This window comes from Zingiber officinale, chromosome 10B, assembly GCF_018446385.1.
Source record: "Zingiber officinale cultivar Zhangliang chromosome 10B, Zo_v1.1, whole genome shotgun sequence".
In the NCBI taxonomy this organism is placed as follows: domain Eukaryota; kingdom Viridiplantae; phylum Streptophyta; class Magnoliopsida; order Zingiberales; family Zingiberaceae; genus Zingiber; species Zingiber officinale.
In genome coordinates, this window is record NC_056005.1 from 37,970,321 (window position 1) to 38,042,409 (window position 72,089).

General features: G+C 37.6%; 1 protein-coding gene across 1 annotated transcript; it reads left to right on the forward strand.

Moving 5' to 3' along the window:
* The first annotated feature begins 26,892 nt into the window (after positions 1-26,892).
* LOC122030312 lies at positions 26,893-53,191 on the forward strand. The gene is made up of 6 exons (XM_042589508.1): positions 26,893-27,368; positions 28,512-28,638; positions 52,176-52,315; positions 52,496-52,558; positions 52,702-52,770; positions 52,860-53,191. Exons 1-6 carry the CDS (start codon positions 27,174-27,176, stop codon positions 52,923-52,925), a joined length of 660 nt encoding a protein of 219 aa, XP_042445442.1. The 5' UTR covers positions 26,893-27,173; the 3' UTR covers positions 52,926-53,191.
* The last annotated feature ends 18,898 nt before the right edge of the window (positions 53,192-72,089 follow it).

Consider the following 72,089-nt stretch of genomic DNA (forward strand, 5'->3'; position numbering starts at 1 on the left):
AGAATCGGCTATTGTATCCGCTCAAACTCTTCCTTGACACCACCATTAATACAAAATACGAACCCCGTCGTGATCTATAGTCATCACGGTGATGAAGCTAAGATCACTATAACCCTTACACTAGCTCATCATCGCCTCCATATATCAAGAAATATTCTTTAGTCCTTCTTAAGTACTTAAGAATATTCTTGACCGCTATCCATGACTTTCACCGGATTCGACTGGTATCTGCTCGTCATGCTCAAAGCATACGCAGATCGAGTACATAGCATGGCGTACATGATCGATCCTATGGCTGAGGCATAAGGGATCTGATCCATGCGGTCTCTCTCCTCTCTAGAAGAGGGACCTTGAGTCTTCGAAAGACTCACGCCATGTGACATCGGCAGAAATCCCTTCTTGGAGTTCTGCATGGCAAACCGAAGGAGTACCTTGTCAATGTATGTACTCTGACTTAGGCCAAGCAATCTCTTAGATCTATCTCTATAGATCTATATCCCTAGAATGCGGGATGCCTCACCTAAGTCCTTCATTGAGAAGCAACTCCCTAGCCAGGTCTTGACAGACTGAAGCATAGGGATGTCCTTCCCAATGAGTAGTATGTCATCCACATACAATATGAGGAAGACAACTATGTCCCCTACAACCTTCTTGTAGACACAAGGTTCATCTTCGTTCTTGATGAAACCAAACTGTTTGATTGCATCATCCAATCAAAGATTCCAGCTTCGAGAAGCTTGCTTTAGTCCATAAATGGACCTATGCAGCTTGCATACTCTGCTAGTATGCTGTGGATCTACAAAACCCTCAGGTTGTGTCATGTACACATCCTCGAGCAGGTTTCCATTCAGAAACGCGGTTTTGACATCCATCTGTCATATCTCATAGTCATGGTAGGCTGCAATAACAAGCATGATCCGAATGGACTTAAACATCGCTACTGGAGAAAAGGTTTTATCATAGTCAATACCATGAATCTGCTTGAAACCTTTAGCTACCAAGCGACCCTTATAGATAAGTCCATCCATATCAGTCTTTCTCTTAAAGACCCACTTGCACCCAATGGGTTTTTTACCCCTTCAGGTGGATCAACCAAAGTCCATACTTGGTTGGTGTACATGGATTCCATTTCAGATCTCATGGCCTCTAGCCATTTCTCGGAATCTGAGCTTCCTGATAGGTGGTAGGCTCATCCTCTATGAGCATAACGTCATCATGGTCAGACAAGAGAAATGAGTATCTCTCAGGCTGACGACGTACCCTATCAGACCTGCGAAGAGGTATGTCTACTTGAACTGGCTATTGTTCCTCAACTCCTTGTGGAACAACATCATCCACAACACTTTGTGGTTCTAGTTCAATTTCCATCGAGGTATCAGTGCTATTGTTCGCATCTTGAACTTCTTCAAGATCGAACGCGCTCCTACTAATCTTTCTAGAAATAAAGTCCCTTTCTAGAAAGACCCCAGTCTTTGCCACAACTACCTTGTGTTGACTGGGAATGTAGAAGTAATATCCCTTAGTTTCCTTGGGATATCCGATAAAAAAGCACTTGTCGGATTTGGGTCCTAACTTGTCTGAGACTTGACGTCGAACATAAGTCTCACAACCCCAAATCCTCATGAAAGACACCTGGGCATCTCTCCCAGTCCATATCCTATATGGTGTCTTTCTCACGGCCTTGGATGGAACTCGGTTGAGTATAAAAACTGCTGTGTCTAGAGCATAGCCCCAAAGGTATGTCGGAAGATCAGTGTGACTCATCATAGATCGTACCATATCTAATAGGGTACGATTCCTCCTTTCGGATACACCATTCCACTGTGGTGTTCCAGGAGGAGTGAGTTGGGATAGAATCCCACACTCAGCTAGGTAGTCACAAAACTCATGGCTAAGGTATTCTCCACCTCGATCTGATCGAAGTATCTTAATACTCTTGCCAAGCTGGTTCTGTACTTCACTCTTGAATTCTTTGAACTTTTCAAAGGATTCAGACTTATGTGTCATCAAGTACACATAACCATATCTACTGAAATCATCAGTAAATGTGATGAAGTACCTATAACCGCCTCTAGCAGCAACATTGAAAGGGCCACATACATCACTATGTATGAGTCCTAACAAATCAGTTGCTCTCTCGCTGTGCCCACTAAAGGGAGTCTTGGTCATCTTGCCTCGTAGGCATGACTCGCATATCTGATATGATTCAAAATCAAATGAGTCCAACAAACCATCCTTATGGAGTTGGGATAAGCGCTTGTCATTTATATGACCTAAGCGACAGTGTCAAAGGTAAGTTTGGTTCATGTCATTTGACTTGAACCTCTTGGTATTTACATTATAGATAGGGCTCTCAAGGTCTAGAATATAGAGTCCGTTTAACAGAGGTGCACTACAATAGAACATATCGTTTAAATAAACGGAACAACATTTGTTCTTTATAGTAAACGAGAAACCTTTCTTGTCCAAACAAGAAACTGAAATAATGTTCTTAGTTAATGCAGGCACATAACAACAATCATCTAACTCTAGTACAAGCACAGAGGGCAGAGATAAAAAGTAAGTCCCTACAGTAACAGCAGCAACCCGTGCTCCATTGCCTACTTGTAGGTCCACCTCGCCCTTTGTCAATGCCCTGCTATTTCTCAGCGCCTGCACATCAGTACAAATGTGAGAAGCACATCCAGTATCTAATACCCATGATGTAGAAATAGATAGATTGACTTCTATAATATATATACCTGAAGTGGAAGTCTCACTTCGCTTCTTCTTAAGATCCTCTAAGTATACCTTGCAGTTCCTCTTCCAATGCCCGGTCTGACCGCAGTGGAAGCAGGTAGCATCCTTGGCGACCCCTCCTTTCGGCTTCAGTGCCTTGCCTTTGTCCTTGGCTTGGGACTTTCCCTTGCCTTTGGGCTTGCCCTTGCCCTTATGTTTCTGAACCATCAGAACAGTGTTGGGCTTAGCCTTCTTAAGGTTTAGCTCAACAGTTCTTAACATGCTGAGCAGCTCGGGCAGTGGCTTGTCAATCTCGTTCATATTGTAGTTTAGAAAGAATTGACTGTAGCTATCCGGCAAGGATTGCAAGATCAGGTCAGTGGCTTGCTCTTGGCCAAGAGGGAACCCCAACCTTTGTAGGTTCTCTATGTACCCAATCATTTTGAGTACATATGGGCCTACTGGAGCCCCGTCTGACATCTTACACTGAAACAGTGCCCTTGAGATCTCAAATCTCTCATGCCTCGCTTGACCTTGATACAGTTGACGAAGATGTTCAACCATATCGTAAGCGCTCATTAACTCGTGTTGCTTCTAAAGCTCAGAGTTCATGGTCCCGAGCATTAGACATGACACATCTAATGCGTCATCTTGATGCTTCTTGTAAGCATCTTTGTCAGCTCGCGGGGCATTGGCAGGAGGAGCCTCCGGAATGGGCTGCTCCAGAACGTACAGTTTACGTTCCTGAGTGAGAACTATTCTCAGGTTCCTGTACCAGTCCAGGAAGTTTGCTCCATTGAGATCGCAGGGAGAAGGTGTTCGTATTTGACGTCATGGTTATCTACAACAGAATAAAAGCAGAAATAAATATCATATTCTTAATCATTTAATTAAGCCTTTAACTAAATGATGCTCCCACTGAATTCTATAATTCATGTGGGACAAGATCCACATCATACTAACCCTTGAGTTAGCTTTGGCTAATACGCCCAAGATTTAGTATGATCGGTAGGTAACGATTACCAATTACATCTCTATGCAACTCTTGTTTATAGGATCAAGATCCGCATTTATATTAAAACTCGAGTTAGCTTTGGCTAATACGCCCGAGAGTTAATATAAACGTGATTTTGTCCTATCTTTCCAACCATTGGAAGAATGCCTATAGTTATATTCGATCCAACCGAGTTAACTAGGGATACTCAATCTTATTGAGTTTATACTCGCCCATGCGTTAATAGGCGGGACCAAGATTGTCCCTCCGCACCCTACCAAGATAGTATGCGTTGCTCTGCTTTGGCAGATTCAACAACATCATGCGATCGAGGTAGTGAAGGGTATCACGGCATGGTAGGCATTTTGAGTTGTCGTGATTTAGATCTAATCTAAATGATGTTGTATCATATACTCGAAGTAGATCTAATCTAATCGATAGAGTGCATCTTGTACACGATGTAGATCTAATATAATCGTAAGGGTGCATCTTGTGCACGATTTAGATCTAATCTTAATCGCTAGGCACTAATTAATTACTTAATTAAACATGCATCATATACACAAGTAATTAACTAAGTTTTGTGATTAGTCATAGCCCTACTACGATCTTCTCAAGCCAATGAGAAGATCGGATGGTCAACCTAAGGTCAACTTCTCAAGTGTCTTCCTTTTGACCACCTTGTGTTGCTCGCGCCCTCCTCGTAACTCCGTCTCGTGTGGACCTTCCACCGCTTCAAAATTACATTACAATTTTGAAAATTGAGTTACATTTGAGTCTAAATCTAATTACAACCAGAATAAAAGGAAGGCACGACGCGCAAGTCGCGAAAAATAAAAATAAAAATAAAAATACAAGCACGCACAACACATAACGGCATGCAGGCCGTATTATGAATTACAACACAATATCCAAATCTAATTTGGGTCATTTGGGCCATGACTATCACAAAATTAATATATAATTCAAAATTATATATTTCTGTAATTTTTCATAATTTTACAGATTTTATGAGTAAATTTTTCCCGGCGGTCCCGATTAGCGATTTCGGGCGCAATCGCGGAGCAAATCCCCTTGCGGGGTTAGGGGCAGTACCCCTACCCACGATCTAACCATCGCGAGTTGCTCCTAAGCGATCCAAGAGCACCTTATCCCGCTGTCCCAAAAATATTTGGGTCGAAACGATGTCGTTTCGGGAAAAACTTCTCGGTAGTCGAAGCCTACAAGTGTATAAACACTTGTGCTTCGCTTCTACGAGAAATATTACTCTTAAAACTATAAAAACCATAAATTTACAGAAATGTACAGAAGCTTTAATTTTTCATAAAAATCAAATTAAACTCGTACAAGCTTCGCACGTGGCTCTGATACCACTGTTGGGTTTTTCGGGCCGCGAAAACCGCTTTTCCGCGTCGCGGAAACCCCGAAACCCCCTAGCCACTGGATTTCGTGCGAAGAAAAACATTCGAAAAATACGAGTATGAGTTTAAACGTTGATCTACAGTAGATCTACATAAGGATAAACCTTTTATACCTTTGTAGCGAAGCCCTTCGCAATCCCGCTCGTCCTCGGTTCGCCGGATCTCGAAAGTGTCAAAGTAGACACTTCTCTATGTGTATCCACACAAGCAAGAGATGGAGAAAAAACCTCTAAGGATGTGCTAGCAACCTTAGAGATCAGTAGTGGAGGAGGAGAGGGAGAGAAGAGAACCAAGGAAGAAGAAGATAGAGTTACACATAAAAAATGAAACTCCTTTTCATGAATAAAAGTGGCCGGCCACATTTTTGGCTTGTAACTCCCATGGAATATCAAGAGTCATCACTCTTGGTAACTCCCATGAGGAGGCATTTGGTCAAGTCAAACTTGACCAAATAAAGAAGCCTTGATGATGTGGCATTGGTCAAGTCAAAGTCAAGTCAAAACTTGACTCTTCATCTTCCTACTTATGTCAAGTCAAACTTGACCACTTCTCTCCCTTGGTTGATCTAATCTAACCATTGGTTCAAGTCAATTTTAATTTAATGAATCTCTATTCATTGAATTAAATTAATTAAATGAGTCTAAGTCCAAATTAGACTCACTTAACACATGAACCAAATTGATTCCAACTCAATTAGCCTACCTTGGATTACTCTTAATCCAATTTGGTTCATCAAATGAACCTAATCCTTTAGGTTCATCAAATGAACCTAATCTCCATATAATTTCCCTTTGTGTGTGACCCTATAGGTTCTTGTAACGTTGGCAATGCTCCTAAACCCATTTAGAAGCATAAGTAATGAGCGGTATCTAGCAACACATCATTACTACCCAAGTTACAAGAATGTTGAGATCCAACATCACCTTGTGACTACTAATTGTGACTCCTCACAATATATGACAAGTGTCCTTCTATCCTAGACATCTAGATTGATCAATGTGAGGCATAGACCGTGTCATCCTCTAATCAATCTAAATCTTGAACTCCAAGTAGACTCACTAAATCAAATGAGCTCAATATCTTATATTGACTCATTTGGGCATGGTCATGCACTTCGTGGTCTCACTCTATCAAGAATACCGATGTCTCTCCCGTCATATAGGAGGGATAGATCCCATCTACATCACTCACATCCCTCCGCATAATTTGTTACATACCCAGTAATCGCCTTTATAGTCCACCCAGTTACGGGTGACGTTTGACGAAACCAAAGTACATAACTCCTTATGTAGGGAACCATGGTAACTTCAGGTCTAAGGACTAGTAGTCATACTAATAGCCACATGAGAAAGTATATGACACTCATATAACGATCCATGATACTTTCTCATGGCGGGTCATTCAGTATACATTCTCCAATGCATACCCATGTGTCAACTTGATATCTTTATATCCATGACTCGTGAGATCAAGTCATCGAGTTGACCTACATGCTAGTCTTATTGTATTAACATTGTCCCTGAATGTTAATACTCGACTAGGAATGATTAAGAGTAGTGTTCCCTATATCATCTCACTATCGGTTCAACTAACCAATTGATATAGGTGAGAACCTTCTACTCAAGGACGTTATTATACTTAGTTTATTTGACACCAATACAAGTAAGTATAATAACCAAAAACCAAATGCCTTTATTTATATAGAATATGATACAATAAGTCCAATATACAATCATCAAATGATTGGCTCTAGGGCTCTAGCTAACACTACTGTCTTTTATATTACTCATGAATTATAATATTATTACTGTGCTAACATCTATTTTGCAGGATTCTTTTCTGTCTAACACTGTGTTGTAGGTCCGGCAGGATCGGTCGACCGAACCGGAGGATCGGTCGACTGAACAAGAAGATATCAAAGTAGTGTTCAGATCAGACCAGAACAGACCGAGTCCGATCAAGTCATGATCAGTCGATCGAACAATAAGATCAATCGACCGAACAATAAGATCAGTCGACCGAACAGTAAGATCGGTCGACCGAACCCTGATGACTCAGCACACACAGCAACGATCAGGAGTAGAAGGAAACTACACTGATCGGTCGACCGAACCGGATAGTCGATCGACCAAATGATCAATATTAAATGTACAGTAAATGCGAATCTCGACGAATCTTGACGAACAGGGAAGGATCCTGTTCGGTCGACCAAACAAAGGGATCGGTCGACCGAACCCTTAATGGACAATTAATGCCAAAGATCGAGTCAGCAATCGGATCTCAGCCAAGAAGGAAGGGAGCTAGTTCGGTCGACCGAACACAGAGATCAGTTGACTGAACATCGACGATCTTATAAATTGAAGCTCGAGGTCTGAGGCTGATGATGAAATATGTTGTGGTTCAATTCTATGCTAGTGCTGCTCGTGCAACTACTCTACAATCCCTCTACACGCAAACAAGTGCCGACCAAGCTTCAACTCCTACACAAAGTCAGTATACTTTATTGTTTTTTATTGCACTTAATTTTATATAAGATAGTAGGTTGTTACTATCTTATATCATTATATTTTGTACGCATTACTTCTTTCCGAGGTTTTCGGGAAGAAGAATCTTAGTGGATTGCTTATCGATGTGGTCAAGGACTGCGGGCCTTCGAGTAGGAGTTGACCTAGACTCCGAACGAAATATACAAACTTGTCTATTTACTTTCCGCTGTGCACAACTCTGACTTCAAAGGAAAAGAGAATTTTTTAAAAAAGGTGCGATATTCCCCCCCCCCCCCCCCCCCCTCTATCGCACTCATTCGATCTATCAATTGGTATCAGAGCCTCGTTAACTCTTAAATTACTTAACCGTTTTAACTCTGAAATTACTTAACCGTTTTTCAAAGCACTTTTAAAACTTTTCTTTCATTTATTTATTTTTTGACTTTTCTTACATTTTTTCCCCGCACTACTAATCCCAAGACGAAAGTCTTGAAAATATTTTTCTTTTAATTCTTTGATTGCAAGAATGTCAATGTCATATCAAGAAGGGCGAAGTATCTACGACCCTCCACCGTACGATCAATTCTACTTCAATTCCTGGAGGCAAATGATGGAATGTTTCGTTGGAAGCAACAATTTCGACAACTTGATCACACTGAGACAACCTCCTCAAAACTTAGAAGCAAACACAAAGGTACTAGACATTTTAATTAGTATTTTGCCTAATAAAGTTGTGTCAATTAGAAGATTACAAGAACGCATTTGAGATGTGGACCAAATTGATCGAGCTTCACGAGACTCTGTCAAGGCTAGAAGATCAAGACGAAAGTGAGTTCGAATCCGAGTCCGAATCCGAAGAGCTATCCTCAGAGCTAGATCTAGAAGAACAAGACCAAATCAACTTCATCTGTAATGACCCAAATTTCCTCATTCCAAGTCCTAATAGAATTTTAAAATATTTAGAAATTCTTTAGAAATATTCTAGAAATTTTTAGAGTATTTTTATGCAATTTTTTGAGTTCGTTTGGTATTTTTACTAAACGAAAGAAGTTTCGACAAAAATAATGTCCAAGCTGAGATTCGAACCGGAGACCTCCGGCCGAGCCAACTCTTAAGCGAATCTGACTGACCAAGTGCCCAAGCGGCCGTTGCTGATTAAAAGGAGAACAAAATTTATTTAAGCAGTAGTTAGGAAATAGAAAATAAATGGGAATAAAAGGTTCGGATGAGGAATTGAACCCGCGACCTCTGACCCGGTCAGAGGTTTCGGCGAAACGCGGCTAGCCAAGTGTTCAAGTGGGCATTGCTGATTAAAGGAGGAGTGAAAATTATTTAAGTGGTAGTTAATAAACAGAAAATAAATTAGAATAAAAGGGTTGCGGCCGAGATTCGAACCCGCGACCTCCGACCCGAACCGAACCTTAAGAGAATCCGACTGACCAAGTGCCCAAGCGGGTGGTTCTGTTTAGAAAAGGTAGCAAAATTTATTTAAGAAGTTAACAGAATATTGGAGATTATAAAAGGGATAAGTTAGGAGAGGGTTTTATTTCCCATGACCTAGAAACCTTTCTCCTCTCCTTTCTTCTGCGCGCGGCGACAGTGATTTCTCGTGCGGCGACAGCTAGGCTTCTCTCCGGCGGCCGGTGAAGGGCAAATCCCGAGAGTTCTTCACCTCCTTAAGATCCTCTCGTCGAAGAGAAGCCGTGGGCACGAAGAAGAGCCAAAATCTCAAGCTCTCCGAAAACCCTAGAAGCCTAATTCGGATTGTAAGACCAAGAAACCAAGGTAAGTGCTACTCACCTGCGGTAAGGGTAGTTTCGAGCTTTGATTTAGTGTTTCTTTTAGTTTTCGGAATATGCTGTAAAGGATTGTGGTTGCTTGGGAATTTAGAGTAGATCCAAGATTTGTTTTTCCCTTGTAATTAGAAATTCAGAATTTTATGTGAGCTTATAGTGCAGATTTTAATTAAGCCTATAGTGCTGATTTTAATTAAGCTTATAGTGCAGACTTTTAATTAAGCTTATAGTGCAGATTTTAATTAACCTTATAATGCAGATTTTTATGCAAGCTTATAGTGTAGATTTTAATTAAGCTTGTAGTGCAGATTTTAATTAAGCTTATAGTGCAGATTTTTATGTAAACTTATAGTGCAGATTTTAATTAAGCTTATAGTGCAAATTTTAATTAAGTTTATAGAACAGATTTTTGGTAGAACTTGTAGTGCAGATTTTTGGTGAAATTTATAGTGCAGATTTTAATTAAGTCTATAGTGCAGATTTCAATTAAGCTTATAGTGCAGATTTTTATGTAAGCTTATAGTGCAGATTTTAATTAAGCTTATAGTGTAGATTTTAATTAAGTTTATAATGCAGATTTGTGGTGGAACTTGTAGTGCAGATTTTTGGTGGAATTTATAGTGCAGATTTTTGGTGGAACTTGTAGTGCAGATTTTTTGTGGAACTTATAGTGTAGTTTTTTAAAAAAAGATTATAGTGCAGTTTGGTTAAGTATTATAGTGCAGAATTTATGTTTGCATAGTATGCAGAAATAGTGTAGCATAGAATACAGAATCTTGATTAGTATAGTATGCAGAATTTTGATTAGCATAGTATGCAGATACTTGTTTATGCATTTCAAAGTTAGAATTTGTTTAAACATTTGAGTTTTTAAAGAAGCATTCTTTTATTAGAGGTATTAACAAGTATAAGAAAGATAAAGAAAAGAAAGAAAAAGGCCAAGGCCTTAAGTAGATCCCAAAGTCAAGACTTTAGGGATTTTGGCACACAAGGTGCTCGTTAAAATGCCAAGGCATTTAAAGAAGAAGTAATTAAGATAAATCTGCTTATGAATCAGTATTTTACTTTTATCAGTGGCACTGTGCTGGACTCTTAGTTGTCCTTGGGTTGGGCTCCCATAATCGTCCCTAGGTTTAGAAAACCTAGTGAACCCTACTAGATTAGGGACTAGCTATCTCGGGTCTAGTTAGGGATGCGCGCATAGCAAGTACAGTTGTCGGGCCCATCAGCAGCATGATTATTATTTTTATCTATTATGAAAATAATTTTCAAAACTTCACAAATCAGTTACATGAATACAGTTCAGATTCGGCATTAGCCTAGCATTAGTTTAGCTCAGCTTATGTATCAGTTCAGTTAAACTTATTATTCTGAAGTATAAAAGTATAAGTTTTAAACAAGTGAAATAAGCTTTACATGTTTAGCATTTCAGCATGTCTTGTTTCTTTTGCTATTAGATGAGCATGTATAGTATTTCCTTTAAAGCATTCAGTTTTAGATTTATTTTATTCACATGCACATTCGAGTTTTGTGAGTTAGATAACGCTTACTAAGCAATTTTACTTATAGATGCATTTTCCTCTTACTGCAGATAAAGGAAAGGAAAAGCTATAGCAAAGGAAGGCGACAAGGAGGTGCGGACGGATGTGTGATGCCTGGACTATAGAAGCCTTGGGATTTAGTATAAGAATTTATTAAGATTGCATTTGAGTGGTATTATTGTTGCACGCATGTGTAGATATATATAGTTTTAGTTGAGAACAAAGAGTTGAGTAGAATGTATTAGATGAGTCATTTAGTCTTCCGCTGCTAGTTAATTGCATGTTTTGAGTGTTTAGAGAGGTTTAAGTATAGATATTTTCATGCGAACAATGTTAGTTAAGATAAGTTAGTAGTCCAGTAGCGCTCCGCCCTCACAAACTAGTAGCGAGGAGGGTGGGGTGTTACATCATCGCTCTAGTGGCTGAGGAGGAGGCTGATGGATCCGAACTCAAGTCAGAACAAGTGTCCAAACCAGAACCTGAGTCTGACCAATTGCACGAGCCTGAATCTAAAATGGCAATGATCAAGGGGGAGAATCCTAATGAGGTTTCAGAAGGTAAAATTATCAATTCTAAATTTAAGGTTCATATAACATTTTTTAATTGCAGTGAAAAATGACACTACAAAAATAAATGTCCAATGAATCGATCTGCACAACTAGAGGCAAAGGAGGAACCGATGCCTAGAGTCCGGAAAACAAAGGACCACATCGAATGTTTCAAGTGCAAAAAGATGGGACACTACAAATCTCAATGTTCGGAGAGAAGACCCAAGGATTCAAGGGGAGCAATTATGGTAAATAAATTTAAATTATTTAAAAATTTGCATGTTTTAGATCATTCTTATTTGAATTGTACTATGAATTTTAAAAAGCATGAAAATCCTACATTATTTAACAAATCTAATTTAATTAATAAAAACTTAATTAATTTAAATATAACTAAAATCAATCAATTCAACCTAAACAATAATCAAGACCTAGAACTAGTTAATCAAAATTCATTTATTCATGATAATTTGAATTTAAATAAAAATAATAATTATCTAAAATTAACTAACAATAAATAGAACTTAACTAAAAATTTAGAAAATAAAAATAAGAAACAAAACTATAAATTAAATACAAAATCAAATTTTAGAAAACTAGAAAAACAAAATAAAGTTTTGAAAAATAAAATTGATAAATTAGAAAATATTATTAATAATTTTATCAACTCACAAAATCTAGATTTAAGTTATAAATCAAAACCAAATCTAAAACAAAACTTTCATAAACTTAATTACAATCATGTACCCTTTAATTATAAAACTAATCAATATTGATAATAATAATAATAATAACATTAAAACAACAACAATACAACAATAATATTAACAATAACAATAAAATAATACAACAATAATATTAACAATAACAATAAAACAATAATATTAAAACAACAACTACAACAATACAATAATAATATTAACAATAACAATAAAATAATAATAATAATAATAATAACATTAAAACAACAACAATACAACAATAATATTAACAATAATAATAAAATAATATTATTAAAACAACAACAACAGCAATACAATAATAATATTAATAAACAATAATAAAATAACAACAGCAACATCAACAACACAAACAATTTATATTATGCATGACTTGTTTGACTTGTCATAATCATGCATACTTATCTGTTATATAATATGTCATGCATCTTCTCTTAATTTAGAACGGTTAGTTAAAAAGGTTTACCAAACCCTAACAACATAGCATCGGAATGGATTGGGATGATAGTACGTCAAGGAAACTTTGTCGAAGGCATGTCTAGGCTGAATCTTGTGTATTCTACCTGGTGCACTAGACTTAGTGGATCTGACCGAAACTACCCCAATCAAACATACGCTAGTTAGACCAAAATTTAGTATTAAGTTTTTTGAGCGGGAACAGTTTGGAAAGTCTTTAACAAGTGCTTCACCGTTGATACACAAGAAGGTCATATGTCTCGCCACTGAACTAAAAACTTATCCTTAGGAAGTCTGCTTGATTATCCCAAAACTAAGTTTGAATCTAATATGGGTTCAATAACCTTTTTCAAAATACTTATTCAATTAAATTAAATTTAATTAAAAATATTTTAAACTTAATCAAAATTATTTTAAAACTTTAATTCAAATATTAAACCTAATTATGAAAACCCAATTAAATTTAAATGTAAACTAAAATGTAAAAACATAACTTAAAATCTAAAATTAATTATAACTTTAAATTAATCAAAATTTAACTCAAACTTCTTTAAAAAACTAAAAAAAAATTAAAATAAATTTAAACTAAACTTAAACTTAAATTAAGTGTACTTTAAATGCAAACTAAATTAATTATTAATTGATTAACCCTAATCAATTTGCCTTAATAGACATAATTAATCTTTAATGAATTCAATAAATAATTAATCAATAATTAATAACTTTAACTTAATTAAATTAATCATTAACTTAACTTAATACACTTAATTAATGAATTTCAACTTGAAATCATAACTTTAATCAACAAATAAAGTACTTTAACCTTAAACAAAATTAATTAAAACTAATTCTAAAATTTTACCTAATTAATTCCTAAGAAACTAATTAAATTAATAAACAATTAATAACTATTAATTATGAAACTTAATTGAAATAAGCAATAATCTAACAATTATAAATCAAATTTTTAATCCTTAATTAATCATCATACTAAATTAAACTCAATCGAAACTAACTTTGAATTATTCCAAATTAAGTTTAACTGGATCATTAATCTAAAAAATTCAACCTATAACCATAACAATTACAATTAATCTGATCATTAAATTATAAATCAACTTAATTGACCCTAAATTAAATCTTTTATTAATTAGTTAATTATCTATAAGTTTACAATTTCTAAACTAAAATTAATTTATAAATTCAATTAATTCAAAAAATAAAAATAAATGTTATCATTAATATCAAATTAATTAATAATCCATTTTAACCCAAAATTAATTTAACATAATCAAAGTTCAACTAAAACTCAATTTTAAATTAATTACAATTAAACTCACCATCAATAAAGTCATCTCACGCAATTATAGGATTACCATACTTGAAAATTTAGAATGGGTGAGATTCTAAGAAAATTAAAATTTAAAATATTTTTAAACATGTTTCGAAAACTTATATATCTATTTTCTTAAGAAATATTTTCAAATTTTGATTGATGATTGATTGAGTGTATTATATATATAAATTATTGTAATTCACCACCTATGTTTTTAGATCTTTAAGTTAACAATGACCCTTAGACACATCTAGGAATATCTTCCTTGTAGGTAACAAGGATATCTAAAAAGAGTGTCTGGTTAAGGGGGAGCGACTTTATTAAAGGACATATTTTTAAATATTTTTCATGGATTATTCAAAATCTTACTTTTGAAAATATATTTTGATAAATGTTTCAAAACACTCTTTGAAAAATGTTTGATAAAACTTCTTTACAATTTTTTTTGAAAATTATCTTAAAATCTCTTAATCAAATACTTTTTAAAAATTACTTTTACAAAATTATTTTTCAAGTATTATTTTTTCAAAATCATATTTTTCAAACTCATACTTTTTGAAAAATCATAGTTTAAAAAAATACTTTGAAAATTCATTTAAAAACTTTATGTTTCATAATTTGAAAAACTCTTTGCAAATCTTTTTGAAAATTATTTGTATGACATTCTTATTCCTTGACAAATATTTTTAAAAGCTTCATATCTTGGTTAGTATCCAATCTTTGCAAAAATTATTTTAAGCCTTGGAATATCTTAGTAAAATCCTTGAAAATATTTTTCAAATTAGCCTTAAAATATTTTATCTTTATTTTGAAAATGATTTTGAAAACTTCTTCAAAAGAATTTTTGATACTAAGAATTAATATTTTTCAAAATATAATTGATGCATGTTCTAAAACCTATTATACATCTTATTATTGTCTTTCAAAAGAGTGAGGGAATACCTTAAGGACTATCCTGAGAATGTTTAAGGTACTACATCATTGTTGGTGCAAAACTTAGAAAATGCCTTAGAAATAAAATACATTTATGAAGGGTTCTTTTTGTTGTATGACAAAAGGGGGAGAAGAAGGGTTTAAGTTAGAAATCTAAATCTTATGAATAGACCTAACTTAAACATATTTGTCAAACATCAAAAAGGGAAAGATTGTTGGTGCAATTGACCTCCAAGGTTTTAATGTCAGACAAATATATTTAAGTATGTAGCTTGATCTAGGGAAGTCCTAATTGTAGGCTAGGCAAGGGAAGTCCTAGTTGGAGGCTAGGCAAGAGAAATTTTGGTACATCGTGGAAGCCAGGTGGATAGGTTTGGAGGACCTGATCCCTGGGTAGCCGAATACTGAGGCAAGGGAAATCTCAGTATATCGTGGAAGCTAGGTGGATAGGTCTGGAGGACCTGATCCCTAGGTAGCTGAATACTGAGTCTTGGTGAGTGAATCCAAGTGGTAAAAAACCTAGGGGGAGATAACCTTAGGTAACGAGAAGTCTTGGAGGAGTGAACTCTAAGCAAGGTTGATCGGATGGTTTCTAGTTGACCGCGTGCAGTCGACCGGACCAGCGAATCTCGGTAAATCTAGGATTAGGTTTACCATTATATTCTGTATTACTATTTTTGTTGTTGGCTAATATAGTATTGCAGGAAAGGTCTTAGTGGATCAGGTGATCAGACACTGAGCAAGCAAAGTCCAAACATGTCTGGAGGACCATGTTTGGCAGGTAAGTTGAGGTAAACAACTGGAGGAGCGACAGTGAGGTCGGGTTCCTGAAGGGAACAACCTAAGGTCGCTGATCCAACTAAAGAAACTGGAAAGGTTTCAAAGTTGAGATCAAGACAGTTCTACTGTCTTTTATATTACTCATGCATTATAATATTATTACTGTGCTAACATCTGTTTTGCAGGATTCTTTTCTATCTAACTCTGTGTTGTAGGTCCGGCTGGATCGGTTCACCAAACCAGAGGATCGATCGATCGAACAAGAAGAGATCAAAGCAGTGTTCAGATCAGACCAGAACAGATCAAGTCCGATCAAGCCATGATCGGTCGACCGAACAATAAGATCGGTCGACCGAACCCTGATCGACCGACCGAACAATCCGAGCAGAAGGAAACTACACTGATCAGTCGATCAAACCGCATGGTTAGTCGACCGAACAATCAATATTAAATGTACAGTAAATGTGAATCTCGACGAATCTTGACGAACAGGGAAGGAGCCTGTTCGATCGATCGAACAAAGGGATCGGTCGATCGAACCCTTAATGGACAGTTAATGCCAAAGATCGAATCAGCAATCGGATCTCGCCAGGAAGGAAGGGAGCTGGTTTGGTCGACCAAACACAGGGATCAGTCGATCAAACATCGACGATCTTATAAATTGAAGCTCGAGGTCTGAGGCTGATGATGAAATCTGTGTGGTTCAATTCTGTGCTAGTGTTGCTCGTGCAACTACTCTACAATTCCTCTACACGCAAACAAGTGCCGACCAAGCTTCAACTCCTACATAAAGTCGGTATACTTTATTATTTTTGTATTGCACTTAATCTTATATAATATAGTAGGTTGTTACTATCTTATATTATTATATTTTGTACGCATTACTTCTTTCCGAGATTTTCGGGAAAAAGAATCTTAGTGGATTGCTCATCGGTGCGGTCAAGGACCGCGGGCCTTCGAGTAGGAGTTGACCTAGACTCCGAATGAAGTAAACAAACTTGTCTATTTACTTTCCGCTGTGCACAACTCTGACTTCAAAGGAAAAGAGAAATTTTTAAAAAGACGCGATATCCCCCCCTCCTCTATCTCCCCCATTCGGTCTATCAAGAAATGCATATATAAAGGCGACAGTGAGTTTAAATGAGACAGGTCTTTTTACTCTGATTCTCTCTGGATCTTCACACTCATCACCGCCACATCTTGAAGCATTATTAGGACAAGTATTGCTGCACTTCCAAGAGTCAAGAGGCATCCTCAAGATATACAATGGATCAAGCAAGAAGAGGTTTTCTTTTGTATTTCTGTATTTACTTCTTGCTTCGAGTTGTATATTGTTGTGTGACTATTGTATGAGGTTTCTCCATCTCCGGTTGTTCCGAGGAGTTATTTTCTTAGTGGAGGGTGTGCTTGGTGCGTGGATCCTTGGATTAGTCACCTCTTCTTGAGGTGGATACCAAGTAAATCTACGTGTTAGCATTGGAGAGCTTGAGTTCAATTCTATCCGCTGTAAACCAACATCTACGAAGTAAGCGAACAAGTGAGACGAGCTATTCATCCCCCTTCTAGCTCCGAAGTGACCCAAGAAATCTAACTTTTCAAGTCTTGAAAGAATTAGAGTTTCTAACTTAAATCCTACTTCTCCCTTTTGACATACATAAAAAAGAATTCTAACTACTTTTGGACTCCTTAAATCCTAAGGACTTCTTTAGTGTTGCACAAACAATAATAAATCTTTCCTTAGTAAAATATCTCTTTTACTCTACTTGAGAGCCCGTATATTTGAAAGTATTTTTAAAATATTAAATATTTTCATATACATTTTGAAAAACCTTTTTTTCAAAATTTTGCCATGGCTTAAACATATTTTGCAAGACTAGGATATTATAAAACTGATGCTTCCAAATAATTTTCATGAATTTTTGTAAAAGCACTTTCAAATACTTTCAAGATATTTTCAAAATTTTTAAAAATATTAGAAAGTTATTAAGATTATTTTAGGTCAATTTTAAAAATATTTTCAAGGAATTTCAAAAGTATTTTCCTTTAATATTTTTCAAAAAGATTTTTAAGAATAATTTCAATGAAATAACTTTGTTAATAATATTAAACACATTTTCAAATAATTTTTCGAAGTAAGAATTTCAAAAATATTTTTCAAATTTAATTCCAAAAATATTTATTTTGAACTCTTTTGAAACATAATTTTTTAAGATAATTTTGAAAATATTTTCTAAAGAATAATTTTGAAGAATATTTTGAGAAGTAATTATGTTGAAAAAAAATTTGAAGATAAACTTTTTCAAACACTTTTTGAAGATAAAATTTTCAAATATGATTTTGAAAATATCTTATTTTGAACCCAGGTTTAAAAATGTGTCTTTGAATAGGATCTCCCTCCTTAACATGAGGCAGGATCTCCTGATCTATTTTTTGTGGTCCAAGGGATGTGTCACTTGTATTTGCGGTCGAATCGTGATCGCGATCCGACTGCAAATGGTTGCGATCCACTCTTGGGTTCACCGTCCTCACCAGGTTATAGTTTTTGTTCGGAGCGGACGGCTGGAGGTCGCCCGGAGGGCACCCTCGCTCAGCGCCCAGTAACCTGGCCACTTATCCATCACCGGAGGCCTCCGGACGGCCTCCGGCCACCCACTCCGAACAAAAACTATAACCTGATGGGAACGGTGAGCCCAAGAAAGAATCGCAGCCATTTGCGGCTGGATCACGACCACGATCCGACCGCAAATACGAGTGGTGCATCCCCTAGACCACAAAAAAGTGGTCCAGGAGATCCGTGCTCCCTTAACCTAATACTTTTTAAGAAAATCTTGGTTAACCGTAAGGAATTAATTCCAATTAGAGATGTCAGACGGGTCAACCCATGGTGGTGCGGGTCGGCCCGTGGCGGGCCAACCATTTGGCGGGGTGGGGCAGGCCATCAACTTGGTGGGTTGGGAAATTTTCAACCCAACTCAATCCAAGGCGGGTCGCGGGTTTGGCGGGCCAACCCGCGGGCCTATCAAATTTTTTAAAAAAATTAAAAAAAATAGTTCATATCTTTAATGTTTTACTTCAAAAATATTTTATCAATCAAATGTATTCATAAACAAGTATTTTAAATATAAATGGACATAAACAAATACTTATGTTGGGTCAAAAGTACTATTTTTATTTTTAAATTATAATAAAGAAAGATAATAAACTGGCATAAAATTGTGCAACGAAGAGGAATAGTAATTAGGACTCCTGGCTGTGCATCGAGCAGTTTAGATCAGTGGTACCCTGGCTGTGCGTGCGTAAACGAATCAAATAAGAAAGTTATCTACTTTTAAGAAGGTCATCTAGTTTGGGTGTACACACCAAGCTCTTCATTGTGCATAATGTATGTTTCAGATTTATCCCATAAATGAATCAAATAAGAAGGTCATCTACTTTTAAGATTAATCGACTTTGTGCGCATATATATTTCTGTAACTTTTGTCTATCACACTCAACTTCACAAGTATGAACTTTTCCTAATTAGTATTCCTCTCAACGAATAAGATAATGAAATGCTACAATTTAACCCTTGGTACTCTCGTAGTTACAGCATTGACTACTGATATAAACTGCTTACATGTGTTTCTCAACCCGCAGGCCAACCCAAACCCATCATGAGCCGACCCGCGCGGGTCGTGGGCCTAGGCGGGTCGGCCCGCGGCAGACTTGGGTTGATAAAATTTCAACCCAATCTACTTAAATTGTTTGACAGGGCAGGCCAACCCAACAGGCCTAACCCAAATTGACGGTTCTAATTCCAATGTGTCTAGAAGTTCATGGGTGACTTAAGGATTTAAAAGCTTAGGTGTTGGTCAACAATCATGTATAAATTTCAAAAGTCATGTTTTCAAAAATATTTTCAATTAATTTTCATAACATCCCATCCATTCTAGATTTTTAAATATGGTAATCCTATTCCTATAGCTATGTGAAATGATTTATTTAATTGAACATTTTAGATCAGTTTGAATTTAATTAAGTAAAATTTAAATTAAATTAAATCTTATTAATTAATTATGGGTTAATTTAAGTTAAACTTAATTAATTAGGTTAAGGTAAAATTAAACTTAATTTTGGATTAATTAAGTTAAAGGTAATTTTGGATTAAATTTATTAAATGAGTTTAATTTAATTTTGGATTAAATTAGATTAGATTAAATTATTAAGTTCAATTAAACTTGGATCGATTTTAATTAATTAATTATATATTAAATTAAATAATTTCTGAATTAATTAAGTTGATTAAGTTAAGAATTAAGTTTGGATTAATTTGAATTCGAGTTAATTAGATTTGTAAAGTTAAATTGATTAAGTTAACATTGCTCATTAATTTTGAATTAAATGAGACTTAATGGTTTAATTAAATTAAATAAATTAGGTTTGAGAAATTTTTGTTATTGATTTATTTAGTTTCTTATTTATTTTGGATTAAGTTAGTTTAAGTTTAATTTAAGATTAATTAATTTAGTGTTATTAAGGTTAATTATTAAAGTTTATTAATTACCGATTAATTTAAAGTTAATTAAGTTAATCTTGAATTAATTTAGGATTAATTAAAGTAATTTATTACATAATTTTGAATTAATTTAGGATTAACTTAAATTAATTAATTTCTAATTAAATTAATTTAGAATTAAATAAAATAATTTATTAATGAATTAAAATTTTAATTATTTATTAAACTTAATTGAATTAGAATTAAATTTCGATTAGTTTATTCAGATTTGATATATTAATTGTTAGATTAGTTATTGCATAATATTAAACTTAATTGAATTAGAATTAAATTTCGATTAGTTTATTCAGATTTGATATATTAATTGTTAGATTAGTTATTGCATAATATTAAACTTAATTGAATTAGAATTAAATTTCGATTAGTTTATTCAGATTTGATATATTAATTGTTAGATTAGTTATTGCATAATAAAGGTTATTAATTAAATTAGTTTGAAATATTAAGAATTTAAAAAAAAAGTTGTTTGACCCTTATTAGATTCAAACTAAACTTTGGATTCATAAAAAAGGAGTTTATAAGGTAAGTTTCTAAACTGTGGTGAATCACAAAAGACATCATTAAAATAACTACGTGCCTAGACAAAACTTTCTCGAAATGACCAACCCAAAAAAACTTAATACTAGGCTTGTTACAATTAGCTCATGATTAACTGGAGTAACTTTAACTAGATCTACTAAGTCCAGTGCACTACATAGAACACATATGATTCAATCTAAACATGTATTTGATAGAGTTTTCTTAGTCTACTATCACTTCAATCCATTCTGATGCTTAAACTTTTTTCATATTTAACCATTATAAATTAAGCTATTAACTTAAGGATAAAATTCATGATATGACATATAATACTTAATTTCAAGTATGCCTGATTATGACAAGTTAAGCTGGTAGTCAATCAAGTCAATTAACTCTTATTATTATTATTTTATTGATTAGTTTCATAATTAAAAGATACTTCATTATAACTTGATTTGTGGAGTTTGAAGTTCTGTTTTAGATTTGATTTAGATTTATAACCTAGGTCTAGATTATTAATTAACTTTCCTAGTTTATCAATTTTATTTCTCAAAAGATTATTTTATTTTTCTAATTTTCTAAGACTTAAATTTGAATTTTTAAAAATTTGAAAAATCTAGTTTCTTTGTTATTAAAATTTAATGTAGAATTCAAATTTTGATTTTTATAAGTTGAAAAATTATTTTTCAAATTCTTATTTTTTAGAGATTAAAGAATTATTTTCTAAGTTTTTGAAATATAATTTCTGAGTTTTTAATTAAATTTTGGTTATTATTAACTAATTTTTAATTATCATTAATCATATTTAATTTTGAATTAATTTGATTAAATGAATTAATTGAATATTGATTAAGTAGTTCTAGGTTTTGATCAAACAAATTAAGATGTGTTTTGATTTGAGCCAGGTTAGTTAAAATTTTGAATTAATTAAATTATTTTTATTAAGCAATTTGTTAGGACATGTTAACCTAGAGTTTTTATGCATTTCTAATTTTTCAAGAGAATATAAACTAGAGCAATCATGAATAGCTAGGTTATTATTATTAACATGAGTTGTAAAAATTTGAATTTCATGTATGATAAACTTACTAACCTTGATTGCTCCCCCTAGATTCTTCGATTTTCTTTTTGGACATTGACTTTTATTGTAGTCTATCTGTTTGCACTTAAAGCATTTGATGTGCTCCTTTGTTCTCTAGACACTTAGCATTAGTTCCTCCTTTGCCTATGGTTGTACGGATCGACTCTTAGGATATGTACTTTTATAGTGTCCTTTTTTATTACACTTAAAATATGTTATGTGATTTTTAAATTTTTAATTTATAAATTTATCTTTTAAATCTTCATTAGAATTCTCCCCCTTAACTATTGTTGCCTCAGGTTCGAATTCAGACTCTTGTTTTGACTTGAGTTTTGATCCATCTGTCTCCTCCTTAGCTATTAATACCATGCAGCTGATCTAGTTTGGTTATTCTGAGTCTAACTCTGAGAATGACTTTAGGGATTTAAAATTGGATTCGAACTAAAGTTTAGTTGGGTCTTCTAGCTTCGATGGATTCTCGTGAAGCTCGATCAATCGAGTCCAAAGTTCATGAGTATTTTTTTACTTTCCTAATATACATCGTACTTCATTAGGCAAAATATTAATTAACGTATTTATTATCTTTGTGTTTGCCACCAAGTCTTGAGAAGACTTTCTCAATATCATCCAATTGTCGAAACTATCACTTCCTACGAACCATTCCATTGCTCACCTCTAGTAATTGAAATCGGTTTGATCATACGGAGGAGGCTCATAAACGTTTCATCATTCTTGATGATACATCGACATTCTTGCAAAACAAGATAAACTAAAAGAGATTTCCAAGACTTCATTTTGAGATTAATAGTGCAAGATAAAGAAAAAAAGTAATGCACAGAAAAAAACTAAAGCAAACTCAAAAGAGAATTAATTTTTCTCAGAGTAAGCTTGCTCTGATATCAACTGTAGGATTGAAAATCGTGATAGAAAGGGGGAAGGGTTGAATATCACTAATTCGAAAACCTTCTTTTTTTTTTAAACACAAACACAGAGATGTGCAGCGGAAATAATAAAATAAGACAAGGACTCAAACGATTTTACTTGGTTTGTAGCCCAGTCGACTACTATTCCAAAATCCATAATCTTTGATCGCTTCGATGGGAAATCCACTATAAGAGACAAATCAAACTTGTACAATGAATGAAGATGGATAGTAACAACCTACTATCACCTTTTAAGTAAATGCAACTAATAAAAACAATATACCAACATTCAAAGGAGTAGAAAATGAGCGTAGATTATCGGAGACCCTTTTAGTGTATCAGTAGCAACACTTGCATGTTCTGAGCAGCAGGAAGAGTATGAGATGATTAAAGAAAATTGATTATCAGCCTTTGACCTCAATGCTCCTTTTATAATTTCTTTTTATCTAGTCGACTGGACTTCTTTTTTGTCAATCAAACTCCACAATCTGTCTAGCTTTGCGTCCAGGTTCACAATCTGTCTAGATCGTATCTTCCATGAAATCTGCTTTTATCAGTTGACCGACTCCCTATTCGGTCGATCGAACCTCTGAATGTGTTCGGTCGGCTGATTATTCTATCGGTTGACCAACCTAACATTTCCTTCTCTGACTTAATTCATATATGATCTAATCTTATTAATAGGGATCAATTGACTGAACCACTTAGTTCAGTTGATTGAACCTTTGCTCAAATGAAAATATCTTAATTTTGTACGCGTGGGCGTTGACAGAGCCTGATTCTGAATCCTGAATCAAAAGTTATGACTCTTTGAAATTCAAGGGGTCATAATCTTACAAAACAAAGTTAAATAATAATATGCATATATTAATATGACAGTTAGGACCATCTGATCTCGACTTAGAAACTTCTGTTGGTTTCTTCAATAGGATCAATGCCTAATGTTTTATCCTAAAAGGGACACAACCTCACTGCACTCCACTCAAGGAGCTTATCTTAACTTCTTGTCAAACATTTAGTACTCTAGATATGTTTGAACTTTTACTAGTCCTACTTAGTGTTTGATAAACCCGATCGACTAAAACTTTCCTACAACACTGAGTTAGTACAATAGATATAAAATAATAAAGTAAAGAAGTGTTAGTAGCATTCAATATTCACTGTTTCAATCGACCGTGCGTGGTCAACCAAAAATCTTTCGATCACACTTGTTTAAAATTTACTCCTCCAAGACTTTTCATCTCTAACCTACAGTTGGGACTAGTCACTCATCTCTAACCTACAGTTGGGACTAGTCACTCAGTAGACTTATCATCATTGCCTAACCTCCATTTAAAACTTTCTCTTGTCTAATCTCCAGTTAGAATTAGTCACTCAGTATGCTTCTTACCATTGCCTAACCTCCAGTTAGAACTTTCCTTTACCTAATCTCAAGTTAGAACTAGCCACTCGATAGATTTCTCACCACTACTAAGTCTTCGGTCACCTTAACCACTTGGACTTTTCCCTTTGCTAGTCAGCCGATCAAATTTGACTTGACTAGACTCGATAAAATATATCGTCAAATAAACATCAAAATCCTGGAGGTCGATTGCACCAACAACTATGACTTCTTTAGTCTTGTACTAATTAATTTAATGGACTAGATTATTTAAAGGGGTATTTAACCCATAAAGTTTGACATGTTGAGCTCAACTAAGGGATTGTGTGGTGTATAAAGAATCAAGTATAACCTAAGTGGGAGATTGTAGGATTAAATCCACATGGATGGACTAAATCCAATTAACACACACAACTAATCTCCATAAGGTGAACATATACTTGATTAACACACACAACTAATTCCCATTAAAAAAATTAAATCCAATTAAGTGATTTAATACTTAATTACATATAAAAGGAGTTTGGATTAAATGAATGCGGATTCACTATATAGATCCAATAACCCGATTTATTAATATTAATGGACTATTAATAATGAATGGACTTTAAGGTGAATAGTCTCTTTAGGATGTGTTTGGTATATAAAGGAAGATGCTCGTGGATCAGGGTATGATTTTGAGCTTCTTCATTAACCTCCTCTCTTCCTCATTGAGAAGGAATACAGATTACCGTCACCCACTCCTGTAGAAAATTATTCCATATTTGTAGGAATTCTGGCGATAAATAAGAAGCAATAATAATCTTGTATAATGGATTCAGATCAATCCTTCGTTAGCTATTGTTTCGATTTTTAATATTATATTATATATATCCTTTAATTGATTATTGATGTCATAATTCTAACCGATCAAACACTTTAGTAACTGGTGAGGGTTTGGAGGTATTAACAACTACGTACATCCACTTAAATATGTTGCCCAACAAATCGCCACTTACATGACACAATACAAGCTGGGTTGTTGAATTCATGATATTTTCAACTGAATTGATTGAATATTGTAGCGCATTTTATGAATTTCTCAGATTCATTAGAAATTCTGAGAATGTTAATCTCAAATAAGATTCTAGGGAAGAACTCAGTAGTTGACAGTAGTTCAACAAGCTATAGCATTTCGATAGAGATGTCACTTTGTGCTGGGCTATAAAAGATAGGTCTGGGTGCCCCCGATAACGGTGCAACGGTAACGTGTTTTAGTGGAACATTAAGTACTATGGTTTGAAACCCAACTAGCATTATAGTGAATTTTTGGCCGTGGAAGTTGGATGCTAGGCGAATTGTCATGAACATTTTTGGATCTATCCGATGGAAGGGTAGTCTCTAAGACTAATTAGGTCCAAGACTTAAACAATAATGATGATGATGATAATGATGATGATGATGGTGATGATGATGATGATCATGATGGATTGGCCAAGCAAATTTGGTGTGGACTGAATGGCTTTGTCCCAGTAAGGACACAGACTAGGCTGGACTATCTACTAGTGAAGAATACACTAGTATTTTTTTTTTTAAAACTTAAAAAGATTAAAGAAAATGATTACACGTATTAAAAATTATAATAACAAAATTTAAATTATAAATAAGGAATTAATTGTTATTTATTAAAAATAGTTAATTTAATAAAATGTAAAGTTTTTTAAATGTAAAACAGAATTTTTTTATATTAAAAATATAAAATGGATAATTTTGGCAGGTAAGTTGGTCCATGCGCTATGCACAATTTGTGATAGGCTTGACACGACTTAATTTCATATTGGGTTGAAATTAGCCAAGAGTAGGTTTGCTCATGAGCCAGGTTTGATTTAGACTTTTATAATCGGGTCAATAGATCCGTACTCGTTGACTCGATTCAATGGGTTAATATAGGCCAAATCCAAATTTAACTGGCGAACTGGTGATTAACAGTGATCATATTCATTTTAAAATAGTTTAAAATTTTCGAACGTCTCATTTAATAATGTTTAAAATATTTTAAAATTATTAAGAGTAGGTATATCGTTTTGTTTTAAATTTTTTAATACGAGAATATTTGTTTTAGTTGACATGTATGCGTATGCGGCCCAATTAATCTTGGGCCCCACATACGTCCTAGTTATGTCTCGATGTCTAATTTATCATTAGAGTATTATTAGAGGACTTAACCAAAACACTCTATTCCGGGGTAATATGAAATTATTTTATCTTTAAGTTATTTTTTCAACTTATTTATAGACTATTTCATCTTTCTATTAAATTAAATTTTTAATGTATTTATTTTAAACTTTTTAATAGGTAACTATTTCACCTTTAAATTATATAATTTATTAACCCACTCACTAATTGATCTTTTATTTTATTTTATTTTATCTTATATGGACTCCCAAAGTTAATCCAGTTTCAATTAATATATAAGCAAGCAATTAATCCAGTTTCAATCTTGCTAAATTCCTAAAAGTTGAAGGGTTTTTCATAAAATCGAGTATTCGAGTTCCATGGGGGCAACATCGTAATTTGATCCGAAACTGGGGCCGGTTGCGTCACCGTCAGAAGCGTACGCCGTGCTCGTGACCAACTCATTCCATGGACACGCGTCGGTCTTTTGTTGGTTGTTTGGGCCGTCAGGGTTCTTATCAGCACAGCGGATTAGGTAAGGGAGAGGAGGAGGAGGAGCAGGAGAGACCGAGAGACAGTGAAGATTCAGTAATAAGGAACAGAACACTCCAGTCTCATCTCTTCTGTCTCTCTCTTTCTCTCTCTCCAAGAACTCCCACGATTCGTAAAATTTCCCACTGTTTCCGTTCAATTCTGGTCCTGCAATGCCCGACGCAGCTCAAAGCTGTCCAATTTGATCCATTTTCGCCGATTTTCCCCTTCTTTTGCCGGTTGCATGCGTTCCAGATTGGGAAGGTGAAGGGGTGAAGGAATGCTAGCAGCTGTGGATCTCCCGATGAATGGTGGATGCCAGCATAGTTGCGAGGAGAGCAGCGAAGAAGAGCTGTCGGTGCTGCCGAGGCACACCAAGGTGGTCGTCACCGGCAATAACCGGACAAAATCTGTCCTAGTCGGTCTCCACGGCGTCGTCAAGAAGGCCGTCGGCCTTGGCGGCTGGCATTGGCTGGTAATTCCTGTCTCTTCTTTGATCTTTGACTGCCTGACGCTAAAGCACGGATTTTTAATGAGGTTTCAGTGGATATGTGATATAATTTTATGGGTTTTCCACAATACGAGATGGTTTATTTGGTTTTCTATTTCGATGGCTGGATCTGCTTGGACAATGCGTTTATCTTTTCTTCTGAACGATAATGCAGCGTCGGCTGTAGTTTTACCAAATCTTGATAGGTATATTTTGAAGCACTATCCAGTAGTACTTTTAGCTTGGTAGTTACAAATGGAGAACCACTTGGTATTTCAGCATGTTCTTTACGCTACTTGGTTTACAGTAGACTTTGCAATTTATAAATCATGAAATCCTTGAAATGGGAGCTCCATAGTTCTGAATTTGCCATGTTTTATTGGTTTGATTATATTTACATCAGATTTGTGCTTGGTGATTTTGTGTTTGACGCTATTATGAGCAATTCAAAGTTTCATGTATAATTCAAAATTTCTCCAAGTACATTGGGTGATTTTAAATCAGAGAATGCCAGGGTGTTTCTGTCTGTATTACCTGAATAAAATAAAAAAATAATAATTAAAAAAAACTACGCCTTAGATTACATATGATGGAGGGATGATAGTGCATTTTACAAACTATATTTCACTACAAAAATTCACTTCATTTAATTTTCAACTGTGAACACAATTTTGCTAAAAAAGTATTATATTAAATTATTTAACAAAGCAATATTTTCTCAAAATCATATCTTCCATGCCACTGCAGTTTATTATATTTTTACCAAACACCTTATATACGAGAGTTGCTTTTTCAACACAATTTACCTAACGCATTATAGCCTTCCTTCATTTTAGTTCTCAACTTCTCATCATTAATCTTTCACCATTCTGCCAGCGCAAGTGTTGTGACAAACAAAGTCTTGCACTATGACTTTTAATTGGGGTTTCAAGTTCAATTTGAAGAGATTTTGATTCGAAACGAGGTAGTAATGATAAAGAGGCCTTTTTATTTTCTTTTACAAGTTGGGCTATATGCATGCAAAAATTGGATCTAGTACAAGTTTAGTTTTTTCACTCCTTACATTGTGCACATTTTGGTTAGTTAATTGATACAGGTTTGACTTTTTGAATTTTTAAAATACCTCAGGTTTTAACTAATGGAATAGAGGTGAAGTTGCAAAGAAATGCTCTTAGTGTTATTGAGGCACCAACTGGCCACGAAGATAATGATGATGATGAATTTAACAATTTGAAGTGGAATGATTCAGATATGGGTAAACGTCCAATTTTTTCTTTGAAGTACTTTGGTTCTTTTGTCCTTTTGCTAGTCAAGTAGAAATGATCAGAATAGCATTATCAATATAATTTAAGCCTTTAGATTGAGTTATTTGTAGAATTTGACTAAGGTATTTGTATTTGAATTCAATTTTGTTATTTCTTTATGCAAGTAGCAGTAAGCCTTTATGGAATCTTAAGGTCTCACTTCACTTGCTTTTTCAAAAACCCATATCCATCAAGGGTAAGGGATGTAGAATATTCTTAATGAAGATTATGTTTCCATTATGTCAGTCATATCCCTCCAAAATATTTAAAATCCAAGTAATTGAAATTAATTGTATTTGTGATCTATTATGGGGTAATCGTGGATTTGAGGATAATTTAATTTAAAATGTTTGATTGCATTTTGGGGTGCATGTCTTTGTGGGGATCTTGAGCGCAAAACAACACAACCGCAGTGGAATAAATAATTTCAAGATCCTTTCCAGAAGATCCATGCGAAGAAAACCGTATACTAGTTGTGATGAGAGTTACATTTTTGTTGCGCAAACACGAACTCCCGACAGCAATTTCGTCCTAGTGGCCGTGCCTCTATAGTATCCACATGAACACATTCCGTCCGTCTCACGAACTCACGATTTGGAGAAGAACCAACTTTGTGGTGCTAGCGACTTAGAAGGTTCGGTTAAAGAGGAAGGAGGAAGAAGATTAGAAGATCAAGAGTCTCTCTTGAAAAATGAGCTCAAAAGGCCTTTTATATTCTTCAAGGAATACCAAGAGTCTTTGTCTTTTGACCTTCTTCCAATAATGATACCAATTAATCTCCATTAATCTATATTATCCTCTTAATGGATTGGGTTTTAGTATATATTGGATTAACTATTAACCCACTAAGCCTAATCATCTTATAATTGGCTTCTAGGGCTAATACTAACAATCTCCCACTAGCACTAGTGCCAATCACTACAAAGATGACACCAACACTTTGGATTAATCCATTATTCTTAAGGTCCTTAGTATTTTAGTCAAACTAAAATACACTCATCTCCGAATCAACACGTTCTTTGTGTGTGACCCAATAGACTCTCGTAATGTTGACAATGTATCCAAATTTATGTTTTAGATACATAAGTAATGAATGATATTTAGTAAGACATCATTGCTACCCAAATGACGAGAATATCGAGATCTGACTTAACCTTTCCGTGTTTATTATATTGTATGACTCAATCCTTCTATCCTTGATATCTAAATTGATTAATGAGGCATAGACTGTGTCATCCTCTTATCAATTTTTGTGTTTCTTGATCTTTAAGTAGACACACTCAATCAAATAAGCTCAATATCTCATGTTGACTAATTTGAACATAGTCATGCATTTTTGTATCCCACTTAATCAAGGGGCCCATAGATATCACTTCTGTTATTCCCATCTACATCACTCACATCCCTCAGCATAACTTATTGTATACCCACTGATCGATTTTATAATCCACCTTGTTATAGGTGGCATTTGACAATATCAAAGTACACAACTCCTTATATAGGGAACCATAGTGACTTCAGGTCTAAGAACTATTTATATTAATAGTCCTTATAAGAATGTTTATGACACTCATATAATGATCCATGAAACATTTCATGGTGGGTCAATTCAGTACGTATTCTCTAATATATACCCATGTGTCAATCTGATATCTTATATACTTGTGAGATTAAGTCATCCGTTGACCTACATGCTAGTCTCAATGCATTAATATTGACCTTCCATATTAATACTTGATCAGGAATAGTTAAGAGTAGTTATATATATCTACATGCTCCCACTATCAATTCAACCAATTGATATATTATAGACTAGAACCTACTACCCTAGGACATTATTATATTTATTCATATAACACATATCTGAAGTAAATATAATAGTCATTGCCTTTTATTAATGAAATATGATACAAAATGTCCTCAGTCAATCAACTCTTGATTGACTCTTAGGGTTTACACTAACAATCTCTTTATGTCACTAGTGTCAATCACTGAAATATCTAATATCCATTGATCCTGCGTGACCATCATGCTTCCTCTGTGCAAAAGCCTTAGTCAAGAGATCCACAATGTTAGCATCGGTCGATACTTTGCATAGTCTCACATCTCTTTTATCGATAATTTCTTGAATGAGATAGAACCATCGTAGTATCTAATACCCAGAACCACCATTTAAGTAAAATATATACTCTAACTGGGATTTGGAATCATCCTTGTCAGTTTGGAAGCTTGCATCGCTGTAACCATTTACAGTGAGCTCCTCATCTCCTCCACATATCAAGAAATATTCTTTCATTCTTCTCAAGTACTTAAGAATATTCTTGACTGTTATCCAGTGACCTTCACTTAGATCTGACTGGTATCTGCTAGTCATGCTTAACACATACGAGACATCAGGGTGAGTACAAAGCATGACGTACATGGTAGATCCTATAGTAAATGCATAAGAAATCTGATCCATACGGTCCCTTTCTTCCTTAGAAGAGGGGGATTGAGTTTTCGAAAGACTTACATCATGTAACATCGGCAGGAATCCCTTCTTGGAATTCTACATAGTGAAACGATTAAGCACCTTGTTAATATATGTACTTTGATTTAGACCAAATAATCTCTTAGATCTATCTCTGTATATCTTGATGTCTAAAATGTAGGCTGCTTTACTTAAGTCCTTTATTGAGAAACAATTCCAAAGCCAAGTCTTCATAGACTGTAGTGTAGGGATATTATTTCTAATGAGAAATATGTCATCTACATATAAGATGAGAAAGATTATTGTGCTCCCACTAACCGTCTTGTAGACACAAGGTTCGTCTTTATTTTTGATGAAATTAAAGCGCCCCTTGCGGGAGTTTCAGGGCAGAGCTCCCGAAATAAAATTATTTTACAAATTCATTTGAATGAGTTGCTGTCATACCTAATACCACCACATTCTCGAGACCAACAAAAACTGTTCACAACAGTTTATGTTTCACACAATCTGTTCTCAACAGATGTCAAACCGAGACCACCTATAACCATGTATGTTTCTGTCGAATGAAAATAAGACTATAACACGTATTCATAATATGAAGATGCTATATCCTTTAATTTTCGTTCAACATGAAGCAAATACTCATAACATGATGCAAATCATAATAAAAGGTTCATGCAGTTTCAATATCACATATTAAAACATTATTACAACTTAGTATACGCCTTCGCAAGTAGCTCTAATACCACTGTAGGGATCTTGAGCGTAAAACAACACAAGCGCAGCGGAATAAATAATTTCAAAATTCTTTTAAGAAGATCCATGTGAAGGAAACCGTATTCTAATTGTGATGAGAGTTATACCTTTGTTGCGTAAACACGAACTCCCAACAGTAATTTTGTTCTCGGTGGATCTCAGCATGATTAAGTTGCCGCACCTTTACGGTATTCACACGAACACGTTTCGTCCGTCTCATGGACTCATGATTTGGAGAAGAACCAACTTTGGAGTGCTAGCCATTTAGAAGGTTCGACCAAAAGAGGAAGGAGGAAGAAGACTAGAAGATCAAGAGTCTTATGAAAAATGAGCTCAAAAGGCCTTTTATATTTTCCAAAGAATATCAAGAGTCTCAAAGAATACCAAGAGTCTTTGCCTTTTGGTCTTCTTCCAATGATACCAATTAATCTCCATTAATCTATATTATCATTTTAATGAGTTGGGTTTTAGTATATATTGGATTAATCATTAACCCAATAAGCCATTAACCCAATAAGCCTAATTATCTTATAATTGGCCCATAAGGCTAATACTAATTGTTAGGACCAAAAGAATTAATATCTCCACAAGGAAGTCCTAGTAGGTCGGTTGGACCGAGGGGCGGGAAAACCTTGTGGGTCGAGAATCAGACGTCAAATGGATATACTTTTCGCTTGAGGGGGTACCCTGTGGTCCTTTATTTGAGGGGGGATTGTTAGAGTTGCAAGGTTGCAAATATAGTTCTACATTAAAAATACATGGGAAAGATCATGAATTTATAAGAGAAAGATATAGTTTTTTATGATTTAATTTGATAAGTCCCCCTCTAAGTCGAGTCAAGGAGCTGGAGCGTGCGAGACTCAATAAGAGCGTTGGAGTATTACAGGATGCTCAAGTGGGGCTAAGTAGTTGGGATGATAAGGTTGAACTGGCGAAGAGTTGTAGGAAAACTTTCTCTAATAGTGGAATCAGATGTAGGATCGAAAGCGCTAAACGTGAAGGGGGGGGGGGGGGGGGAATAACGCTCGTAACTTTTTTAAGTTTTTTGTAAAAAGACTCAGAGTAATAAAAGCAGTATAAATAAATAAAAAACAATGCTAACACTTTTAGTTTTACTTGGTTCGAAGCCTGTGACGACTCCTACTCTAAGGCCCGCAATCGATGATTGTTTTCGTTGGGCAATTCACTGACAATTCAATGATTACAAAGAATTTACAAAAGAAATTATTACAATTTTGTGTAAAATAAATTATATTGATAGTATGAAAATCCGGTGTAGAGCCCAGTTGTCGAAGTAGCGTCACAGTGTTGTAGTCAGAAGTCGGAGTAGCGTGGTGAGCGTTTGAGCGTAGAAGTTGTAGCTTGTTGATTTTGAAATGTCGTTGAAGTGGCTAGGCGAGAGCTTCTTTTATAAGGCATTAGAGGCGCCAACAATCCCATTCGAGGTGCCTCCAGCCTTGAATCTGATCCCATGCACTTCAGACTCGAAAACCTCTGTAGACTGCTGTTTTTATCCGCCCGAGGGCGCCTTCCAGGTGCTTTGAGGTGCCTCCAATACACTCTAAGGCACCCTCCATATGCTCCAGGGTGCCTCCTCGCAGCGTAAACTTTATCTTCAAAGTTTATCTGCTCAAGGGTGTCTCCGCCCTGTCCAGGGTGCCTTCACACAGCTCCGAGGTGCCTCGAGCACTGTTCACTCGAGGCTAACTTGTGTATTTTAGTTTCTACAAAACATGTTAGTGCAAATACTAAAGATACCCTGCAAAATAGAGTTAGCACAATATAAAATAGTATTAATTATTTGTTCTTCCCTTTTGTCATGCATGAAAAATAATTTGAAAAAAAATGTAAAGAACTCCACCTCTATTAATGCCTAAAAAAATTAATTTTTTTTTAAGTAGTTGTTTTAAAAGAAAAAATTCGAAGATACAAGTATCTAAATAATTATTTTGTTTAAGGGGAAAAAATTTCAAAATTTTAAAATTAGGTAAAGTTAATAATATGAGTATAACGTAGAGTCCAAGTATGTGTAAATGCAATTTGGAAAAATTAATTAGGTTTTGAAAATTTAATTTGATTTTGAAAAATTAATTTAAAGTTTTGAAAATTAATTTAAGTTTTGGAAAATAATTAAAGTTTTGAAAAATAATTAAGGTTTTGAAAGTTTTTGAAATTAATTTAAAGTTTTAAAAATATATTAAAGTTTTGAAAATTAATTAAAGTTTTAAAAATTTAATTTAAGTTTTGAGAAATATTTAAATTTGAATTTTGAAAAATATTTAAGTTTGAATAATTAAATTGAATTAACTAGGTTTTAGGTTAGATTGAGTAAATTGATTAATTAAATTGATTAGTTTGAGTTAGGTTAAGTAAGTTAATTATGTAGATTGAGTTAGGTTAAGTTAATTGATTAATTCTAACATCACACCCATTTCTAGGTTTTTCAAACAGGAACCTTATAAGTTTTTGTGAGATTTTGATTTTTATTTCTTTCTTCAATTTAATTTCAAATCGAAGGATTAATTTATATTTGAGTTAGACTTAGGTTTAACAATTAGTTAAATATCCATTGCTATAATTGGTTTTCAGGGTGTGGTGAGGAACAGGGGTCTTTTTGGGTATCAGAGCAACGACCACTTCTAGACAAAGCCTTTTAAGTAAATTGAATATTTAACTTTCTTTTTGAAAATCCTTGGTCTAACTAGTCAAGTGTCGATCAAGCTTAAGTCCTTATTTAACCATCTTAATCTAGGCAGAAATAAGGAAAGCAGTAAATCAAGCAATCAAGCAAATCTATCTAACAATAAAGATGATCTTTCTATTGACTCCTCATGGATCAGAGTCTCTATAAGATCTATCAAGGTAATAGATTTGATCCTTGGAGATCAAATATTGATTAAGTCTAACTTGATTAGTCAAGTTAGACTAGGAACCCATGCTTGGATTAAAGTTCTATTGGTTCGATTCATTAAAGACAAGTAAGATCTGAATCGATGTTTAGCCTTTTATCCGAGCTCGAATCGGTTGTGCACGACCCTTTGTTTTCCAAAAATTAGATCAAGGTTCTTGGAACCCCAAGTGAACCGTTCTAACGTGTCCTTAAGTTCTTTGACTTCAGTTTTCAAATTGGAATTTTCATCTTCAAGTTGTTGAACTTGAGTTGAAGTTCCACTTTGAACTTGATCTGTCAAGGAACTTAGGTTTGCGACTTCCTTAAGGGTTGTTATTTTATTTTTGAGTAACTTGACCCAGACATTAGACTTAGCTAATTTACGTATCAAATAATTTATTAAATCATACAACTTATCTACTAGAGGAGAACTTACAGTATTGTTTGACCCTTGAGAAACGGATATGGATCCGTGACTTCTCTCAGACTCGGCCTTCGATTCGATTTCGGGTTCCGACTTAGATTTGGTCTCGACAATGTGAGTTTGTATCGGTAGAGCAAGGAAGCTTGCTTGAGCTTGTTCTTTTTCTTTAGAGTCTTTTGATGACTCAGACCACGTTGCTTTTAGAGTCTTCCTTCTTCTTTGCTTTTGTTTAGACATTCCGGCTTGTAGTGCTCTTTTTGGTTATACCCGTAGCAGGTCACTTTTGATTTGGACTTCGTGGTTTGATTCATACCCAGTTGTTTGCTCTTGGATTGAATTATCTTTTTCTTCTTAAGCATTTTCCGAACTAGGTTGACTAGTTCAGCGTGATCTCTTCTTGATCTTCGGAATCCAATTTGTCTTCGGATTTAGGTTCAAGTTGGTGCTTAGGCTTCACCTTCTTGTTTGTGAGCTTTCCTGCAAGTAACGTAATACCTTTCTCGACCGAAGTAGCATTAGTTTGTTCATGCAATTTAAACTCAGAAAATAACTCATCTAATCTAATTAATGAAAGATCTTTGGAAACTTTATATGCATCTACCATTGATGTCCACAAAGTATTCCTAAAAAAGTATTTAACATGAACCCTATAGTGTCGCGGTTCTCTACTTTTTGTCTGATCGTGTAAAGACCATTGAGCAGGTCTTGGATCCAAGCGTGTAATTGGCTCGTTGATTCACTATCTTGCGTTTTAATATTATATGATTTATTTAGAATTAAGTCATGTTTACTTACCTTTGTATCGGAGGCCCCCTCGTGCAATTCGATTAGTTTTTCCCAGAGATCCTTTGCACTTGTGAATGGGCCGACTCGGTTTAGCGCCTTTTTTGTTAGCCCACACTGTAAGGTTTGGGTTGCCTTCGCGTCGGCCTCGATCTTTTTCCTTGTTGGTGCGTCCCACTTATTGCAGGGGATGAGTACCCCGTTTTCGGTGGGGAATGTGAATCCGGTTTGAATGATGATCCATATCTCCACCTGCGTCTTGAGATGGTATTCCATTCGGCCATTTCAGTATCCGAATTCCTCACCAAAGAAGAAGGGTGGGCGTGCGGTACTATAGCCATCTTGATGGGCTATTTGAAATCTCACACACAAAGAAACGAGGAAAACTTGTTCCAAGACTTAGTCTTGAATTAGTAGTACAGTATGAAAAATAATGAACTTGAGTGGTGTTGCACCAACTTCGAGAAACGTAAAATTTAAAAAAAAAATTGATCGGAAGGAGTGATAACACTGATTCCGTTCAACTCCAAAAAATTAAAAAATACCACAGAAAAAACTTGCTCGAACAGTGGTTCCATCGATTTAGAGTGACTCTGCTCTTATACCAATTGTAGGATCGAAAGCACTAGAGGGGGTGGTGAATAACGCTCGTTGCTATTTCACATTTTCCATAAAAAGACTTGGAGTAACAAAAGCAATGGAGATAAATAAAAATCAATGCTAACACTTTTGGTTTTATTTAGTTCGGAGCCTATGATGACTCCTACTCCAAGGCTCGCGATCTACGATCGTTTTCGTTGGGCAATTCACTAACAATTCGATGATTACAAAGAATTTATAAAAGAAATGATTACAACTTTGCGTAAAATAAATTATACTGACAGTATGAAAATCCGGTGTAGAGCCCAGTTGTTGGAGCAGTGTCGCAGAGTTGTAGTCGGAAGTCGGAGTAGCACGGCGAGTGTTTAAGCGTAGAAGTTGTAGCTTGTTGATTTTGAAGTGTCGTTGAAGTGGTTGGGCGAGAGCTTCTTTTATAGGGCATTGGAGGCGCCTCCAATCCCATTCGAGGCGCCTCCAATCCCATTCGAGGCACCTCCAGCCTTGAATCTGATCCCATGCACTTCAGATTGATAAACTCCGCAGACTGTGATTTCTATCTGCTCGAGGGTGCCTTTCCAGGTGTTCTGAGGCGCCTCCAATGCACTCCGAGGCTCCCTCCATGCGCTTCAGGGCACCTTCTCATAGCGTAAACTTTATCCTTAAAGTTTATCTGCGCGAGGGCACCTTCGCCCTGTCCTGGGCGCCTTCGCATAGCTTCGAGGCGCCTCCGAGTAGCTATGAGGCGCCTTGAGCACGGTTCACCTAAGGTTAATTTGTGTATTTCAGCTCCTGCAAAACATGTTAGTCCAAATACCAAAGTACCCTGCAAGACAGAGTTAACACAATATAAATTAATATTAATTAATTAGTTTGACAGGCTCGGGACTATTTGGTTTTGACTTTCGGATTTCTTGTGAAACCCTAGGTCAAACCGACATCTACTGTTCAACGGGGAACGTATCCTCACCTACTCTTCTCAGGAGATTTTACCTGATATCATATTGGCCCTCTAAACCGTTTAGACTTTTGCTCAGCATCCGAGACTTCAAGACTTTTCGCTGGACATTCGATCCCTGACCAGTCCAGTCTTCCGTCTAGTATCCGTGACCTCCAGGACTTTCACCTACTGTCCTCGACTAATAGAATTTTTCGCCTAATGCCCTCAACCTGTTAAGACTTCTATTCAGTCCCTCGGATCAGGACTTTGCCTAGCAGTCATTATCAAAACTTGGGTTCGATTATCTGGTGCTTCTTGCACCAATATCAAAAAGGCAAAATGCTGAACTGGGAAAGGTCGACCGATAGTAGCAGAGATGGAGAGGAAGAGTCATTAATTATGTTTAAAATTAACTAAACACAATTGAACATGGTGCGAAGACGCTGACCACTGAGGCTAGGGGGAAAGCTTGATCTAGAGTCGAGATCTAGGGGAAATGTGATCTGAGTCTACCCTTTTCGAGGAGGAGGCTCAATCCATTACCAAGTTAGTCAAGAGAGGTAATTTGAGTCGACCCTTTCCAAGAAAGGGGGAGGGATAATCGAGTCGACCCTTTCCGAGAAAGGAGAGAGATGCTCAATCCACGACCGATTCAAGTTGGGAGAGATAATCGAGTCGACTCTTTCCAAGAAAGGGGAGAAGCTCAATTTGTAACTAACTCTAGTCGAGACAGATAGTTAAGGCGACTCTCTCTGAGAAAGGGGAGGAGATAACTGAGGTCATCCTTTTTGAGAAAATGGACGAGATAACTGAGACAACCTTTTCTGAGAATAGGGAAGATAATTGAGTTGACTTCTTCCGAGAAGGGGGGAGATAAATGAGGCGACCCTTTTTGAGAAGGGGGAGGAGATAACCGAGGCGGCTATTTTTGAAATCGGAGGGAGATAACTGAGTCCACCCTTTCCGAGAAGGGGGGAGGCTCAATCCACAACCAAAGGTCAGGAGAGAATGACTTGATCCCTAGATCGTGGGGCAGCATGCTACTATATGTGAGAGAATGACTCGATCCCTCGACTCTGGAATACTCACGGAGTTGGTGAGAGAATGAAAAACTCTACCCCATGACTCTCGAATACCCATGGAGTCGCGGAGAGAATAATAGGCTCGATCTCGTGACTCCCGAATACTCGTGGATTTGATGAAAGTATAATAAGTTCTATCCCACGACTCTCGAATACCTGTGGAGTCAAAGAAATCAAATACTGTGTTGATATGAGAGAATAAAACTTGAGACCAAGGAAGAGATATAAGTACTCGCTTATGCTCAACTTGAGATACTACCATTCTTTCTTTTCTTGTAATCGGGCAAACTTGTAGAGCTTTCACGTAGGGAAGATGAACCACACCATCTTCTTCTATCTTGCTCACGTTGTCACTTGGCAAAGCTTATCCGATTGCACCTTGTTATGAAATATAGTGAGAGTCATTTGTGCATCACCAAGCTGAGCATACCCTCCTATTAGAACATTTCCTCATATTACATTTGGTTGTTGCCATTCCTCAAATGTCAGACATATCCACAAGAGTGCTTCCATCATATAAAGGCTAGCCGAAAAGGTAATCACAGAAAAGAGGGATAGGAGCAACTGTAAGCACCATCTAATAAGAATTAAGTAGAAATTGTATTAGAAATCAGAACGCCATAGATAATTAGATAGCATAGCAAATGGAACACCCCTAATCGCTAGCCTCTTGAGGACTATAGCATATAATCTGAAAGGGATGCAGGACACGATTGAGTGAAAGGTTGGTCCGCCGTCGTGACAAAAAAACCTATCCTCAAAGTTGATCGACAGGTAGGCAATTTTGACCATGGTTATCGGGAGGAGGGTTGCGCCTTGCGTTGTTACAAGGGTGTGATGTCCCTGTCTTGATGCGCTCCTTGTTGATCCCCTTTATTGGGAATAATGCTTGTAGCTAGGCCTGCTTGACTTTGTGGTGTCTGATACCTCGTCTTTGCCAAGCGGAGCAACTTGTTCCTTCTCGGATCGTGGTTGTGATAGATGCATATTGTGGACTGTCGTGGAAAAAGATCGTGGGTTGCAGGTCTCGAGAGGTGCTGCAACCACATTGTTTGCAATAAAGGGATGGAGAGAGATTGGGATTGAGAGCAGTCACCGCCTTACCTTGGGAGGATATGATAACTTCTATCGATTTATATAGTGTGATAATGATAGTGGTTTTGCTTTATGTGGCCATGATCTTGATGTATCGTTTAACGAAGTGGTTGGATATCTTAACGCTGGTGCAGGGCTCTAACTTTGACATCAATCACTTTGTGGTGCCTTCCTTCCGCTTCATCTCCGACAACATTTGTGAACCTTCGCTTCGATGCCGCAGATATGCTCAGGACATTGCTGGTTCTGGGGTGGTCACGACAAACAACGATGGAGAAGGAGGCTGAAGGAGCCATTGAGGCCGATCACATCAGCTGTGATGATTTTGACACTTAAAGAAGAGTAATTTCATGTGGTGTTCGGGTCAATAATTGTTAATGTGGCTATTGTATCAAAATCTAATTTAGATCAATAACTCTAGGAGTTGAATTCATTCTGAGGAAAGAGATTAGGGTTATTCGGATGAGAGATTCAGACATAGAGTTACCCACAAAGTTACCCACAAAGATGGAATTTTCACCCAAGACCCCTTTCTCCTTTTTTTAATAGCTTCGCTTGTATTCCCACAAATTATGCCAAAATGATGCGGCAGAAATATGCCACCTCATTTGAGATTGCTGATAAAGCTTTTTTCCGCGATATAATTAGACCTGCATAGATTAACATGCGTCAGAGGGATCATCGGGATGATCTCTGCAAGATCCCTATAATGCTTAAGTCACCATGATGTCCAAATAGTATCATGAAAAGAGAATATAAAGAAGGAGAGAATTCGAGCAAGAGCCTCCTCCACAAAGCATATACCTTGATATTGATAAGTGCGAGAGGGCAATATACCTTTAGAGATCATGTGAAAGTGGGGACTGTGGCCCATGTTTGCTTGTGGCCTGATTGACTAAAAGAGCTCAGCCAGACTAGAGAGCTCGACCCAATGACTTGACTCGGAGTGAAATGACAACTCAGACTAGCTCGACAAGCTCGGCAGTTATACTAAGAGTGGCTCTACCAAGCGTGAACTCAGCATGATGACTTGGCCAGATTAGGGTGGGGCCATGTAGGCGTGTCCTGACCTAGTCTAGGATCGATACCGACGATAACATGAACCAAAATTAATTAGGCTAAATTGAGTCTCTAGTTGGGTAAGAGGGTAATTAGAGGCTTATAGTGGGTTGACAATGTTGGAACCCGTGCGGCAAGAGGGGGAGGGGTGAATTGCCTGTATAATAAAATTGGACCTTTCTCGATCTTTCAAACAAAATTAGTAGCACAATTAAATTAAAGCAATTTAACAACTAATAAAATAAAGAGGCACATAAAGTTACTTGGTCACAATCTAGGCGTTTTTAATTCAAGGTAAAAGAAAGCACTAAAAATCTTCTTCGGTGAAGGCGGAGAAACCTCTTACACTCGTTGATCGCTCAGAAAAAGACTAGGAAATGAATACTAAAGTTGTTGAATATTTTCTAGTTCCAGGAATCTTTTTATAGCCCTTGGAAAATCTTCTCCGACCTTGGAAGACGCCTTCAATAACCTTGAAGGTGCCTCCAACGTGGCAAATGTTATCGTAAGGGGATAAAACTTTATTTTCGCTAACGATTACTTTTTGCTTAGTCCAAGGCGCCTTTAAGTGATTGAAGGCGCCTTTAAGTGATTGAAGGCGCCTTCAAGAGATTAAAGGCGCCTTTAAGAGGTTAAAGGCACCTTCCACCAGAAAGGTGCGAGGGCGCCTTCAACAGCTCTAGCAACTTCGTTTGCTCTTCCGTTGCTCTGTTTACCTGGGTGATTTCGTCTATTCGGAATTGGGCTCACCCGGAGCCATCTTCCGGTCTTCTTCTTGAGCAAGCTTCCGTTTCAGCTTCTCGTTCCTCGGAAACGCCGCGCGCTTCCTTCTCGTCCGCCTACGTACTCTTCCACAGCACTTCGTCCCTCGGACGCACCAAGTCTGTCGACTCTCTCCTGTGTCGTCCTTCTCACTAGCTGCGTCTTTCGCTCGACTTCCTATGATCCTAAGTTCCTGCACACTTAGACATAAGACATCAAAATACACACAGGACCTAACTTAACTCGGTTGATCACATTAAAACTATCAAGGTACTAACAATCTCCTCCTTTTTGATGTGCATCAACCCGAGTTAGAGTTAGGGTAAAAACATAGAGTTAATAAAATCATAGTTAAAACTGGAATTTTGCAAATTACAAAATTGCAAACATAACTTCTCCCTAGACTTAAGCTCTCATCTCTCATTCTCCCCTTTTGGTCATAACAAAAATGAAGTCGGGGGTAAAACAAAGTTAGATAAAAAAATATGAAAAGTTTTTTCTTAAAGTTCAACAGAGGTTTATGAATATGCAGAAAAATTCTGACGAAAAATTTATAAGTGTTTTAGCACAAACAAATCATTTTGCACAAAAACATAGGTTTTGCAAGTTAAATTTTAAAAATTTATTTTTATGCAAATAAATCTTCAAAATTTTTCAAGTATTGAAAACAGAGTGCACAATTAAGGAAAATAAATTTTCAAGATTCTTTATTTTAGTAGCAGATGAAAAAATTTCAGAAATAAAATTTAACAGTAAGCGTACAAAACTTAATTTTGCAAATGAAATTAATATTCCGAACATAAAACATGCATAATCATTTATTTTAGACTGAGCAAAATTTGGAGACCCAAAATAAATTTTTACCTACTGAGTTAACAAGAAATTTTTTAGACATATATTTTTAAGATATTTTTCTAATTTGACTCTTATGATATTTAAAATATCAATTTAGGTTTCTATAATTTCTTAAGGTATTTTGATTAACATATATAGATTTTTCAATTGTGTCATTTAATTTTTTATTTTCATCTTTTAATCTTTCATACATTTCTAAGTGACATGCATTTGATAAAATTATTTTTAATTCTATAATTTCCTTTTTCAATTTATTATTTTTGGACTTAAGTTTACATAATGATTTGGTCATAGATTTAATACCCGAATATAATTAGTCAGGGGTAGTAAACATACCTCACTTACCAGATCTGCTCGGAAGTTTGTTTCTTGCTTCTTGTTACAGCTTTCTTTTGATGAGTCTCCCCCTTCGTCTATGCTTTCCTCCTGATGACTTGCTATCAGTACAAGTCCAGCATACTCCTCCAGATCAGATTCTGATGACGACTCATCCCAAGTCGCCTTTAGGGTCTTGTGTTTTGTTGTGCTTGGACCTTTCTTGTTGTACTTCTTCTTCAGCTTTGGACAATTCTCCTTGATGTGTCATTCTTCATTGTAGTTATAGCATCTTATATTCCTTGCTCTTCTTTTCTTTGCCCGCACTTGATTAAACTTATCATTTCTAAATAACTTAAATTTCCTTACCATATATGCTGACTCATCATCGCCGAGGGAAGTGTCAGCATTTGATTCGTCCTTCTTGGCTTTTAGAGCAATGTTGCTAGATTTTTCTTTTTCCTGATCTACACAACGAGATTCGTGAAGTTCGAAAGTTGAAAATAAATTTTCAAGAGTACTTACCTCAAGGTCCTTAGAGATGTAGTAAATATCTACTAAGGTTGACCATTCTTGAGTTCTCGGAAAGACGTTAAGTGCGTACATTAAAGAGTCACGATTTGTTACCTTTTCTCTGAGATTGTTGAGCTGGGTGATCAGAGCTTTGATCCTTGCATGGAGTTGGGTTACCTTTTCTCCTTTGTTCATTCGGAGGTTCATCAATTGGCTTTGGAGAATGTCCCGTTTCGCTAGTTTGGCTTCCGAAGTACCCTCGTGGAGTTTCAGAAATTTTTCCCAGAGATCTTTGGGGGAGTCGTAGCTTTCGATCCTGCTTACCTCCTGGGGCGGAAGAACACTAAGCAAATGGAATTCTGTTTTTCCATTAGCCACGAAGTCGGCTTGTTCTTTCTCTGTCCACGTGTAGTCTTCTTTTTCAGCTCCGTACTGATCTGTAGGCGCTACAAAATCGTATTTTATAATTAATAAAATTTTAAAGTCAGTCTTGAAAAATACCTCTATGCGCTTTTTCCACGTTGCGAAGTCTCCCTAAATTTTAGCGGGTAGATGCTGGATCCGACCATTATTTTTCTTCGGATGGTGGTTAGTCCGAGTCTGACTCTGATACCACTTGTTGGAATCCTGCGTCCGACAAGAGGGGGGTGAATTGCCTGTATAATAAAATCAGACCTTTCTCGATCTTTCAGACAAAATTAGTAGCGTAATTAAATTAAAGCAATTTAATAACTAATAAAATCAGACTTTTCTCGACCTTTCTCGATTCGTCTGCGTATTATTCCGCAACACTTTGTTCCTCGGACGCACTGAGCCCGTCGACTCTCTCCTGTGTCATCCTTCTCGCTAGCTGCGTCTTTCACTCGACTTTATGTGATCCTAAGTTCCTGCACACTTAGACACAAGTCATCAAAATACACACAGTACCTAAGTTAACTCGGTTGATCACATTAAACTTACCTCGGGGTACTAATAGACAACACCACACTAGCTAGAGGTGACTTGAGAGCGAGAAATTGATCTAATCTTTGTTGGTCTCGTGCAGCCTGCAAGAGGCGGTGAATTGTCTGAAATTACAAAAATGACCTTCTTGTTCTTTCGACTTGAATTAGACAAACACTTAAATAAATTCAAATGAAATAAAAGGAAAGTATGAGACAACCGAGTTTACTTAGTTTACAATTAAAAGATTGCTACTTCAAGACAATTCAAGCTCACTATTATCTTCATCTACGAGCGAATCCTCATAGGTTCAAGCGTTGAAAGTACAATTATGAAAGATAGAGTAATAAATTCGAAGTATAGAAAGTGTTGTGTTAAAACTAAGTGAAGCTCCATTTATAGTACTCTGGTCAAGTTTATCCATTGCTGACGTGGCGGGTTTCGGGCACTTGGATGGTGATCCGGACGCCTCGAGCGAGGCAAACTCTATCTCCACACAACGACTTCGCAATGACGGGAAGATAGAATTTTTTCATGTTCATGCGTTTAGACCATATCCGGGCACCTGAACCGTTGTTGACGTGGATCCGAAAAATGATCCACTGCGATGAGGCGCTTGTTTGACATCCTGGTGGTCTGGGTGTCTGGGCCAATCAGCTAGGTGCTGACTGTCTGGCACCTTCTCCGGTTGCTGTCTTCTTCTCTGGTCGCTTGGGTGATGCTTCAGCTTTTCAGAGTGGAGCTCACCTAAACGCAACTCCGGCTTTCTCCTCGAGCAATTTTTCGCTCTGACTTCTTGTCCCTCGGAAGCGCTTGGATGGTGATCCGGATACCTCGAGCGAGGCAAACTCTATCTCCACACAACGACTTCGCAATGGCCGGAAGATAGAATTTTTTCATGTTCATGCGTTTGGACCATATCCAGGCACATGAACCGTTGTTGACGTGGATCCGAAAAGTGATCCACTGCGATGAGGCGCCTGTTTGACATCCTGGTGGTCTGGGTGTCCGGACCAGTCAGCTAGGTGCTGACTGTCTGGCACCTTCTCCGGTCGCTGACTTCTTCTCTGGTCGCTTGGGTGATGCTTCAGCCTTTCAGAGTTGAGCTCACCTAAACCCAACTTCGGCTTTCTCCTCGAGCAATCTTCCACTCTGACTTCGTGTCCCTCGGAAGCGCTGCACGTGCCTTTCTTGTTCCACTGGTGTACTCTTCCGCAACTTCTCGTCCGTCATATGCACTGAGCCCATCAACTCGATTCCCGTGCCATTCTTCTCGTCTGCTGCGTCTTCCACTCAACTTCTTGCGTCCCTAAGTCCTTGCACACTCAGACGCAAGATATCAAATACGCAGAGCCTAACTTAACTTGGTGGATCACATCAAAACCCTGAGGTACTTACAATCTCCTATCTCCTTTTTCTGTGAATCAATCCAAGTTGAGTTAAGGTTAAACCAAAATAGTAAAATAAATAAGTATGCAATACAATTCAATAAATTGGAAAAAATTATTCCTTCCCGGCTTCCCTTAGACTTAATCCTATTCCTCTCCATTTAATCACATTGAAAATACGGGTAATCATCAAAAATTAGGAAAATTTTTTAATGGTTACATAAACAGGGACTAACTTTTAGAAAAATTATGAAAATTAGTTTTAAAAAATCTGATATTTTACGATTTAAAAATCAATTTTTGAAGAAATAATTTTAAAGTTATTTTTAATATTTAAAAAATTGAAAAAAAATTGTCACGGTTAAACATACTTATCGAATGTCGAGATAAAGTTTTCAAAAAAAAAATAACATTAATATTAGCAAAAATTAATTATTTTACGTAGAAAGATGTATTTGCAAATGGATCACATCAAAACCCTAGGTACTTACAATCTCCTCCTTTTTCTGTGAATCAATCCAAGTTGAGTTAACGTTAAACCAAAATAGTAAAATAAATAAGTATGCAATACAATTCAATAAATTGGAAAAAATTATTCCTTCCCGGCTTCCCCTAGACTTAATTCTATTCCTCTCCATTTAATCACATTGAAAACACGGGTAATCATCAGGAAAATTTTTTAATGGTTACATAAACAGGGACTAACTTTTAGAAAAATTATGAAAATTAGTTTTAAAAAATCTGATATTTTATGATTTAAAAATCAATTTTTGAAGAAATAATTTTAAAGTTATTTTTAATATTTAAAAAAATTGAAAAAAAAATTGTCACGGTTAAACATACTTATCGAATGTCGAGATAAAGTTTTCAAAAAAAATAATTTTAATATTAGCAAAAATTAATTATTTTACGTAGAAAGATGTATTTGCAAAGGAAAATACTTTTAAAAAATAGATTTTGAGCTCAAAAAATCTTGTAACATTTTCTAAATATGTAAACCAAAAAGTATATATATGTAGAAAAATTAAATTTTCGAAGATTGACTTTTTGAGAATTTTTAATATTAAAAATTAATATTTTAATAAAAAATTTGTATAAAATTAATTAACGGTCAGAAAATTTTGAAATTATTTATTCTAATAGAGAATTTGCTGTCTTGTGATGGTAACAATTTTGAACAAAAAATACTAACATTAAGTTTGCAAAAAAATATTTTTCTAAATAAAGCAATTCCAATCTAGTAAATCAATTAAAAAAAGGAATTTAAACTAGACATGATTTTGAAATCCAATATATGTTGCTATATACTGGATTAACAAGATATTTTCTAGAAATAAATTTTTATGATACCTTTGCAATTTGACTCTTATATGGTATTTAAAATACCAATTAAGCCAACCATAATTTCAAAAATTTGAATTTTGAAATGAACTTGAGTTTAAGCATGGATCATTTTTTTTTTTCAATAACTCTATTTGTTCTTTTAATTTTCATTTTAATTTTTGACTTTTTCCAATTCTTCTAGTGGACATGATTTTCTTTTCTAATTGTTCATTTTTTGTTTCTATTTCTAAAGAGTAATTTGACAAATTTATACAATTGATCGGGAGGTAGAGTGCGTACCTTGCTGTGTTGGTTTTGTTGTTCGACGCTTCCCTTTCATCGCTGCTTTCTTTTGACGTAGCTCCCCCTTCGTCAATGCTCTCGATTCTCATTTCAGATGAATTTGCTTCGTCGTTTACTTCTTGGTGACTTGTCATAAGTGCACCTCCGACATAAGCTTCAATTTCTGACTCTAATGACGACGATTTATCCTATGCCGTCTTTAGGTTTTTGTGCTTCGTTCGCATTAGCCTTTTGTTCTTGTCTTTCTCCTTTAGTTTTGGGTTGTTGTCCTTGATGTGCCATTCTTCTTGACAGCTATAGCACTGCACCTTTCGTTTGCTTCGTGAAAGTTTCTTAGCCTACGACTTGTTAAACTTGTTAGACTTAAGGAATTTACTAAACTTTTTTACATAAATGCAGCTTCGTCTTCGTCGAGTGATGTGTCTGAATCTGGTTCGCCTTTCTAGTTGGCTTTCTGTGTTAGGTTTTGAGCTGTATTTTCTCCTCTATTTTTTAAGCCTATACATCTCAATTCATGAAGTTTAAAAGTAGAAACAGATTTTCTAATGTACTCACTTTGAGGTCCTTATTGATGTAAAAGGAGTCAACTATAGAGGCCCACTTGGATGTTCTCAGAAAATCATTTAAAATGTACCTTAACGAATTTCGGTTTACTACCATTTCTCCGAGATTCGTGAGTCCAGTGATCAACTTTTGATCTTAAAGTGTAGATGTGCAACTGTTTCACCTTCTTCCATTTTGAAATTGTTAAGTTGGCTCCTGAGCAGATCTTGCCTTGTGAGTTTGACCTCCGAGGTCCCTTTATGCAACTTTAGGAATTTCTCCTAAAGCTCTTTGGCTGACTCGCAGGCTACAATCTGGTTAATTTCTTATGGTGGTAGGCAGATGGAATTCTGCCTTGCTATTTGCCATAAAGTCGACTTGCTCCTTTTTTATCTAAGGTATTCTTCTTTATCGGCTCCTTGATGATCTTCAGGTGTTACAAAATCATATTTTATTATTAATAATAAATCAAAATTTGTTTTGAAAAATACCTCTATTTTCTTTTTCTATGTCGCGAAGTCTCCCTTAAACTTAGGCGGGTAGATGTTTGATCCGACCATTTCTTGTGTGCTTCGGTCGGCGGTTAGCCCTTCTGAATCGTCCTTGCTCTGATATCAATTGTTGATCTCGTGCGGTCAGCAAAAGGGGGGGGGGCGAATTGCTTGAAATTACAAAAATACCCTTCTTGTTCTTTCGACTGGAATTAGACAAATACTTGAATAAATTAAAACAAAATAAAAGGAAGGTACGAGACAACCGGGTTTACTTGGTTCGCAATTAGAAAATTGCTACTCCAAGACAATTCAAGCACACTACTATCTCCTTCTACGAGCGAATCCTCGGAGGCGGAGAAGCCTCGTACAAGCGTTGAAAGTACAACTATGAAAGATAGAGTAAGAAATTCGAAGTACAGAAAGTGTTGTGTTAAAACTAAGTGAACCAAAGTTCTATTTATAGTGCTCTGGTCAAGTTTATCTGTTGCTGACGTGGCGGGCTCCGGGTGCCTAGATGGTGATCCGAGCTCCTTTAGCGAGACAAACTCTATCTCCACGCAACGACTTCGCAACGGTTGAAAATAAAATTTTTTCATGTCCGGGCACCTGGACAATATCCGGGCGCTTGGATCGTTGCTTGTGTGGATCCGAAAAGTTATCCACTACGACGAGGCGCCTATTCGGCACCTTGGTGGTCCAGCGCTCGGATCAATCAGCCAAATGCTGATTGTCCGGTGCCTTCTCCAGTCGCTGGCTTCTGGTCGCTTGGGTGATGCTCTGACCTTCTAGAGTTGAGCTCACTCGAACCCAACTCTGGTCGACTTTTTGTCCCTCGGAAGTCCCTTCTCGCTCCACTGGTGCACTCTTTCGCAGATTCTCGTCTCTTGAATTCACCAAGCTCGTAGACTTGATTCCCGTGACATTCTTCTCATTTGCTGCGTCTTCCGCTCGACTTCTTGTGTTCCTAAGTCCCCGCACACTCAGACGCAAGACATCAAATACGCAGAGCCTAACTTGACTTGGTTGATCACATCAAAACTCCAAGGTATTTACAATCATTTTTCCATCCGTGAGTCTAATTTGGAGTATCAAACTTTCTTTTGGAAGTGTAGGATGTTACAATATTAATTTTTCTATTTCTTACTTTTTCCTAGCTTGCCTTTCACATGATAGATTTTTCCTTTGCATTTTTACATTCTCACAAAAAACCTTATAATGACCTCCCTTCCTCCTCTCATGTGATCTTGTGTTGCCACGACTTGTCCCCTCGGGACACTCTAGTGGCCAGTGCATGAGGTGTTGCCAACTTAAGGTTTGGGTTTGAATCTCGGCATAACTGAGGTAAATGTCTCCCTCATGCGCCAGTCACTATTTCAAGGGTTAGTAGCTATCTGTGATTTACCTACTCCGTATTAGCCCTGGGATGAGTTGACGAGGGTCTTGGGGGCGAGCGCAGTCGCCTTTTGCTGACTTGTGTTGCCATGACTTTATCTCCATGAAATCTATGACAAATGCCCCACACTCTCAACATCGTAGCAACTAAATCACCTCCCCAACTCTAGAGAGAGGGGTCTTGCTGCCTTTATTAAGCTTTCTTGCTCTATCGAGGCCACTGCAAACCCTACCCAAGCACCCAACTCGGAGAACCCTTGCCATTGGAGCTCTCCTTTTCCTTCTCTATTAATGTCCATGTTGCACACAATGCCTGAACCTAGTTGTGACCTCAACGATGCCCGTCGTCACACAATTTTGTGCAGTGACCAACAAACCTAGGTTGATTGCCAATTCGTCTCCCCCTCACACTCGCGACTCTCTCATTTGAAGTTGTTGAAGGCTAAGCTCTTTCTAGTGTTCATTCTCACTGCCGTTGTGAGCAAACCAACGTTGTGGAATTTCAAGTGTCCTAGATCATGTGCCCTCGGGTTTGGTTTGGTGATAAGAGGCAGGATGCATTTCCCAAGCAATCAACATTTAATTCCCATGTAGGGTACACCCGCGTTAGGATGTACTACTGGGCAGATTGTGGGGCCGGACCATCTACACAAGATTAGTCGGATTGTAAGATTTGGATACCTGGTATATAAAAAAAAGTGTCCTAGACCATGTTGGTGAGCTTTCTTCATCCTCATGCTTTTCATGGTTGATTTCAGTTTTTTTTCTTCTCTTTTTAAGTCTTCCTATCCTATTTCAGTTTGTGTTGAAGCTACAATGATTTGCTGGCAGTTGCTGTGAGCATTATGTAGCTGTGATAAACTCCTCTGCAGTAAGAAATCAATCTTGTGTCATTTCCTTTCAGCTTTGGTGAATTGTGCACTCCTAGCTCTCTATGTCACCTTGTTGTGGTTTCCCGTTAATCATGGATTTGTCGGGGCAGTTCATGATCTCTTCTTCACAGTAGCTGATGACCTTGGTATGACTAAAGGCCTTTTCCTATTGCATAGCTCCCCCATGGCTCATGGTGTTGATAGTCAGTTCTAAAGGCGAGCAATGCATGGAAGATTTCCTGTAGCTCACTTTAAGTTGTGGATACCTTATCCTTCTTTGATAAGTGTCATTAATTGAGTTGATGCTTCTTTGAGTTGGGGTTCTCATTAAATGTTATACCTTATGTTTCAATCTGTGATGTCATACCTCATCCCGTAACGGATGGGAGCTTGATTAGGAGTTGAGCTATTCCACTCATGTTTCATGTCTACGTAAAGATTTTGTTGTGATTGTCTTTATCATTGAACCATATCTAAGAGCTTGTACTTTGTAAATCGAGTCATAAAAATGCTTACGAGATGCATTGTATAAGTCAAACAAGTGTCACCTAGCGATAAGTCAACTAAGGTGGGCATTTATTTCATGCTTTCTTCTTTAACATACCTTGTGAATGATTTAAAATTTGTGAAATTGATGACATGAGATAATTCTTCAAACAAGTGATACGCTTGGGAGGAATTGTTTTTAAGAACTCTTTTCATTTGTATCTCTCAGTTGCGCACCCTATATTTATCTAACTGGTTGCTATTGTTCAACCTTTCATGTGGAACACTAGTTAGTAGTAGATTAGGTAGTTAAAGTAACTAAAAGAGAACAATTAATTATATGCTTATACAATTGAACTAGTTTGTGTGCTGCAGAGGGATCGAGGATCTGCTTGCGCATTATAAATGCTTCAGCCATTCTTACTAGGTGGAGATCTATTTATGTGGGGTTCGGCCATATTTTACTGGATGGATTGCAAGCCATCCACCCTTTCATATGAGATTTATTTTTTACTGAGTGGGCCGTTCTCCCTTTTAGATAATATATATTTATTGTCAAATAAAATAAAGAGGAATAATTAGTAAGAGCATATAAGAGAAACAAGGTGTCTAAGAGAAACTAAAGAGAAGATGACAAGAAATAGCAGATGATTCTTTTGATGCTAGGATATAAATTCTTTAGGTCATAACAATCTCTTACTTGAGAATCATTTTTGGAAATTGTTGTTGGATTGTTCTTCATTCGTAAACTGAAGACGTGGCATGGATTGACCTGACCACCTTATTTTTGCTAGAAGCTATATAGAGTTCTTATTAGCTTAATCTCAGTTAAAATTCTGATTGTTATATGGATTATGAGCTGATTAATGTCATTACCGCATTCAACCTGCCTACAGCGGAACAATATTTGAGTTGATGCACTTCTTTCTAGAATTTTCCTATAATTTTCTTAAGCAATGTTAGCACGCACATACTTCATCAGGATAATTATGGCAATTTGAAGTTTTCATATGCTTATGTCAACATGTTCAACTGCATCAGAGTAATTGTGCCAGCTTTGAGATTTCCATAAACCAGAGCAAATCTTCACCAATTTACCTTAGACACTGACATCTTAATTTTCAGAACTATTTCACTTTTTAATATGCTCACTGCTCTAGTGTTATTATTTTATTTATATATTTGGCATTACTTGTTCTTTCAGCATGTGATTCGACACAATCCCTAAAAATCCAGAGGTCAAGGAATAAGAATCCTAAAGGATCTTCTAGCAAATCCTTGAGCCGGTCTCACTCTTATGATTCACATTCCAAGGCATCTGTTTTGTCCACGAGCTGCACCACAGTAAGAGCTGCCATTTGATTTTGTTTTCGTATCATATCAAGGGTAGACGCTGAAAGTCTGTAATTTTAGATATTCTATTATTTATTTATTTATTTATTTTTGCAATGTTCTCCCTTGACATACCAACATTCTTTTTTAGAGTTTACAATTGTCTTATGTGTCATCACATTGCTGGTGCAGAAGGTTGATCTCAGCAAGCTAGAAACAACAGCACTATGTCGATACTCAAGGCATTTTAATCTTGTAAGTTAAACTTCACAGTAATTTCCAATACTCAAGGCATAGCTTCGTTGTCATCCACGTTCCTTGTTTGTATCTCATCTTGTTCTGCATGAAATCCTACTTCCTTTCACATGCACGCTAATCACGTTCTCTGTCTGCAACAGATGGGTGAGAGTCCTAACCCCTCTAAAGAGCAGTTAATTGAAATAGTTCAGAAGCATTTCATGTCGCAGGTAAATGCATCACTTCCAGCGTATGTATGAATTTCCCGAGTGCTTGACTGTCTTATTCGAATCTAATTGTTGTAGACGCCTTTCTGCAGAAATTGGATGAGTTGCAGGTAATTGTAGGCTTTGTGCAGGCTGCAAAGAGGCTGAAGTCTGTCTGACTGATCGAGGCCTCTGAGAGTTATATATTCAAGCTAACAGAGTTCTCAATAGTTGTCACTACTACTACTACATTTTATTGCCTGTGAGTGCGAAAGCTTGATTGTAAGATTTCAGAACGAATTGGATTCTAGGCGCTAGAGCTAGTATTCTGTTAATACTACTGTTAAAGATAAATGTTTGTAGTAGCATCACTTTTAACATATTTTTAGTTAGCAAAAGTGTTTAATGGATTTATCATCTAAATATTCTGGAATTATTGTTTTCATTTCTTTTCAGGTGCAAATTTGGCTCTATTACTAGTAGCTTTGACAATAAAAATAAAAAAATAAAAAAAATAAAAAACTGTCATTGATTAACCTTGTAAAAAAAAAAATGCAATCTTCACTAAATAATTATCTTACAAGTGCACATTATTTTAATTGCTTAGTCCCGGGGCTATGGTATACTGGAAGGGGGTAAAATTGTTACTCATATATTTACAGTTCGATCTTTAGCTATGATGTATTTATAGAATTTTTTTATTCAAATGAGATGTTTAACTACGGAATGCTGAACTTCTATCTCGTTAATTGTCCCAAATATAATATTATCTTGTTCAACATTTATTAAGAGTGCTTAGACATTCAAAAAAAAATTATGATAAATTCTACACCAATTTTCATCTGACTTTATAAACTTTTTGTGTCAAAACTAATTTTAAAAAAAGCTCTTGGCTAGTAATTAATTGTACAATAAAATAATATATTAGATTTTATGCCTGTTTAACTATATAATAAGGAATATTGTATTATCCATCAAACACAAAAGTTAAGTCCATGAGTGTGATAATTAACTTACTAATTGGAGCAACTAAAAGGATTAAAATTTGAATCCTAATAAAAATAAATATTTTAAAGGTAAACTTCTGAATGTGCATAAATTAGTGATTTAGACAATTATTTTTTTTAGACACGGCGAAACAATTAGATTCAACAATCCCATACCTAGTCGCACAAAGATTTGACTCTTCCATCAAATATTTTGTAACTAAATATTTATGCATGAAAGTTTTTAAGTAATGCAATAGTTGTCCAAATTAGTTTAATATTTTAGAAATAATTTTAAAATACTAATTCTCATAGAATTGAAATTCTAGCTAATTTTGTTAAAAATTAGATATATTATTGGAAGATAGAATTTATAGGAGACTATAGTTTGGGCAGTCGAAAAGTGACTTTGAGACATAATACACATGATTATTATGGAGGCATTCTATGATCTAGAATTTAGGGAAAAAGGAATTTTGCTCTAATACCACATTAGAAATTAAAAAGATCAACTTTCAAACTCCTTTTATACATTGATGACACATTTATCTATATTCTAAGGACTCAATTCTATTATACTTTTGCTACGCTTTCTAAAAATATGATAAGAATCTCTTGAATATTTCGATTTATCCGAATAAACCAATAGTTTATATACATATTTATGTTTTAAGAATGAGAATAAAAAGAATGAAAAAGTTAATCTGAACTCATTATTATTATTGTTATTTGTATCTCAAATATATATTTTTTATTTATGAAATTCAATCAAATAATAATATATCATATAAACTTATTATTTTCGACTACGGTATAGTAGTGCCATCCTTGTCAAGCAGCCTTGTCTTTCTTAACACTTATGACCTATCCAGAAGTTAATTCAAAAGGAACGAATGCCCTCTGATGCAAATACAGATGTTCAGTCACGGGACAAAGTCTTTCCAACTAATCTTGAGTAGTATATATATGAATTGTATTTCGTGAGTTTTTTTTATAAGCCTCGAAAGTTCAAACATATTATGTATAAGGAGGCTTTCTTAATACTAAATATAAAACATATACGAGAGAGCCAAGGACTTTGGCAGACTCTCTCGTAGGGAGAGAGTACCAAAACAGATAGAATAAGCTCGATTGTAAAAAGAAGGATGAATTATCTCCAAATATTTCTTTATGGATATTAAAGTGATATTAAAGTGAAGAGGAGGTGATGGTCAAGAATAGAACAGGGTAATATTTGTTATCTGATTCTATTGATTACCCCATATCAAAATCCTGGAAGCATGCCCGAGCGTTTCCTAAGCAGGATGCCCGGGTGAAGGCCGAGCGAACATAAGGCTATCTGTGTGTGTTCAACCGGGCAAAATCCGAGTGAGTTTAAAGGTATTCAGCCTTATAAAACTCCTAGCATACGATCGGTCGGGTGAAGGCCGAGCGAATATAAGACTGCCTGTGTGTGTTCGACCGGACAAAGTTCGAGCGAGTTTAAAGGTACTCAGCCTTATAAAACTCTTGGCATACTATCGGCCGGGTGAAGGCTGAGCGAACATAAGGCTGGCTGTGTGCGTTTGACCAGGCAAAGCAAGGGCAAGCTTAAGGGTACTCAACCTTATAAAAATTTTAGCATACGATCGACCGGGTGAAGGCAAAGTGGACATAAGGTTGCCTATGTGCGTTCGACCGAGCAAAGCCCAGGCGAGCATAAGGGTACTCAACCTTATAAAACTCTCAGCATACGGTCGACTGAGATATATTCAACATAATGCATTCTCAATATACTACCAGCTTAATAACCGACTGAGATATTTCAACAGAAGGCATTCTCAATATACGACCGATTTAATAATCGGCCGAGATATATTCAATAGAAGACATTCTCAATATACGACCGACTTAATAACCGACTGAGATATTCAATAGAAGGTATCCTCAATATACTACCGGCCGAGATATATTCAACAGAAGACATTCTTTATATACGATCCGCTTAATAACCAGTCAAGATATATTCAATAGAAGGTATTCTCAATATACGACCGACTTAATGGTCGGCCGAGATATATTCAACAGAAGGTATTCTCAATATACGACCAACTTAATAAATGACCGAGATATATTCAACAGAAGGTATTTTCAATATACCATCGGTTTAATGACCGACCGAGATACATTTAACAGAAGGTATTCTCAATATACCACCAGCTTAATGACCGATCGAGATATATTCAACAGAAGGTATTCTCAATATATGGCCGGTTTAGTAATCGGTTGAGATATATTCAACAGACAGACAGTCGACAACATTAGAACAGCTTGGTAAACTTGTCAGAGAATATTCTCTCGAAGCTTCTTCATTAATTAATCAATTACAATGATACACTCCATCAGGTATTTCATTAAGGGGCCAAGTAATAAAAGACAAAGGAGGAACATCTAAAGTAGAAAAAAGATTTCTCGGAGGATTATTTCACGACGCTCAGGTTGTACTTTCTTCCATCACCTAACAAACTCTAACAAATTGGGGACCACTTCACGATTGCGGAGTTTATGTGAGGTAGTATAAAAAGGAGAATCCTCTCCACTAGCAAGGTACGCAAACATTTTACATTTGAAACCCTACTTTCCTATACTTTCGTTATTGTTCTTCTTCCACTTTCAAGAGACGAAATTGACTTGAGCATTGGAGGGTTTAGCCAAGGATTCCCACCTCGTTCTTAGGTCACTAACGCTTTATTGGCTCGTCTGACTATGTGCAGGATCGTTGAGGAGTTTCCTTTAGATCTTGAGAAGCTCATTGTTCGTCGATCAACTACCCATCGGAGCCAGCGCACCATCTCATCACCTTTAGACAGGATCAAGTTTAGCGTCGTTTGTGGGAATCTTTGCTTGAATCTGAAGATTTATGATGGAGGAGGTTGGAAAACTTAATACTGCCACCTTGACGTAGGAAGATCTAGAGTTACTCATCAATGCTAGAGCACAAAAATTGCTTCAACAACAATAACAAGCCAACACTGGTGGTATGCTACCACCACCAAATATGGAAGCATCAACAATCGCTCATCAAAGGGAGAGAGGGGTTTAGGAGGAGGGCCCTGCTCGCTTGTTCCCTGCGCCTCTCTCACCAACTCGACACCCCTGAGTACTTTTTCGTACACCATTAGAATAGTTGGGCCAAGGAATAATACCCTAGGAGTCTTTTGGAGAGGTACCTATGCGAGACAGGTACAGAGGAAAAGTTGTGGCCAGTGATAGCTACCCTGTACGAATTTCTACTTAATTCTCTCAGAGGGTATTGGATGATCCATTACCCAAGTGTTATCAGCTCATGAACATAGGAGAGTATTTAGAAACAACTGACTCGGAGGATCATCTCCTCAAATTTGAGTATGTCACCCTTCTTCAGTAATTTATAGATGGTGTAAAATGCTGGATGTTCCTCACTACATTTGGTGGAGCAGCCCTGCGATGGTTCAAACGCTTGCCAAATAAAAAGAGTATTCAGAAACTAAATTCATTAATGTTGAAGAAGCTCAAGCTGCTCGAAAGAAGGAGGGTGCTGCACCCGCTTCTGCTCCAGTCCCCAAAGGCAAGTGGTACCTGCTCCTCCACCCAAAGGACCTCGTGTAAGTGATAGATCGTTTGGAGCGATAGAGGGGGGGGTGAATATCGCGCTTTTTAAAACTATTCTTTTCTTTTATATCAAAGTCATGCACAACGGAAAGTAAAAAGAGACAGATTGTTTACTTCGTTCGGAGCCTAGCTCGACTCCTACTCAAAGGCTCGCGGTCCTTGACCGCACCGGTGAGCAAATCACTATAACTCTTCTTTCCGAAATTCTTCGGAAAGAAGCAGATCGTACAATGAAGCAAGATAGTAACACCCTACTATCTTGCTTAAATGAATTACAAATGCAAGCTTAAAATAAATTTTACCGACAACTTAAAATGAAGATGTAGCTTAGGTTGTCTCTTCCAGATGATGTAGCTTGCTGCACAGATGAAGACGAGACGATTGCAGAGCAGAAATTTTGATCAGAAAGTTGTTCACCCTCCCTCTGACTTCGAGCCACAATTTATAAGAGTACTGGAGGTTCGGTCGACCGATCCCTCTTTTCGATCGACCGAACCAGCTCCATTCCTTCCTCGATGAAGACTGCAGCTGGCTCGATATTCTGCATTAACTGGACTTCAATGGTTCGGTCGACCGATCCCTCTGTTCGGTCGACCGAACAGGCTCCTTCCCTGTTCGTCGAGATTTGCCGTAATCTGCATTTACTGCGTCTTTAATATTGATGGTTCGGTCGACTGATCCTCGGGTTCGGTCGATCGATCAGTGTATTTTCCTTCTGCATCTGATCGTTGCTGATTAAACTGATCTGTGCTGAGTCATGTTGATTCGATCGACCGATCCTCTGGTTCGGTCGACCGATCCGGCCAAATCTGCAACACAGTATTAAGTAAAGTATTCCTGCAACACAAAGGTTAGCACAGTAATATATAATGCATGAGTATAACAGTTAGGACTGTCTTGATCTCAACTTGGAAACCTTCCCAGTTTCTTTAGTTGGATCAGCGACTTTAGGTTGTTTCCTTTAGGAACCCGACCTCATTGTCGCTCTTCCAGTTGCATACCTTAACTTACCTGCCAAACATGATCCTCCAGACATGTTTGGTCTTTTGTCTGCTCAGTGTCTGATCGCCTGATCCACTAAGACTTTTCTTGCAATACCATATTAGCCAACAACAATAATAGTAATACAGAAAACAATAGTAAACCTAAACCTAGATTTACCGAGATCCGCTGGTCCGGTCGACAACGCGCGGTCGACCGATCAACCTTGCTTGGAGTTCACTCCTCCAAGACTTCTCATTACCTAAGGTTACCACCCCTAGGGGTTTCTCAACTTGGCTTCACTCATCAAGACTCAGTATTCGGCTACCTAGGGATCAAGTCCTCCAGACTTATCAACCTGGCTTCCACGACATACCGAGATTTTTCTTACCTAGCCTACAACTAGGTCACATTATTCGACTACCCAGGGATCAAGTCCTCCAGACCTATCAACTTGGCTTCCACGATATACCGAGATTTCTCTCCTTGCCTAGCCTCCAACTAGGACTTCCCTAAATCAAGCTCCATACTAAAACATACTTAAACATATTTGTCTGACATTAAAACCTTGGAGGTCGATTGCACCAACAGTAGGTCCTCAGTATCATCATCCAGAAGTGCAACCTCAAACCTTGCAACATGTTGGGGGTTCCTCGAGAAGCCCCATGAAAGTGGTGCACGTATTATCAGACAATCACTCATAACACAGAGGATTGCTACACTTTGCGGAATCAGCAAGAAGGCAATCCCAGATATCGTCGACATTCTCTAGCCCTAAATCGCCGACTGTATCCATGATTTAACAACTTGTTCAAGATTAAATACCGAGCGACCGAGCCATAGTCGGGAACTTTACAACTCCCGGCCAAGCAAGCTCAAATACCCGCCTAGGTGCAACAAGAACAGCCATCCGCCTGGCAGGAAGAAAATCGCAATAATGTCGCTTGGGGTAATATCAATATGATAGTTAGAGAGCCAACTGATGGTGACTCCAACCGAGTGAGAAAGTTGCATGCTCGGCGTTTCGTCATTCATGAAGTGGGATGCAGTGCAAAGCAGGCAACTGGACCTGAAATTAGCTTCGGGCCCAGAGCTCTAGAGGGAGTAGAAATACTCCATGATGATGCGTTAATAATTAAGGCTGTCATAGCCAATTACAATATCTTTCGCACTTTTATTGACATAGGTAGCTCCGTTAACATCATCTTTAAACAAGCATTTGATCAGCTGCAAATCGACCTGAGCGAGCTTTAGCTTATGTTAACTCCTCTGTACGAATTTATGGGTAATGAAGTACAACCAATCAGCCAAATAAAGTTGGCTATATCTTTAGGGGAGGATCCCCTAAAAAGGATGCGCCGATCGGTCATTATAGTGGTGGATGCACCCTCTACATACAACATCATTTTGGGTCGACTAACCCTAAATGAATTTGGACAGTTGTTTCAACTTTCTGTTAGAAGATAAAATTCTCTATGGATGATCAAGTGAGGGAGGTCAAAAGCGATCAGTTAGTGACACACAAGTGCTACGTGGAGATAGTAAAGATAGAGGCTATTGTCGCTCGGAAAGTTCAAAGAATGGAGGTCAACGCCATCCAAGAAAAGTCGCCCGTCCTGGTATATGAAGAGGAGGAAGTACATATTCAGGTCGGAGCCCACTACTCATATAGCAGCCGACCTGGCTCCTGAGCTCAAGACCGAGCCGTTGGAGTGTTTAACACGCAACAGTGACATATTTGTATGGACGCACGGAGAAGTGACGGGTGTGTCTCCAACAATCATGGAGCATGCACCCCATGTTTATCCTAATGCCCACCTAGTCAAGCAAAGGAAGCGGGATTTCAGAGCCAACCAGAATAAGATCATCAAAGAAGAGGTAAACAAATGATTAGAGGCAAGCTACATCTGGGAGGTGAAATTCTCAAGTTAGCTTGCTAATATTGTCTTGTGTCCAAACCTGGAAACAAATGACAAGTTTGCATTGACTTTCGAGATCTCAACAAGACTTGTCTAAAGGATTATTATTGTAGGCCCGTTGGGCCGGCTAGAAGGGGGTTGTTGGATAGTCCTATAGAAATCAAAACGAAACAACCCTTCCTCGAACTCTTTAAGCTAACACTTGCATAAATAAAGTAAGCTGATAAATTAAAAGCATAAAGAAAAAGACGAGGCACAAAAGGTTTACTTGGTTACAACCTATGTGGTTGTTAATCCAAGGAAGATAAAGTCCACTATCAATCTCCTTCAGGCGGAGAAGCCTCGTACAACAATGTAGCGCAGAAAACAGAAGCTAAACTAGAACAGAAGCACACAAGTGTTTGTAATTGCAATTCAGAGTTCATTGAAAAGCTTCTGGACCAAGGCTATATTTATAGCCTTGGTCGGGGCGCCTGGAAGGGTTCCGGGCACCCTGGGGGGATAAAACTTATCCCCCAATGTTCAGATCGAGTCAAAACTCGATCCGGTCAATTTTACTGCTCAGGGCGCCCCGGAGCCCAAAGTCAACAGTTGTTGACTTTTTCATCCGGGACTTCTTCTCTGGTTCAGTCCCGCCTCAGTCCGGTTCTTCTCCTCCGGATCCGCTCGCTTGGGTGATCTCTGCCATCCGGAAAAGGGCTCACCCGAACCCAACTTCCGGTCTTCTCGAGCAGCCTTCCGCTCAGGCTTCTCGTCCCTCGGAATCGCTGCGTGTTTCCTTCTTGTCCATCAGCGTACTCATCCACAGTGTTCGCCCCTCGGTCGCACCGCGTGTCGACCTTCTCGCTAGCTGCGTCTCTTGCTCCCCGAGCAATCTTCCGCTCCGGCTTTCGTCCCTCGGAACCACCGCACGCTTCCTTCTCGTCCACCGGGGTACTCTTCCGCAGCACCTCGTCCCTCAGACGCACCGCGTGCTGTCCTTCTCGCTAGCTACGTCTTCCGCTCGAGTACTTGTGCTCCTAAGCTCCTGCACACTTAGACACAAGGTTAAAACAACGCAGGACCTAACTTAACTTGTTGATCACACCAAAATAACCTTGGGGTTCCAACAATTATCCTCTGCCCTGCATCGACCAAGTGGTGGATTCTACTGCTGGTTGCAAATTCATTTGTATGCTGGACGCTTACTAGGGGCATCACCAAGTCCCTTTGGCTAAAGAAGATGAAGAAAAAGTTAGCTTCATAACTGTCGAGGGCACTTAATGCTATAATGTTATACCATTTGGACTAAAAAATATAGAAGCTACTTATCAAAGGCTCATGAATAAAGTTTTTCAAAAGCAACTTGGAAGAAACATAGAGGTCTATGTCGACGATATTCTCTTATCAAATCCCTCCGAGCGGCAGATCTGTGTGCAGACATAGAAGAAACTTGTAGAACTTTGAGAAAGTACGAGCTCAAGCTTAACCCCTGCAAATATTTATTTGGAGCTAAAAGTAAAAAATTTCTAAGTTACATGGTGACCGAGCGGGGAATAAAAGTCAATCCTAGCAAAGTGTGGGCATTGCAAGATATGACTCCCCCATATAATTTGAAGAAAATGTAGAGATTGACTGGCCGAATTACTCTCTCTCCCGCTTCATCTCCTGGTCAGTCGATCGGAGTCTCCCCTTCTTCAAAATACTGCATTGAGCAACCAAATTCCAATGGGATGATGATTGCAATACGACATTTGAAGAGTTGAAGAACTATCTATCTACTCTTCCTATTTAGCTAAATCAATAGTAGGTGAAACTTTGTGGACTTATTTATCAGCTAATGAACATGCTGTTACTTCAGTATTGGTGAGGTAAGAGGGGAAAGAGCAACAACTTGTATACTTTATTATCCATTTATTAAAATGAGCATAGTGCCGCTACACTGCATTCAAGAAGTTGGCGTATGGATTGGTATTAGCTACTCAAAGATTGTATCCTTACTTTTTATCACATTCAATCATAGTATTAACTAATAGTACCTTGGGATGAGTACTCGTTAACCCAGAGGTGTCCGGAAGATTGATCAAATAGACGACCGAACTTAGCGAATATGATATACAATATCAGTCTCGAGTGGCCATGAAAGCCCAAGCTCTAGCTGATTTCATAATAGAAGTGCAAGGTCCTGAGACCGAAGAAACCTAGAGAATATATGCTGACATATCCTCCACCTGATAAGGTAGTGGGATGGACATTCTTCTTATATCACTCAGGAAAGATCGAATGCAATTATCTATTCGGTTAAATTATCGGGCTACCAATAATGAGGCAGAATATGAGGCCTTAATAGCAGGATTACAAGCTGCTCGACACGTGGGAGCTGCCCGGGTCAATACTCTATTCCGATTCATAGCTGGCAGCTGAATAATTATCTGGCAATTTTGAGATCAACAATGAATGACTCAAGTTATATGTAGAGGCATTTTGATAAGTTGAGGACGGGATTTTAAGAAGTTAGTATACATAAAATTCCTTGTTTAGATAATCATACAATAGATGAATTAAATAAATTGGCCTCTGTCATAATTCCTTTGAATTTGGATAAGCCTATGGAGTAGTTGTTATTGGTAACTTGTATTGAGAGATAGGCTGATTTAGAATTACAAAGCGATTGGAGGTTGTCAATTATCTTATTCTTACAACAACATATTCTACCAACTAATGGAGAGCAAGTACAGATATTCAAGAAGTGGGCTGGCCAGTTCACTATGATTGGAGACCAACTTTATAAAAGGGTTTTCTCTTGTCCTTTACTTAAATGCATTGGGCTAGATGATATACAGTAACTTCTACAGGAAGTGCATCACAACTCTTGTGGTAATCATGTAGGAGGTTAGTCTCTTGCTAGGAAAATATTATTGGCGGGATATTTTTAGCCCACTTTACAAGCTGATGCTACTTAACTCGTGAAAAATATGTTTGTCTTGTCAGAGGCATCAAAATATTTCTCATCATCCCATTGAATTACTGAAGACCTCCATTATATTATATCCTTTTGATCAATGGGGTATGGATATAGTGGGACAATTTCCTATGACACCTACTCAGAGGAGGTTTTTATTGGTAGTTGTGGATTATTTTCAAAATGGATAGAAGCAGAACCATTGGCTAGAATTACTGAATAAGTAGTTATCAAATTCTTATGGCAACATATAATTGTTGGAGGATCGGTGACTGTCTAGAAGGGGGTTGAATGGACGACGCCCCCAATTACTCGCTTCCTACGTATTCGTTAGTGTGCAAGCGAAAATACAAATACTAATTACGAATATAAAAGCTAATGACAAAGAAAAGAACAAGCAAACCAATGCACGTCGATGTAACGTGGTTCGGAGATGATGCTCCTACTCTACGGCTATCCGTAAGGTGGAAGATCCCGATCCTTCGGTGGATTAACCCCCGGCAAACTCCGGCTACTCAAGCAACTCCTTGTGGGTGGAGAAACCTCACCACAACACCAACCAAGAACACTTGGACACAAGAGACCTTGAGCACTTTGGTGACTACTAATTAGGCTTTAACCAAGTCTAATTTCGTCAACTTTGGCCGACCATCCCAAGCTCCTTCTTAAGGAGTTTGGAAGAAATCAGAAAGCTGATTTGCCCGTTACCAGTCGACTGGTCCTTGCACCAGTCGACTGGTGCCAGCCCAACGGGTCTCTCAACGGCTCTCTACCAGTCGACTAGTCCCAGGACCAATCGACTGATCTCAGCCGTTTCGGGCACAGAAGCTCTCTGTGCTCACCACCAGTCGACTGGTCCCAGTACCAGTCGACTGGTACAACCCTAAACCTAGGATTTCCCATCCCGAGTACATTTCTCTCGCACTCGGACCCTCACGACTCACTTGACTCTTCTTTGCAGCCTTGACCTCTTTCCTTCAGGCCTACTTCCTTTGGCTGTCGTCCCTCGGATGCATTCAAGCCCGCGGTTCGTCTCCAATGTCATCCTTCGCGTATGCCTCGAAGTCGCCTCCCTCGACCTTTGTCCACAGTCCCTCGGATGCTCCATCCTTCACCGGACCCAAAGCCATCAACTTGAGTCACATGTGTATCCTGCAGTCCTTCACAACTCAAGTACACATATCAAATAAAGAGGGCAATCCTAACTTAAACCCTTTCCCCAAATACCAAAACACATGGTCCCACAGACCATTGGGATTGCTCCAACAATCTCTCCATTTTTGGTGTTTGACAATACGTTTAAGTTAGGGAAAACAAATAGCAAATAACAATGCTAATAACAAATGAACTTACGTTGCCAAGGCTACACACTTGGACTTATACCGCCGAATGGATTTACATTGCCAATGCTACACACTTGGACTTACACCGCCGAATCAAAATGAAACATGCATTGGAACCTATCCCAAGGCTCCCCCTACACCTAAGCTCCCCAATGAGCTAGGATTTTCCCACAGGGATTTTTAAGAACCTATCACAAGACTCCCCCTATGCAAAGACATTTAAGGTTTTCTCAACTAAACCTTACTTCTCCCCCTTTGCCTAACATCCAAAAAGCTCTCAAACAATATCTCAATTGTTGAAAACTTATCATCAAATTGACCCTAAACTCATGTATCTATCCTCCATGGATCCCATACATCAAAACGAGTTGACATGGTCAAAATCAGCGCTGAAAAACACTTTCAAGCTGGTATCAGTCGACTGCCCCAAGTGCCAGTCGACTGCCCCCTTCGACACAACCTTACAGAAGTATTCTGTGGTCGAAATCTACTGTTACCAGTCGACTGATATCTGTACCAGTCGACTGGTATCCTATTTCTGAAAAAAATCAACCTTTTCAAGCTAACTTCAGAAATGCATCAGAAATTCCCTAGACCTCCAAAAATCTCCAAATTTTGTGGAGAGGTCTATTGTACCCTTGTCTACTTGAGAAAAATACATTACAAAATGTATCTATCACCAATCCCAAGATTGATATAAAATCCAAAACTAGCTAAATGGTTCAATTGAACCTTGACCTAAAGTCCTAGTTTTGACTTCCTCTTGATGTATTTGCCCATACCAACCCACAATGCATCCCTATCATTGGTTTATATGGAATATATACATCTAAAACCAAATATCATGCAATATGACCCCAAATGTCATATTTCTTGCATGAAACATAACCCAATTGTGCCAAAACCCTAAGGTTGAGACTCAAATCCATCTCCAAACCTTTTGACACATTCCATAACCCATCTAGAATCCCAAATAGTACCCACTTGAGATCCATTGGCCATGGGTCCCAACATGACTCTTTGAGCTCCCCCTAGAGCTCTTAGCCTTAGCCATCTTCTTAGATGCTTTCTCCATTATGGCTAAACCACAGTGGTGCACCTTGGAGACATCATCCTTGCCATAATCATATGCAACCCTAGCATATTTCTTCTCATTGACTTTAGATGACTCTCCCTTGCCCTTATCATGTGCCACCCTAGCACATTGTCTCCTTTTGGCCTTGGAGGGACTAGATCGGTATCCCAAACCCGATCTATCATTGTTGGGTCTTTGACTACCCAACACCATACTTAATTCCTTAGATCCAACATTGAATCTCTTAAGGAATTGTTCTAACTTATCAAGCTTTCCCCTTAAAGCTTGATTCTCCTTCTCTAGGTTCCTAACCCTAGAGTTAATTTGTCCACCTTGGACATTCCTAGACCTACCCTTCCTAGGCATATGTCTCTCCTTTTTGGGATTAATGCCTTGGTTTTCTATTACCTTCTTCTCCTTAGGTAATGAGAATTTAACTTTCCTAGGTCTATCATGCATAGGTCTCCTAGGGTTATGATCGATATTTACCCTACTCCTATCATGATATCTAAATCCAAAATTTTGCATGGGCATATAATGATTAACATTATTTTTCTTAGCATGCAAGGAGGAATAAAAATTTGAATTGCATTTCAAATTAGGGTATACCTCCCTTACCCTTGAAGCTCCCCCTTGACTTGAGGTCTTCTTCTTCTTCTCCCATTTCTTCAATTGTTCCAACTTCTTGAGCTCTCCCTTCCTAGGGCATTTTGTGTGGTAGTGTCCCACTTCTCCACACATGAAGCATCTAATGTGCTTCTTCTCCTTCTTCTTCCTACAACTCAAATTTGATTCTAAATGAATTGAATTGAGTTTAAAAGATACCTCTTTCTTACCCATTGGACATCTACTCTTGTAGTGCCCCTTTTCATTGCACCCGAATCACACAATGTGATCTTTTGACTTTGCTTCGGTGGAGGTACTCACTAGGTTGATTTCCAAGACTTCTTCTTCTTCTTCTTCACTTGTCTTGGATTCTTCTTCAACCTTTGAGGATGTATCCTCATCCACACTAATGGATGACATTTCTTCATCCTTCTCCTCCTTCTCCTCGGAAGTTGAGTGCTCGTCACCTTCCGGTTGCTCCTCCTCCTCTTCTTGAGCTACTAAGCCCATCTCCTTGGGCTCTATCTCATCATGTGTAGGCAAAAGTTCTTCTCCTAGAACTTTCTTTACCTTGCTCCACAACTCGTGGGTGTTCTTGTATTCACCTACACGACTTATCACGTTAGAAGGCAAAATTTCAATTAATATTGATATTACCTTTGAATTTGCCTCCGATCGTGTGGTTTGCTCCTCCGTCCAATGTCGTGGTCGGAGCTTCTTCCCTTTCTTGTCTTTAGGGACTTCAAATGGCTCTTCCACCACTATCATTGTGTCCCAATCCGTCTCGAAGAAGTTCATCTTCACCATCCAAAAGGTGATGTCCCATAAGCTTCCTCCTTCAAACTTTGGCGGATCTATCAAGCCGGTCATCTTTGCTTCCTCGGCGGTTAGTCTGACGGAGAGCGGCCACGCTCTGATACCAATTGTTAGAGGATCGGTGGCCGATTAGAAGGGTGGTTGAATGGACGGCGCCCCCAATTACTCGCTTCCTACGTATTCGTTAGTGCGCAAGTGGAAATACAAATACTAATTACGAATACAAAAGCTAATGACAAAGAAAAGAACAAGCAAACCAATGCACGTCGATGTAACGTAGTTCGGAGATGATGCTCCTACTCCACGGCTGTTCGTAATGTGGACGATCCCGATCCTTCGGTGGATTAGCCCCCGGCAAACTCCGGCTACTCAAGCAACTCTTTATGGGTGGAGAAACCTCACCACAACACCAACCAAGAACACTTGGACACAAGAGACCTTGAACACTTTGGTGACTACTAATTAGGCTTTAACCAAGTCTAATTTCGTCAACTTTGGCCGGCCATCCCAAGCTCCTTCTTATAGAGCTTGGAAGAAATCAGAAAGCTGATTTGCCCGTTACCAGTCGACTGGTCCTTGCACCAGTCGACTAGTGCCAGACCAATGACTCTCTCAATGGCTCTCTACTAGTCGACTGGTCCCAGGACCAGTCGACTGATCCCAGCCGTTTCGGGCACAGAAGCTCTCTGTGCTCACCACCAGTCGACTGGTCCTAGTACCAGTCGACCGGTACAACCCTAAACCTAGGGTCTCCCATCCCGAGTACATTTCTCTCGCACTCGGACCCTCACGACTCACTTGACTCTTCTTTGCAGCCTTGACCTCTTTCCTTCAGGCCTACTTCCTTTGGCTCTCGTCCCTCGGATGCATTCAAGCCCGCGGCTCATCCCCAATAACATCCTTCGCGTATGCCTCGAAGTCGCCTCCCTCGGCCTTTGTCCTTGCTGCCTTGTCCACGGTCCCTCGGATGCTCCATCCTTTACCGGACCCGAAACCGTCAACCTGAGTCACATGTGTATCCTGCAGTCCTGCACAACTCAAGTACACATATCAAATAACGAGGGCAATCCTAACTTAAACCCTTTGCCCAAACAGCAAAACACATGGTCCCACGGACCATTGAGATTGCTCCAACAATAATTTACAAATTTGACATCCCACATAAGCTGGTTTCTGATAATGGAAGGCAATTCCAATAAAAAAAAAAAAAAAAAAATTCAAGAATGGTGTTTGGGATATGGTATTACCCAGGCTTTCACCTCTGTGCCTTATCCGCAGAGTAATGGGAAAGCCGAGGTAACAAACAGGAAAATTATCAGAGGGCTCAAAACTAAATTAGATCATGTTGGAGGAAGTTGGGTCGACGAATTACCCAGTGTGTTATCGGCATATCACACAACTCCCCGAAAATCAACAAGTATAACTCCTTTTCATCTGGTTTATGGTGGTGAGGCCATAATCCCGATCGAAATCGATGTGGAATCCGATCAAAGTTGCCTATATGACGAAAATAATGCTGACCGGCGTTTTATGGAGCTCGACTTGATAGAAGAAGTATGGGACAAGGCAACAACTCAACTTATATCATATCTTCAAAGAATGAGGTAAAATTATAACAAAAGGATTATTCCAAGATTCTTTCAGGTGGTTAATCTAGTCTGGAAATGCATCAAGCCTGTCAGAGATGTTAATAAACTGGAACCATAATGGGGAGGACCCTATAAGGTGGTACAAAAGCTCGTCTCTGATTCTTACTATTTAGAAGATGTTGAAGGTCGGAGGTTAGATAGACCTTAGAGTGCCAATCATCTACGACCTTATAGAGCTTGACAAGTATGCATGTAACTTATTTTTAGATTTTACTCAATATATTTAATGAAAAGTACAGGCAGAATTATTATAGTCAATCGACCGCGTTAGACGGCTGGAGACTTTAAACCTTACAATCGATCGGTGGCGTCAAACGACCGGAGACTTTAAACCTTATAGTGGATTGGTCACGTTAGATGACCGGAGACTTTAAACCTTATAGTCGATCGATCGCATCAAACGGCCGGAGACTTTAAACCTCACAATCGATCAGTCGCGTTAGATGGCCGAAGACTTTAAACCTTGCAGTCGATCGATCACGTCAGACCGCCGGAGACTTTAAACCTTACAGTCGATTGGTCGTGTCAGATGGCCAGAGACTTTAAACCTTACAGTTAATCGGTTGTGTCAGATGGCTGAAGATTTAAACCTCACAGTCGATCGGCCACTGAAGACTTTAAACCTTATAGTCGATCAATCGCGTCAAACGGTCAGAGACTTTAAACCTTTTAGTCGATCAGTCGCATTAGACAACCGGAGACTTTAAACCTTACAGTTGATCAGTCACGTCAGATGGCTGGAGACTTTAAATCTTACAGTTGATAGGTCGCGTCAGATGGCCGGTGACTTTAAACCTTACAGTTGATTGGTCACGTTAGACGGTCGGAGACTTTAAACCTTATATTCGATAGGTCACGTCAAACGATCGGAGACTTTAAACCTTACAGTCGATCGATCACGTCAAACGGTCGGAGACTTTAAACCTTACAGTTAATCGGCCACGATAAACAGACGGCCGGAGACTTTAAACCTTATAGTCAATCGATCGCAATAAACAGACGGTCAGAGCCGTTAAACCTTATAGTCGACCAGTCACTTTAAATAGACAGCTGGAGACTTTAAACTCTACATAGTCAAGCTCGACTTTAAACTTCATACAGTTGAACCATGACTTTAAATCATATTCATTTTAGATATCATGAAATGTTTACAAATATTTGATTTATTTATTTCATTTGGCATCACAGATCTGATCATTTTATTATTCAGTCCAGGAATTCATTATGGAGATAGTTTATATAAATTCTGGTCTATTTATTTCGCTCAGCATCATAGATCCGATCGGTTTCTTATTTAATTTGGGAATTCATTATACATTACTCATATATATCTGGTCTATTTATCTTGCTCAACATTATATGTTTGCCCGATTCATTATTTAGCTTAGAACTTCATTATGAAATACTCATATATATTTAGCCTATTCATTTCTCCCGACATTATATATCCGGTCAAAGTTATTATTCTGTTCAAAAGCTCATTATAAGTTGTTTCTAAATATCTAGTTTATTGATTTCGTTTGGCATTATGCAACCGTCCGATTTCTTATTCAGGTCAGGAACATTATGTTTGTGCAACGTAATATTCAATCAGAGAATCCATTATGATGAGCCAAGCCATTTTGTTCAATGTTATTCCTTTAGCTGGTATATGACGCAAATAGGCGTATATTGGTGGTTCTGAAAATATACAAGTATACACAAAGGAAATAGGTGCTATATAGAACTATTTAGTGCATAGATTAGTAGTTAACTTCAAGTTTCCTTTCATAAGTAGCTGAGATTACACAATAGGATACATAAATACACTAGTCAAATTTTCTTTAGATATTTTCTGGAAGCCCCTCAAGGAGTTGGTCCTGATATATAAATGATAGAGGAAGCTCCTTTGATAGATATCCCCCTTGCACAACTGCTGAACCACTACTTTAGCGGCATGATTAAGTATTTTAACAAACCTCATGGCCAGTTTTCCTTTAAACTCAATAGAGTCAAGATAGCCCCTCCTCCTTGCCTCGACCCGTTCATCTTCCCCAGCTCGGTAGGCTGATAATTTGGCTCAAGCGACGTTAGTTTTAGCCTTAGCAGCATCTAGTTTCGCTTGCAAAGACTCTATTTGGGTTTCTTTGGCCTTCAGTTCTTCTTGTCGTCGCAACAATAAGAAGTCCTTGCTGGCCAACTCTGTAGTTGGTGATCAGATTATAGATTCGTTGCTAGTAATCTTATGGTTGAGTATATCTTATATGCGGATATTATGAGTTTTGATAATGCCATTTGGGTTTACCAATGCTCCAGCGATATTTATGGGTTTGATGAACCGCGACTTCTTGGATTATCTAGATCGGTTCGCTATCGTCTTCATCGACGACATTTTGATCTACTCGCGTTTCGAGGAGGAACATACATAGCATCTTCGCATAGTCTTGGAGACTCTTCGACGACATCGTCTGTATGCGAAGTTCAGCAAGTGTGCTTTTTGGCTACCCTCAGTCGATTTTATGGGGCATGTGGTTTCTAGCCGAAGTATTTTGGTAGATCCTCAGAAGATTGATGCTGTCACCGGCTGAGAACAGTCGAAATTAGTTCAGGAGATCTGTAGTTTTTGGAATTACCCGGATATTACAGACAGTTTGTTAAGGGCTTCTCTCACATTACTATGCCGCTGACACGCTTGACCAGGAAAGACGTGAAGTTTATGTGGTCAGAAGCTTGCGAGACCAGCTTCCAAGAGCTGAAGCGGAGATTAGTGTCGACACCAGTTTTGGATTTTCCCTTTGGAGGGAACGGATTTGTACTATACACCGACATTTCTCTACAAGGGTTGGATGCTACTTTGATGCAGTACGGTAGGGTAGTCTCCTATGCTTCTCGTCGGTTGAAGGAGCATGAGAAGAACTACCCAGTACATGATTTGGAGCTGGCCGCTATTATCTTTGCTTTGAAGATTTGACGACATCATCTTTATGGTATTACATTTGAGATTCTCACTGATCATAAGAGTCTCAAATATCTTTTTACTCAGAAGGAACTCAATCTCCGACAGAGGAGATGGATGGAGTTCCTGAAGGATTATGACTGTACTATTAGCTACCACCCAAGGAAAGCTAATGTGGTTGCCGATGCACTTAGCCTAAAGTCCAGAGGGACTTTAGCATGTCACCGAGTTTTAGTCACGGATTGATTCAGGGTTTCTCCGAGTTGGGCTTTGAGGAGCAGGGATAGACAGAGCAAGGTATTCTGTTTACCATGATTACTTAGTCGTCGATTAGGACGAGGATCTGAGAGGCCTAGGTCGGTGATCAACGCTTATAGTCCATTGACAGCCAGATAGTTTCCGGACAGCAGACAGAGTTCACTGGAGATGACGAGGGTATTATGTATTTTCGAGGCAGATTAT

Coding starts and splice junctions, on each gene's coding strand:
- LOC122030312 (XM_042589508.1), top strand. CDS start 27,174: ATGCTAGCAGCTGTGGATCTCCCGATGAATGGTGGATGCCAGCATAGT. Junction 28,639..52,175: donor GTGGAATGATTCAGATATGG/GTAAACGTCCAA, acceptor TTGTTCTTTCAG/CATGTGATTCGACACAATCC. Junction 52,559..52,701: donor ACTCAAGGCATTTTAATCTT/GTAAGTTAAACT, acceptor TGTCTGCAACAG/ATGGGTGAGAGTCCTAACCC.